Source organism: Camellia sinensis, chromosome 8 (assembly GCF_055761805.1).
Source record: "Camellia sinensis isolate YWXY chromosome 8, ASM5576180v1, whole genome shotgun sequence".
Classification (NCBI taxonomy): Eukaryota; Viridiplantae; Streptophyta; class Magnoliopsida; order Ericales; family Theaceae; genus Camellia; species Camellia sinensis.
Window position 1 is genome coordinate 85862176 of NC_138968.1, and position 72089 is coordinate 85934264.

Here is a 72089-nt window from a genome sequence, read left to right on the forward strand (position 1 = left end):
GCAAAATGCCACTAATCAATTCACTGTTGAAGAAAGAAAGACTACAAAGATAACAAATAAATTACCCAAAACGCTTCCAATTTGTCTTCAAATCTTCTGTATATCTTTCACCACAACCTTCGTCTCAGAATTGATTAGATTGAAGTTGAATCCACAACTTCTATTGTCGAATCAATGACCACGCTTAATATCAAACTCCTTTGATATTCCTCACTTGAATCTCCGGATTCCACCGAAGAACAACACTCTTGAATATGAACAATCAACCTCCTTGATGTGTGCTTATCAAAACATGAGTTTAATACTCAATCAAATCATTAAGGAAAACTAGTAAACAATCTCAAAAGAAAACTCTTAAAACCTTAAAGTGGATCTCTAAAACCTAATCCTAGTTTGGGACTAAAACAATTACTTATAGAAAACTAGGGCAGCGAAGCTCACTCGAGCGAAGACTCTCTCACTCGAGCGAGGAACCAAAAACACGTGTTTTCCTTAGGTGGCTTCGCTCGAGCCACGCTACCTGCGCTCGAGTGTACAATCATCCTTCTCAGGTTTTTTACAAATGCACCCTTCGCTCGAGCGAGAACTCCTTTACTCGAGCGAGCAAGACAAAAAAAACCTAGAAAAGTTACAACTCGATAAAAACATGTTTGTTCACGGGATAGACAAGACTAAGGGACCTAACAATCTCTCCCTTTGTCAATTCCCGGCAAAACATTCTAACAATTTCCTAGACACCACATGAGCTAAAGAAAACAACCAACCTAGCTTAACAAAACAACCTGAACTAAATATCTGCAAAACTAGAAACCTGAACCAAATATCTGCAAAACTAGAAAATCATCACCAAGAAAAAGAATGAGAAAACATATTAAGACATAACACAACTAGATCATAAAGTAAGCAAAAAACTAGTCCAGTAGTATGTCCAGGCTGCCTGCAAAATCCACAATGAGTATACAAGACATAATGCAAGATATAACAAGCTATATCCCATATATCCCATATATACCCCCCAAAAATTAATGAACCAATACTCCCCCTTTTTGTTCGGGAGAGACAAAAGAAATAGTATATACAGGCCATAATAAAAAAAACAAAAAACAACTATCCAAACAACACACAGTCCAAACACTATAAAAAACTAGAGTCTGGTGGAGGTGGCTGTTGCATCTAGAGCAAGGAAAGAATTTGGGCTACCATCATGCTCTGTTGATCAAGACGACCATCAAGTGAATCCAGCCGAGCATCCAATTGATCATGACGATGCGTGACCAACTGCTCGAACTACTGCAGTTGGCAACGAAGTGAATGCGGACGCATCTCAAGCATCTAAGGTGCACCAGTAGTGGCTGCATTAACTCCACCTCCTCAGCAAGTGGATTATCACCTGTATTAGACACCCCAACTCCTGACGAACCCCCCCGAATATGAGCCTGGACTTTGAGACGCGGTCAACTTGGTAATGGGTTTAACAGGAGAAGCAAACTCATCATCATCAAGAGTGGGAACACCAAGAGAAGTAAGAAAACGAGTGAGAAGGCACCCATATGGAAGACCCAGAGATTTGCGACCCTCAAATACCACAATCATTTTAGAGACTATCATTGTCGGCAGGTCAATGGGAAGGCGATGGTCAATATAATATAACACGTACCCCTGATCTTAGGTAATGTGAGAAGAATGAGTAGTCACATAAATGTTGGCACAAACAATGAGGTTAAGAAGTCGTAAACGAAGAAGAAGCTCATTTTGCTAAATGAGCGCTTTGGCAATCCAAGACTAGGAAATAACACAAAGTTCAGTGGCAACACGATCAAAATCAACACCACTGCGAGTAAGGAAAGGAAAATGAAAATTCCAAACTTCTGAAAGACCAAGAAACAACCGAAAAACATCATCAGTGATGACCAAAGATTTCTTCCTAACCTAGGTGCTAAATGAGGAAGGAATTTCATTACGGATAGAATACATATTACAATAAAATTCACGGACCAGAACGAGATTTTGAGGCCTTGAGAAAAGCAGAGCTTGATCACCCCCTAAAGAATCAAACAAGGAACGGATAGGGAACAACTCAATTGCACTAGGAAGGACATTTCGTTCAAGGTGAACTTTCCTAGAGGCATAGAACTCCCTGAACAGATTGGATTTTTCCTTGGATTCAAATTTTTCAGTGTTGAAATTTCGGCGGGACAAAGTGGTTTTACGACATTTTGAAGGCTCACTCATGACTGACCACTGAAGAAATGAAGACACCCACAAGACCACAACCTAACAAAACATAACCAGAAAAAAACACCCAAGGTCCATTAGAAACCCAAAAACAATTTAAAACCCCCAAAAGCAAACAAAGGATCACAGGAAATTTTATTAGTCCAACAGGGTTAGAAAAATAATAAAAACAGAACCATAGCAAAACATCAATAATATGAAGAACAGAGCTAGGTTAACATTCCAACATAAACCAATTGCAGTAATATGATAGATATGGAAACAGTAGAGCATGAAAAACCAACAGTCATACAATGTACTAAGGCAACCATAAAACAGAACTAGAAACAAAGGACAACAATTAAGATAAGAAAAAAACAAGCCCTAATAACAAAAATTCTCATAATGAGCCCTAGTAACAATGTACCAAATCACCCCAAACCAAGATGTAATTGAGGGACAGTAAAACAAAATGAGAAGACTAAAACCAACAATGAAAAACTCTAGACACCACAGTCGAAAGCAGAGCAGACACAAAGACAAACTGAGGATGCGAAAGAAAATAGAGAAAAGAAAAGAAAACTTACCAAGTAATGACAATGCAAGATGGATGAAAGAGAGATGCCCCCAAAATCGAGAAGGACAACCAAGGAGGTACCAGCAATGGGGGTAAAGGAAACCCTATGGGAGAGATCTTGAAGAAAGAGAGAAAAAAAATGAAGTGAAAAGACACAACAACAGAATTTAAACCATGACAGGTCGCTCGAGTGAAGACTCTCTCGCTCGAGCTAAGACACGTATGCGCACCGGGTCGCTCGAGTGAAGATCTTGTCGCTTGAGCCTAAAAAGAACACTCAGATCTAGAGCAGACACAAAGACAAACTGAGGATGAGAAAGAAAATGGAGAAAAGAAAAGAAAACTTACCAAGTAATGACAATGCAAGATGGATGAAAGAGAGATGCCCCCAAAATCGAGAAGGACAACCAAGGAGGTACCAGCAATGGGGGTAAAGGAAACCCTAGGGGAGAGATCTCGAAGAAAGAGAGAAAAAAAATGAAGTGAAAAGACGCAGCAACAGAATTTAAACCATGACAGGTCGCTCGAGCGAAGACTCTCTCGCTCGAGCTAAGACACGTATGCGCACCGGGTCGCTCGAGCGAAGATCTTGTCGCTCGAGCCTAAAAAGAACACTCAGATCTAAGCCATCTACAGAAGCACGCTTGAGCAAACACTCCCTCACTTGAGCGAAGAGGAAAAATAACAAAACAAAAGTTTTTAAGCAAAAACACAATACTCACACTATGAAGTGGAACCTGAAACACAAGTAAGTGAGCACAATGACATGAAGTTGATACTGAGATGAAATAATCTACAAACAATGAAGCCCACAAACTTGTAAAGAGAACAATATGAAGGATATAATCATGAGCAAATCAGATAAAATTTTAATCAATGATCATGAGAATGCATAACTCAAAAACCAACATGAGAGCTCACAAAATGAATGTATGTGTGTGCAATCCTTGAGAGGCCACAGAGCTAGAGTTAATCCTCGTAGTGATCAGATGGCTAGAGCTCCGGCAAGAGTAACTAAACACCACAGAGAAAAGTCAAACCACTAGGAATCACGGGGTATTTGTTGAGTAAACGTGGAGGCTCCCCCTCAAACAATGAGTTCCTTTTTATTATTATTATTATTATTATTATTATTATTATTTTCAACTTTTCTTTCTTGTGGGCACTCACTGGTGGCATGCACGCTCAAGAGTGTGGAGACCAAACCAGAGAAGTATGAAACAAAAAAGGATAGCCTGGTTGGTGCCTCTGAGGTAGCCTTTTCCTAATGCCCGAACTTTAATGAATTGAGGAACAAACCGTAGAAGTGAAAAAATGATGCTAGATGGTTAAGAGACTCAACATCACCCATGATATACTAGTATAGGTCAATTCCTCTGAAAAAAGTACAAGAAACACTGTTAGTGGTCCATAGAGAACTTTGATCACTTGTGCGGAAACCCCTGCAACAGTTTATCTCAAGGATGTGTATAGAATGAGATCATGAAGTCAATGGGCATGGGCATTCAGAATGAGCTATGAACAAAGAAGAATGAGATCTTGTAAGCAGCATGAGCAGTGTTCATATAAATTTAGATGCAAAGATGACAGGAATCAATGACAATGAGATTATAGCATCTAAGCACACATAAAACCAAACACTCACACCCACTCAAGGAGCAAGTAAAACCCTAGTGACTGAGCACTACACCCAAGGTCTTTCTATGGAACTCAAACCGAAGAAGATCAAGAGGTTTTGTAAAAATATCAGCTTTTTGATGCTTAGTGGGTACATGTTCAAGAACAACAAGGCCCTCTTCCACTAACTCTCGAATAAAATGATGACGAATGTCTATGTGTTTGGTGCGAGAGTGTTGGATAGGATTTTTTGAAATGTTTATGGCAATTGTGTTATCAAATAAAAGAGTAAGAGTGTTCTGAACTATCCCATAATCATGAAGCATTTGCTTCATCCACATCATTTGAGCACAACAACTCCCTGCAGCAATGTTGTCAGCCTCAGCAGTCGAAAGAGAGATGGCATTTTGCTTTTTGCTATGCCAGGCAACCAAGTTATTCCTAAGGCAAAAACACTCCCCAGATGTACTCTTCCTATCATCAGCACACCCTGCCCAGTCGGCGTCAGAAAAACCAGTAATTTCAGCTGTAGTATCAGTAAAAAACCAAACCCCATACCCCAATGTCCCATTAACACATTTAATGATGCGTTTGACTGCAAGAAGGTGAGACTCTTTAGGACTGGCTTGCTAACGGGCACAGACACCTACACTAAATGCAATGTCAGGATGACTGGCTGTGAGGTAAAGAAGACTCCCTATCATACTCCTATAAAGGGTAAGATCAACATCAGTACCAGAGGAATCTTTGGAAAGGTGAAGACGGGTGCTCATAGGAGTGCATGCATGTTTGGCAGACTCAAGACCAAACTTTGACACAAGATTTTTGGCATACTTAGTCTAAGAAACAAACATACCCGTAGGAGACTGTTTAATTTGAAGACCCAAGAAATAAGACAACTCTCCTATCATGCTCATCTCAAACTCATATGTCATGTAATCCGAAAAATATTTCACAAGATGATCAGCAGTGGATCCAAACACAATATCATCAACATAAATCTGAGCAACAAGAATATGAGACTTAGTATGTTTCACAAATAAAGCCTTATCCACACTACCCCTTTGAAAGTCATTATCAAGAAGAAAGGAAGTAAGTCTATCATACCAAGCTCGAGGGGCTTGTTTCAATCCATACAAAGCCTTGTCTAACTTGTGGACATGGTTTGGACATTTAGGGTCCTCAAACCCTTTTGGTTGCTCAACATAAGCCTCTTCTTTCAAGTACCCATTCAGAAAGGCACTTTTCACATCCATTTGATACAATTTGAAACCAAGAAAACATGCAATACAAAGTAAAATACGAATAGATTCGAGATGTGCAAGTGGGGCAAACATCTCATCATAGTCAACAGCCTCTACTTGTGTGTAGCCTTGAGCAACCAACCTGGCTTTATTTCTAACCACAATACCATTCTCATCAGATTTATTCTTAAAGATCCACTTGGTACTTATCACATTCATGTCTCTTGGTCTGGGAACTAGAGTCCAAACATTGTTACGTTTAAATTGACCTAATTCTTCATGCATAGCATTGACCCAACTATCACCTGGTAAGGTATCTTTTATATTCTTAGGTTCAATTAATGAGACATAACACATATGAGATACCTAATCCCGAATTTGTCTTTGGGTTTTCATTCGATCCGATATACTTCCAATCACCTATTGAGCTAGATGATTCAGTTTCACCCTTGCTGATGGTTTGAACTCAGGACTTGTGGTGACAGAAGCATCAGAAGTGGTATCTCTCTGTGCACTCTTTGGACTCTGACTTACCTGAGAAGTTGGTGTCGTCTCAACTTCTTGTGCTTGGATCACAATTTCTCTTTGACTTTGTGGTTCAATATCTAGGATTGGAGACTCACCATTTTCTTCCTCATTTGTTGCTGGAGTAGGAGAACTTGTGTCATCTATAACCACATTGATTGATTCCATTAAAGATGAAGTTTGCCAGTTGTAAACTCGAAAAGCCCTAATAGTGGTTGAATACCCTAGAAAAATGCCTTCATCACTTCGGGAGTCAAATTTTCCCAAAGGCACTCTATCTTTGAAAATGTAACACTTACTCCCAAAAGTTTCGAAGTATTTTACATTAGGTTTCAATCTCTTCCACAATTCATATGGAGTTTGTAAGGTGTCATGCCTTAAATACACGCAATTTATGACATAAATAGCAGTATTTAGGGCTTCAGCCCAAAACTTTGGAGGAACTTTCTTACTAAGGAGCATGACCCTAGCCATCTCTTGAATAACCTTGTTCTTACTCTCAACCACTCCATTTTGTTGTGGAGTAATGAGTGCAGAAAATTCATGCTTAATTCCATGCATATCATAAAAATCTAAAAATGAACTATTTTCAAACTCACAACCATGATCAGTTCAGATTCTTATGATACACGCAATGGAAACACCCTGTTCATTTTGGATTTTAAGGACTAAAGCCTGGAAAGCATCAAACGTATCAGATTTTTCTCTTAAAAAATTTACCCATTAAAAACGAGTAAAGTCATCAACAGTTAAAAATATGTATCTTTTACCTCCAATGCTTTCAGTGCGAGTAGGTCCCATTAAATCCATGTGAACCAATTCAAGATGACGTTTGATTGTAAAATTGTTCACCTTTTTATGAGGGGCACGAGTTTGCTTTCCAAGTTGACATGGTCCACACACATGGTTCAGATTCTTACCCAGCTTAGGTACGCCTCTCACAAGCTCTTTGTTGGCTATCTTAGTTAGGTCTTTGAAATTCATGTGACCTAATCTTTGATGCCATAGATCAATGTTACTTATGATGGCTGAGTGGCAAGTGAGATCATTAGTAGTAACAATCCTGTAACAGTTATCAGATGTTCGAACCTCATGCATGACAATATTTCCCTTTTTATCCAAAATTTCACATTTATTTTTTGAAAACAATACTTGAGGGTGGGAATCACACATTTGACTGATGCTCAAAAGATTTGCTTGAAGGCCATCAACAAGTAATGCATTTTCAAGCTTGGGAAGACCAGCCACACTTATAGAGCCCTTACCAATGACTCTAGAAGTGCCACCATCTCCAAAGGTAACAATTCCACCTTCATATTTCTCAAGGGAGGTGAAGTAGGATTTGTCACCTGACATGTGACGAGAGCACCCACTATCAAGATACCACATGTGTGAGTCACGTGCTTTTAGAGTAGTGTGAACAACTAAACAAGTCAAGTTATCTTTTCTCACCCAAATCTTTTTGGTCTTAACAAAATCAGGGCTAGCGGTCTTGGTAAATGTCTTAGCGTTGTGAACACTGTCATGTATCTTGGTGTTCCACCTAAACATGTAAGGTTGTCTCCTAACCCAAAAAGTATTAGAATTTCTACCCTTTTGAGACACCTTACCAAACAATTCAAAGCAATAAGGACGAATGTGGCCGTACCTACCACAATGGTGACAAATAAAAATAGGTTTTACCTCCCTTTTGTTGATCTTACCCCCGTTAGGTAGATGAAGATAGGAATCACCCTGGTGCACCTTCGGCTTTCCCTTCGCTTAAGTCTTCATGTCATGAGATGTAGAGGCTTGTCCCTTGTGAGCTGTCGCATTACCATAGCCTAGCCCACTTTTGTCACAACCCATTTGTTGAGACTCGAGGATGTCTTCTAATGATTTGGAACCTTTTTTCCACATGACAGTTGTGGCTCTAGCAATTCTGAGTTATTCATCTTTATGAAAAACCATCTCTTCCAATGTAGCTTGTGACATCTCAAGGCTTTCAATCTTCTCTTCATATGTGGAATATACTTTCAGGAGTTCATTCCTTTCAATCTCACAAGATAGAAGTTTCCCACATAGGTCTTGCCTGTCATTAGAGATCTTGATGACATTCTGCTTTGCTGTTATAAGTTCTCCTTTTAGCTTGACATTCTCGCTTTCACATGCTTTGAGCTTGAGAGTGAGTTTGTCATTGATCTTGGACAAATTCAGAGATTCATCGTAAAGCTTTTCATAAGCTTGTTGTAGATCATCACCATCAATCTCATCATTGTCTTCTGATGTTTCATCATCTGTTTTTTTGCTCCTCTTTCTCCTGGACATCATCCAGTCGAGCAACTAAGGCAAGAAAGGTAATAGATGGTGGTGAAGATGACTCTCCTCCTTCATGAAATTGGCTCAGAATGTCCCATGCATTTTTGGCCTTTGTGCAGTGAGCAATCCGTTGCTGTTCTCCATCAGAAATTACTTCACAAATAGTAATCAGAACTCTTTGATTGCTCAGATTGTCAGCACTTTCAACAACCTCTTCAATGGCTTGCCAGCCTTTCAGGTCGAAAGCTCTCAGAAATGCCCTCATTCTGGTATTCCAATACAAGTAATTACTCACATCAAAGGTGGGAGCACGGTGCAGATTCTGACCACGAGCAAATTCCACTGGCTTCAGAAGAGGTTGAGTGAACGTGGACCAGAATGCCATGAAAACACTATCCTCGTCTTCACCAGATTCAGTTTCTTCGGGTTCTTGCTCTGACCTGCTTTCATCATCCCAAGTCATTGTATAAACTTTCTTGTCACTGTATAAACTTTCTTCCAATTCTTTTTCGATGGACATTCAAGAGCAATATGTCCAAACCTTTGACATTCATAACACTTGACCCCTTGCCCCTTCACAATCTTCTTTTCAGTCTTTGGAGCAAGTTTTGGTGGAAAAGTTTTGGGTTTATCATTACTCTTATCCTTTGAAATGGGGTCTCCGAAATTAGGTTTCTCTTTCTTTAATTTTTTTTTGAACTGTTTAGTAAACATAGTCGTCATCTCAGACTCTAGATCAAACTCAGTTTCAGGAGTTTTTGCAGTCTCATGAGCAATAGTGAAAGCCACACTATCTTTTTGTTTTTTCTTAGAAATCTGGTGGGCTTCATAAGTCTGCAAGTTTCCAACCAACTGATCAAGCATGAGGGTATCAACATTCTGAGCCTCCTCAATAGCTGTCACTTTTGATTAGAACCTCTCGGGTAAAGACCTCAAAACTTTTCCAACAATCTTAGCTTCAGGGATCTTTTCACCGAGTATGAAATAGGAATTCATGATGTTACTAAGTTTAGCATAGAAATCATCAAACGTCTCATCATCACGCATAAAAATAGTTTCAAAGGCAGAGGTGAGACATTGAAGTTTAGACCTTTTAACAGAAGTAGTACCCTCGTGAATTGTTTCAAGAATGTCCCAAGCCTCTTTTGCTACCTCACACATGCAAATACGACGAAACTCTTTAGGTGTGATAGAGCAAAAGAGGGAATTGAGAGCCTTACTATTCCAACTCGAGTTTTGATAATCGAATGCATCCCATTTATTAAGGGGTTTGGGAATATCAACACCATCAATGGTGACAATAGGTTCACTCCACCCATAGGTCACACAGTGCCAAACTTTCTCATCGATAGATTTTAAAAATGCTCTCATATGAGCTTTCCAATAAGAATAGTTTGTACCATCAAGTAACGGAGGTCTATGGGTCGAGTTACCTTCACGAATTGAATCCATATCACCAATCACACAAAATCACACTCCTATAGTTTTGATAAAAACAAAGAGTGACCCGCTCTGATACCAATTGAAAAACCTAAGTGATTCATGATTAGATTAAGATTTAATTATTCCAATTCACAATCAAATAAAACTCACAATCTAAATCATCAAGCACTTATGAAAGTGATTTAGATTGTTGTTTTCAAAAAAATAATAAATCGGCATAAACGATTTTTACGTGGAAAAATCACAATTGAAGCACCTTCAATTGTGATAAAAAACCACGGGCAAAACGCCACTAATCAATCCACTACTGAAGAAAGAAAGATTACAAGATAACAAACAAATTACCCAAAACGCTTCCAATTTGTCTTCAAATCTTCTGTATATCTTTCACCACAACCTTCATCTCGGAATTGATTAGATTGAAGTTGAATCCACAACTTCTATTGTCGAATCAACGTCCACGCTTAATATCAAACTCCTTTGACACTCCACGCTTGAATCTCCGGATTCCACCGAAGAACAACACTCTCGAATATGAACAATTAACATCCTTGATGTGTGCTTATCAAATCATGAGTTTAATACTCAATCAAATTATCAAGGAAAACTAGTAAACAATCCCAAAAGAAAACTCTAAAAACCTTAAAGTGGATCTCTAAAACCTAATCCTAGTTTGGGACTAAAACAAGTACTTATAGAAAACTGGGGCAGCGACGCTCACTCAAGCGAAGACTCTCTCGCTCGAGCGAGGAACCAAAAATGCATGTTTTCCTTAAGTGGCTTCGCTCGAGCCACGCTACCTGCGCTCGAGCATACAATCATCCTTCTCAGGTTTTTTACAGTCGCAGTCTTCGTTCGAGCGAGAACTCCTTCGCTCGAGCGAGCAAGACAAAAAAACCTAGAAAAACTACAACTTGATAAAAACATGTTTGTTTACGGGATTAACAAGACTAAGAGATCTAATAATAATAATAATGATGGTGATGATGATGATGAGAAGAAGAAGAAGAAGAAGAAGAAGAAGAAGAAGAAGAAGAAGAAGAAGAAGAATAAAAAGAAGAAGAGAGAGAGAGAGGGAGAGAGAGAGAGAGAGAGAGACGCAAAGAAGAAAAGGAAATAGGGACTAGGGAGGTGACCAGCGAGGATGGTCGTGATGGTGGGTGCCCGTGACGGTGGCCGGAGAAGGAAAGTAGGCAGAGGCTAGTGGTAGATGGTGGAGTCCAAAACAGTAATTTTATATAGGAAGAGAAAGGGCGAGATGCGAAGAAGAAAAGTAAACAGGGACTAGGGAGACGACCAGCGAGGATGGTCGTGATGGAGGGTGCCCGCGACGGTGGCCGAAGAAGGAAAGTATGTGGAGGCTAGTGGTAGATGGTGGAGTCCAAAATAGTAAATTTATAAGGGATATAAGTGTAATGAGAAAAAAATTATGAAAATGGTGTGTATTGAGAAGTTTAGTGGACGGTGGCCGGAGAAGGAAAGTAGGCGGAGGCTGGTGGTAGATGGTGGAGTCCAAAATAGTAATTTTATAAGGGATATAAGTGTAAAAAGAAAAAAAATTATAAAAATGGTGTGTATTGAGAAGTTTGGTGGTGCGTAAATAGAATTTTCGTACACAATATTTAATTGACTAATTTGAGCTTTTGGTAGAATAACCGTATTGGTTCAACCAATGAGGTGTTGTATATTTTTCAGGTATGTGTCAATAAATTTACACTCATCCTTTGAAAGCCCATTTTGGGTCTGTATTTTGGTAATTTGTATCATTCAAATTTTAGTATTTCTCAATATTTTTGTAAAAAATTAAATTAATCAGATTTTAATATTCTCAAGTTTGGATCATATTAATCTTAAAAGAATAAACATTCTATTCTCGATATTATACTTGTTCATTTAAAAATAAATAAATAAATATAATTCAAACATATTGTTACTAATATCCAATTAATCTAATTTTTTTACATAAATAATCTTTTTTTTTTGTTTGGTTTAGAATGTTCAAAAATAACTTTTTTGAGTTTTCAATCTTTTTTTTTATAAAAAAAATAGTAACTTTTTAAATATTTTAATAATTTTAAAATCTAAATACACTCAATAAAATAATATAAATACACTTAAAACCAAACAAAATAACTAAAATTTAAATGATTGAAATCACCAACACAAAATCAAAATGGGCTTTCAAAAGACTAAACTGGGCTCTTTCAGTTGGACCAGAGGTATGCCCCCTACGAATTGAACCTCACTGCAGCTGACTCCTATTCCTTCATATTCCTATTCTGATTAGGTAGATTGTGGGATTATAGATAAACAAACTCCTGCCCTGTCTTCTTTTCTTCTTTGTCATGGAAAATTGGGCAGAACTTGACTTCTTTCTAAAATAAAATAAAAAAATTATTTTCTATATTCAGTTTTACTCTCGTGGATGTTATTTTCTATATTTAATTTTACTCTTGTGGATTGTTTTTGATAGTTATGTAAACAATTTTTATTATCATAGTTTCTTGAACTTGTTTGCTTGCAATTGAGTTCTATTTTTATTTTAATACTGTGGACTTGATTTATGATTGTACAATGCTACATAGCATGAACCTCTGGAAGTCTTTCCTAAACCATTGCATCCTATTTGTGATATTGGATTTCTATTGTTCCCTCTTGAACACATGAGGGAAGTGTAGGCTCTCTCAGCTGCCTCCTCTGAGAGATAGACTTAATTCTAACTCTGATGGTTGCTCTTATGAAGGTGTAAAACCATATTTTCTTTTTTGGGTATAAATGTGGGGGATTGGGGCAAGGCTGGTGGATGCAAAAGGACTATGATCTTGATCTACTTTCATGTGGAATCTCACCACAAACAAAGTAGGGTATGAAAAGTCTAGTTCAAATACTGCAGTCATTCCTCTATTGTGCTGAGATGAGCTTCATCACATTGTGTTTTATGCAATTCCTTTTGTTAAGATTTTTAACCTGTTTTGTTTCTTGTGAGTGGTTAGTTAGTTTTTTTTTTTAAAGTAACATTTTATTAATTCTAATAAAACATTTAAAAGAGGAATTACATAAAAATCATGACATTTTCAATTTTAGGAGCTCCATTCCAAACTACATTCTCATGGTTATTCTGGGAGCGCTAGCTGCCAAGCACCTCTGTTTTTGGAAGCTCGAGAAAGGAAAACAATAGAACATAGCAGAGTTAAAAGGTCCAATCTGGAGCCACAACCACACCACACCACACCACACCCCATCCAATCCCAAAACTGACAACCAAAAATAGGTAGAAACATGATAACATGAACAAAGAAGCAGCCAATGTAGATCAATGCTCCAACAACTCTTCCAGACTGCAAAAATATGAACCTCCCCCAGCAGAGCAGTATAAGAGCAGCTACAACCATATCACAAATACTCCATTACAGGGTGTAATCAAAATACAAAATCAGTGATATTGATCGATTTGCATAAATCCTTCCCTTCTGCCTAAAGTAAAATTCTGAATTTGATATTTTCCACCACCTCTTCCCAGATAGGCTACAGACCTAGTCCATATACTCCATATGATCAACCTTTTTCCTTAATTTTTCCATCATCTCCACTAATCACTCAGTGATTTAATTGAGATAGGAGCCACCCATGACAAATGCAACCATCTTAGTATAGATGCCCAAACTTTTCAAACAGCATGGCAATCAATTAGGGGATGGTCTAATGTTTCAGGCTTGTCAAAAGACATAACCCAGGATTCGAAGCTATAGAGACACCTATCCATAGGAGCCATTATGAGGTTCTAACTCTTCAAAGCCAAGCTAGCCATCCAAAACATTGGACTTTAAAAAAGGAAACAATTGACCTCCATTCAATTCACCTAGGGAATAGAGGGAGCGAACTAAAAATTTTATGAAGGGTTCTGCCATCCAGTGCGTCAAGACCTTTTTTTTATTATCGGTTGAGAGAAGTTGGATAGAAGGCTATAAAAGGCACCATCTTTTTCTTTTTTTGCTCTTTCAAAGACAACATTTTTTTTAGGGGGGGGGGGGTTCTAAGTTAACGACACAATAGCAACTTAATTGAAAATGGCATAGAAGAAGATGTTAGGTTGAACTAGTGTGCAGTTGTCTTTGTAAAATAATTAGATATATATATATATAATCTGTATAGCATTAGTCAACTACTCAGCTTAAGATTGACTGTAGGGTGGAGACAAAACTTGACACAAAATTCAACAACCAAACAGGAGGGATGATACCTTCCCTTCTCCACCTGAGAGAGAGAGTCCCAAAATTGACTCTATATGCCTATTGATGTGTCTTTCTTGGCAGAGTGTTATTTGTGATCATTCATTTTCCTAGTGCATTGGTTTAAGCGGCTATGGCTGTAGCTGGTGCTGCAGTTGTGTTTTCTGTTGGTGCTTCAACTGTTATTGTTGTGTTTTCATGACACTTGGACACACACTTGAATGCATAGACTTGATACTCTTATCAGTTTTGTTAATATAAATTTTATTGGTGGCACTGACTAACAATTGCAAACACCAATGAAGGAGCTCAGAGCGCAATCCAGTGCTATAGATGAGGAGATCTTCACACTGGTTTTAGGGCCTAATCGACCTGGTTGTGTTCAAACATATGGATTGGGTCCTTCTCTGACAAATGTCTTTGGAGGTGGATATAGGCAGTCATAAGAGTAGCTCATCTCATCCAGACGTGAGTCCAAGAGCAACTTAACCAATATAAAGTACAAATGGAGATACAAATGAAGGAGATGACAGATTTTATGTGTAGTTAGATGCAAGGTACAATCCAAGCTCAACAAGCATGAATAGAGTAGTTGGAGTCTCAATAGGCCATGGGTGGGCCTATTGCACCAGCTGCTACACATGTGCATTCACAACAAGAATCCCATGCATACACCTCATCGTTTAATTTCCATCATTCATCCGAGGAAGTGAGTAAATAGTTAATTATGAAATTTTCAATATGGCATTTTATTCATGTTATTTGTTCTTGTCAAATGCAGGTTCAAATATCAAAGGAAGAAGAATAAGAAGTAGATAGGACAAACTCAATGTCGAAGGGACTCTTTTTTGTAGTAAGCTTTCTTATCTGTCTACTTGGCTATTTATTTACTAATATTGATACTAATATCTTCTGTATAATTGCATAAGGTTTAGTCTCTAGAATTATGGTTTAATAGTAGCATCGGTACTGATCATAGGGTTCTTACTGTTTGCTAGTTTAAAAGTAGTAACTCAAGAACATTACTTCATGTTTCATTTTTATCTATTATCAGTTTAGATCAATAATATATTTTCCTTCTTGATTTGGACACCTATAGGCTATATGTATATTAGTCACATAGATAGGATGAGTAATCTTAACTATGTAGATGAAGGCCTCTGGATGTCCAAAAATCTAAAAGGCTTGTTTTTGCACAGTCATTTTTTTGGAGTAACTGTCTAGGTAGTTGGTTAATAATGCTCATCATGAATTCTCTTGCTCGAACCTTATTTAATTTCTAGTGTTCATGTAACATAGCCCATCTTTAGCTCAAGTATATGCAATATAAATAGGCTAATCACAGTTATGATGCTTCATAGCTTAAAATAAAGGTTAAATTCATAAGCAACAAGTAGAAAGGTGAATATGTGAGCTGATCACATCAGACAAGCATAGTTAACTTAGAACTTCATATCCTAAAGTAGTGACGAGGAATAATTGGAAACTTTGATCATAAATATAAAGATTGGAGATTGAAAGCCTACTTTTAACCTAGGACATATAGGAACAATGAAATTTGGGGATGCCACACGATTTTTTAAGTTTCTAAATCAGGTAACTTCAGAATTTTTGAAGGATCCAAATCCTAGGGTTTGGATTGTTCATTGTTGAAAGTTCTATCTTTATTGAATTGGATTAGTAGAATTAGTAGTTTTTTCATATCAGAGAGGTTAGGTAAATTTTTTTTTTTTTGTGACTTCAAATGTTATTCCACACAAAACACAAAGAAAACAACAAACAACGACCTACACCTCCACACTAGAAACAAAAAAACAGATATCAACACCAAAACAAAACAACAAAACAAAAGAAAGCTAGAAAATCTATTTATCAGGTCTGTAGAATGGAACAAGGTAGCCCCCAATCCATACAGATTTGCCAATTTTGCGAAGAATTCTTAACTCTCTTGAAAGAACAAGCTCTAGCTCTAACTTCCTTAACTATTCTAGCCACTATCACTTCCTTGTGACTAACAAATTGAGTAAAAATTCTCCTATTCCTCTCCAACCATACATGATATAAAGTGCAAGCCAAAGGAAGTTTGAATATAGTATTTCCTAATAAAAGGACAAGAGCAGAACAAATGCTCATGAGATTCATTTACAGATCAACACAAACTGCACGCAGGATCCACCTCTATTCCCCAATGAAATAATCTATCATTGGTAGCTAATTTTTGTAAACAAATCAGCCAATGCACAAAAGCCCATTTAGACACATTTCCTTTAAACCAAACAATCGAACACCATGGGACCACTGCTCTAGATGGCCTTAGAGCTTCCCAAGCAGATTTAGAGGAGTAGTTACTTGTAGACACCCCATTTTTGACCGACCTTAAGACTTAGACATCATTGCTTGTGCACTTGATGATTATGATTGTATTTGTTCGCTTTGAGTGCCCGAAGTCCTCGATGGAACGCCCTGTCTTTGAGCCTTTTAAGCTTGTCCATTTTGTGCTTTGTTTTGGACCAAAACCCTGTTGTTTCATGCCTGGAACTTGTGGTCACCTATCGGCCACCACCATAGGCTATCGGCCATGGTTCATGGTTGTCGGCCATTGGTGTGGCCGGTCGGCCACCAGTGTCTTTTTCCAGATATTTGTTGACAACTGTGCCAGCTATTGGCACATTTAGCTGCATCTCCCTACACATGTATGGTGGGATGTTTCTAAGCTCAAGGCTTGTTTTTCTATATATAGGGGGGGTTCATCCTCCATATTTGAGGGTTAGAAATTTTGGAACAAAATTCATTCTCTCTCTCTCTCTCTAGCAATTTTGTGCAAGTTGCGTAGATACACTCCACTTTTGTTTATCAATCCTTAACAAGAGTTGCTAGTCTTTGGGCTAAGGTAGCTTGGGACTTGTTTTGAGCTCTAGAAGGAGGTTTTGGCTTGGATTGTTGGCCAAATTGTGTCTTGGCTTCAAGAGGTATAACACTCTCCTTTTATACTTGTTTTGCACACTTGCTTTGCCATATTTTTAAACTGTTTTGGGGCTAGTTTTGGACTGTCAAAAACTCTATTTTTGTGGCCTAAAAGTGTTGGTTTGAGGCCATTTTCAATAAACGGGTGGTTCACCCTTCTTTCTTCTTTGTTTATAAAGCTTTTGTATCTTTGTTCACCACTTTCAAACCAACTTTTTTGGGCCTTTTAACCATTGAATTTCAGAGGTATTTTAGTGGTAAAAAAACTTATTTTGAAGTCCAAAATTGGAGGGGTTAGCCTCTCCTCGTGTCATGTTTGCATGCCAAGTTAGCCCCGTGTATTAGCTTAATGTTTTAGCTTTTTGTGGCTCAAGTCCAACATGTTTTAGCATCTGAAATAGTCTGTTTTAACTCTATTTTTGGCTAGTTAAGTCACTTTGAGTCTTGTATTACATAGTTGTAGTGTAAGTCCTTTCACTAGCTTGGTGTTTTAAGGCTTTAACCACCATTGGTTTGAGTTTTTTTTGGGTAAGTATCCATTGGTTTGAGTTGATTGCATGTTTTAGTGTTTTTTCTCACCTAATTTCGGCACTTATAATCTCTGTAATCTCCCTCATTTCTTCATTTTTTTCATTTGCTTTGAGGGTTGTTTCAACCATAGGGTTGTTTAATCTTAAGATTGAGGCTCATGCTTAATGGTTTAATCCTCCTTTGAGGATTCATTACCAACTGCATGAAGCTTCTCTTTTGCCTTGAACTATCACTTGGTTGACACTTCTTTCATCTTAGAAGACACTCACCAATGGACAAATTGATTAAAGAATGATTTGGTAACCAAAATGTGTAAACAAAATTGGCAAGTAAAAGAGGCAAGATAAGCATTATTTTGTGTTGCATTGCATGTGTTCAAATTAGACGTTAATTTGAGCACAAGGAAAATGGGACATTTCATACTCAAAAGTGATTAAATGTGCCACTTTCCTAGGTCTCCACTGCCCTTGATCATGCATGATAGGGTGGTGGTCATTTTGGTCTCATTTTGCATTTATTAAAATTGCACGATTGGTTTCATAAGCTATCGTGCAATGAAATTGCTTGATTGATGGTTTATGAACCAAATTTTGTCCCTCTTTTGATTTCCCCATGAAAATGAGAGGCAAAGTATGCAAACAACCCTTGAGAAATACATTGTTTTGCTTTACTTGCTCTTTGTTGCAACAAGGAAGTCCAAGTTATCAGTGGCCGACAGCCACCACCAATAGCCGACCGGCCCCTTGTCGGTCATCAGTGAAATTTGCACAGTGTGTCGGTAAGTGGAGCAGAGGTGTTCTGGAAATGGGCAGAATTGTTGGTGTTCAAATGTGCAAACAGAGGCTTATAGCAGCAAAACAGTGGCCTTTCGGGTAAAAAACCGAGCATGCATGCATCTCTCATTTCCCGAGGCCATTTGGTTAATTTGTTTAGTTAATTAGTTATAGCTAAATCATGCAAATGTTGTAAATATTTAGCTTAGATAGTTAATTAGTTCACGTTGTGTAATTAATTACTTAAATAGCATAGTTTAATTGATTAATTAGTTAAGAGTGTTGTAATAATTAATTAGCTTAGAGTAAGCTTTTTGTTTTATTTATTCAAAGCGTTGTAATAGTTAATTAAGTAGTGTAGCTTAGCTAGTTTTATTCGGACCCTCTTTCCCGTAGGCATAATGTTATAATAAGGTGTAGACGTCCCCGAACGTCCTGGGAAAAAACTCGTTTTGTTCATTGGGGCTTACTATAGTTCGGACTCAATGTCACGGTCCTGTATCTAATATCGCAGAGTGCAATGCAAGACCAATGAATCATCAAAGAGTCCAAATCTGGCAAATCGTTTTGAAAAACTAATTTTTAGAAAGAAGTGCCAAACATGGACTGCTTTGCCAGATACAGAGTCGCCACCTAAATATTTTATTTTGGGAAATTTAGGAAACCCTGAGTCGTGCCTAAGGCCACGTGTCCATCATCACCAAAGTTACCCCGGCTCGGGAACTTGGGTATGATTGGGGAAGGTCACTTCGTGAGTTGGAGTACGAAACGTCCCTCGTTTCCCGTGTTTGGACTAAACCCTATTCCAAACACAATGCAATATACATGGAATACACAATACGACTAGCATGCAACCCTAAACGCAATGCAACCTAATCATGCTAGCATGCGAGGGATGATATGCAAACATGCAACTAGCATACACAATGCTATGAACTAATCAATGGCATACTCAATGCACATGGATTATATGGCATGTATACACAATGCACTAACATACGCAATGTTATGAACAAGGCGTACTCAATGCAATGATCGAACATGCAACAACATGGATTATATGGCATACACAATGCAAGATGGACTTAAATCAAGATGGATGGGCCTCGGCCACACCCAAATTAGTGGCCAAACATGATGAAAATGAAGCAACAACACACATGCAAACATGCACAAATGCAAGGGACCAAACCTAAGGCACAAAGTGCAACTCCACCAAAGCATGGTAAGCATGAAATATGGCATACAATCACATATTTTTCAGCTCTAAAATGACATGCAAGATGGTCCCGAATCATGCAAACGCCTCACACAATGCATGCTAGATGGCCCAAATACCGAAACTAGTGAAGTGGATTACACTATAGGCGTGCAAAGCAATACTCAAATGGCCAAACCAGCCCCAAACAGTCCCTATGTAGGCCAAAACAGTAGCAAATATCGACTAAAATGATGGCTCGCAAAGCATGGAAATGATGCTCATGCAATGGTCCAAAAATGAGGTATTCATGCATAACTGTCAAACACATTTAAAGAGTGGAAAACATGGGAATATGGCATACATATAAGCTCTGAAATATGATTCACAATGATGCCAAAACATGGAAACACCTCAAAATACGCATGCAATAGGCTTCAAAACTCAAAGCTAGGCAAGGGTATTGAACTACAACCATGCATAGCAAACATCATTCGACCATGAGGCCAAAAAACAAAGCTAAGGCAGTCCAAAACATGCACAAAATCAGTTTAACGCATGGCCAAAAAGTGCTAGAATCAATGGCCAAAATAGCATGCAACGTAAGCTAGTAAAGAGGATTTGCACTACAAGCATGTGAGGCAATCAAGAGGCCACTAAACCAGAAAAATTTAGAGGTATGACATGCCAAATAAAGCCCAAAAACCCACTGAAACATGGTTAATGCATGCAAGAATGAGATGCTCCTTTGACATGCTATGAAGAGGGTTATTCTACACATGCAAGATGGACATCCAATATGGAAAAACAAGCTTTGGAAAGAGCCTATGAAGGTCCTAAAACTCATCAAAAATGGCCTAAAACATGGCTTGGAAGCATGCAAATAGGGTCTCCTATGTAAGGCCAAAAATGTTAGAAAACAAAACAAGGAGAGAGAGGGTCACCCCTCTCTGATTTTGGAACTCAAAATAGCATGCTAGCCACTGAAAATCCACTGGATTTCAGTGGCTAAAAGGCCAAACAAAGGCCAACACAAATGCTATAAGGCATGGCTCAAAACAAGGTAAAATGAAGCATGCAAGGGGGTAGATGACCCCCAACAGAAAAATGATCTTAAACAAATATGTCAAGGGCCTAAAAATAAGACTTTTTTCAGTTTACACCGAAGCTCAAATATGCTTGAAAGTATAGCTAAAAGATGAAGCAAAATAAAACCTTAAAAGGGAGAAAGTGTGTTACCCTTGTAGCACAAAAGGACCAGCAACCTCTGGACCACAAAGACAGCCTCTCAACCTCTGAAAATGGCCTCCAATATGCTTAGAGTGATGGTGGAGGGGTTTGGTTGGGAGATGGTATGCAAAGGTGCAAGAACCATGCACTTTTTGAGCTTGGATGTAGAGATATAGAGGGAGAAGTCTTGTATGCCTCAGACAAATTTTTTTTTTTTGAACCCTCTACATGGAATGGGAGCCCTTCCTTTATAGAAAAGAGGGACTAAAGCTTCTCTTAGAAGCTTAAAACCAAGGGCAAACATCCTCCATACACGTGTATGGAGGATGTAGTATGTGCCTCCCAGCTGGCACAGCTGGAATTAACTCACTGAGACAGAACTGATGGGAGCTGGCCGACCAGTTCAAGGGGTAGGCCGACCACTTGCCCTGGTCGGCCGACTAGGGTCAAAAGGTTCAAGTGGTCGGCAGCCTCCCAGGGTGGTCTCCACATGAAATGCAAGCAAGTGGTATGGTGGGAGACCGATAAATGTGGCCTAAAAACCAAAGAGACTAGCTTCCTGTCAAGAAAACCGGCCGGTGAAGAGAAAGGTGGCCTCCAACGAGAAAAGGTGGTCTCCCACCCTTGTACCACCTTCCAAACAATGAAAATAGGGTCCATGCCAAAAATGAACCAAGACAGATGCAAAACGAAGGTTCGGGGGCCAAAACGCGCAGTCGGGTGCCCCGAAAACTGCCTATTAAGCATCGAAAGTGGCGTGCGACAATGAAGGTGGTCTCCTGGGCCACAGTGTCCCTCTAGAGAGAGGAAACAAGGTGTGTGCCAAAAACTGAAGCAAACAGAGAAAGATAAGCGGTCCCGAACCGAGGCGCACGGCCGACAGCTCCGAAAATCGGAAACTGGTCTCCAAACAAGAACAGTGGCCTGCGATCACGAAAAGTAGCCTACGGCCACTGAGAGATGGTCTATGAGACCTCTCCTTTCCTTCGGGAAGAGAAAACAGAACCTGGTTCACAAACCGAGGCAAATCACAAAATAGTCCTGAAGTCTGGAGGCAAGGCTCTCAGCCAAGACTCCGTAACCTCAGAACGAGCACAATATGCGCAATCACCGAGCGCTCAATTGATGACGTCTGAGTCTTAAGGCCGGTCAAAAATGGGGTGTCTACAGTTTCCCCTCTTTGACAGAACTCGAAATTCATAAGTGACAGGAGTAAATGTCAAAGCCCAGAAACGACCCATTTTTGACAAGGCCGAAGACTTAGACAAACAAGCGGGATAAGCAAGAGATGTGCCTACAGGCAGGGGCAAAATGAAAAACGATATGCACAAAGCCGAACATAACTTATGATCATACAAAGCGAGCTGTAACGAAGCAATCATACACAATGAATGCGACAATTTAAGCAGACGAATTCAGACCAAACTACATTACCTGCAGAAAAGATGTAAGAAAATTTTGCAATTCTCATGAACATGTGTGATAGATACATAAAGGTGAACGAAGTGTGATAGATACACTAAGTGGACAAGCATGTGTGATAGATACAAAAAGTGAACATAGTGTGATAGATATACAAAGCGAGCATGTGATGGATACATAAAGTGAGCGTGGGATAGATACACATAGTGAGTGTAGTGTGATAGATACACAAAAGGTGTGCATAAAGTGTGATAGATGCACTAAATGAACAAAGTATGATAGATACACTAAAGGTGAACACGAAGTGTGATAGATGCACTAAGTGAACAAGTGTGATGGATACACAAAAGGTGAACACAAAGTGTGATAGATGCACTTAGTGAACAAGGTATGATAGATACAAAAAAGGTGAACGCAAAGTGTGATAGATGCACTAAGTGAACAAGTATGATAGATACACAAAAGGTTAACACAAAGTGTGGTAGATGCACTATGTAAACAAGTGTGATGGATACACAAAAGGTGAACACAAAGTGTGATAGATGCACTAAGTGAACAAGTGTGATGGACACACAAAAGGTGAACAAAAAGTGTGATAGATGCACTAAGTGAACAAGTGTGATGGATACACAAAAGGTGAACACGAAGTGTGATAGATGCACTAAGTGAACAAGTATGATAGATACACTAAAGGTGAACACAAAGTGTGATAGATGTACTAAGTGAACAAAGTATGATAGATACACTAAAGTTGAACACAAAGTGTGATAGATGCACTAAGTGAACATGTGTGATGGATACACAAAAGGTGAATACAAAGTGTGATAGATGCACTAAGTGAACAAAGTATGATAGATACACTAAAGGTGAACACAAAGTGTGATAGATGCACTAAGTGAACAAGTGTGATGGATACACAAAAGGTGAACACAAAGTGTGATAGATGCACTAAGTGAACAAGTGTGGTAGATACACAAAGCGAAAAGAGTTAAGTGAATATGTGTGATAGATACACAAAGTGAAGCAAAGTGTGATAGATACACTATATGAAGTAAAGTGTGATAGATACACAAAGAGAACAAAGTGTGATAGATACACTAAGTGAACATGTGTGATAGATACACAAACGCGAATGAAGTGTGATAGATACACTAAGTGAACATGTACGATAGATACACAAAATGAGAATGGATGTGATAAATACACAAAAGTGAATATGTGCGTGATAGGTACACAAAATGAGAATGTGTGATTGATACACTAAATGAGAATGTATGTGATAGATACACAAAAGTAAATGTAGTGTGATGGATACACTAAAGGTGAATGAAGTGTGTGATGGATACACTAAAGTGAATAAAGTGTGTGATGGATACACTAAAGCAAATGAAGTGTGTGATGGATACACTAAAGTAAATGATCTTAAACGGAACTTCTTTGAATGAACCGTACATACAATATCGTGCATGAATGGGAAAGAAACTTGATAGGTACAATGCAATACAATGCATGATGCTAGAGGAATGTAATAAACAAACACAGCGGCGCTTTAGAAAGCACCTCATGGGGTCAGTGGCGATAAACCGCTCTACTCTGACAGGGATCTCCCCTTGTGCTCTTTGAACACTTACCTTTAACTTACAGTACAAAGGCTCTGAAATACTAACAAGGGTTCTTCACGTAGAACACTTTGGATGCTGCCTTTCTTCCTGATCATATTCACAACTTTCCCTATTCTCCAACGGGGTGACAAACTAGGTTGGTTCAGTATCCAGAATTGTGGTGCATACACGCTATCTCAACCTATGGGGCTTCCATACAGATTTCATGTCGATGACACGTCTCTGGGTATTTAAACCAGACTTTAGTCTCGAAAATCCCGAACCTTTGCATTCTAGGCAACAGCCATTCGAACTCTAGTTTCCACCGTCGCAGTTGGTCTCCTAGGAACTCATTGCAAGCACGACCAAGATGCCCCTGGCAAGGACCGGTACTCGGGAGAGCACTTTTGATTGCCATTTTGGCTTGAAGTAGACTTTATCTTGAGCTTGAGGTAGAGGCACACTCATACTTCAGAGCATTGGCAAGACCTGAAGAGGTGTACATGGAATGCAATCTCGAAACTTACTGCAGTTGAAACAAACTCAGATACCCGATATTTTCCTTCTTTTCTTTTGCTTGGCAGTCTGGAACCTATATAGCTTCAGATAGGTCCTGGTTTTAATATTCACGCATGACTTGGGTTGAACCCTGCTGTTTTATGAAAGAACGAATCTTGTTTTGCACAGATGTGGAGAACGGCACGGCACTCGGAGCGTAAAATGATTTTGTTTTTGAAATTGAGAGATGAGTTTTTGACTAGGGTATTGAGACTATGACTGAACACAGCGCACTACGACTCAACAACGGAAAACAAAAGGTAAACAACCTAAACACATCAAGTGACACTCGAAATGACTCAAAACAAGAATCGAGATAAAACAAAAAGACACAACACTCGGACGTGCACAGGGAGCATGTTTCTCTGGGTATTGTTTCCCATCCTTTCTCATTTGTGATTCTCACATCACTTGGCCCTCAGGCTCTGTTTTTTCTAAAAAAGCCCTTTTCCTCACTTTTTCTCTCAGCGCACATCTCTCTATTCTTCAATCTCTCATTTTTTATCCCTCCCCTGGGTGGTTGATGGATAAATAAGAAGTTGCGAGCTCTTGCCCCTAGCATTCTGCTAGATTCTCTTTCTTCTGCGCACAGCTAGTGAGTTCCTCCTAGAGAAGGGTTGTGTTACAACTGGGTGTGTGGCAAATCTGCAGCAGACATCGGTTGACGATGCTCTGCTAGGGAGTTTGGACGTGATCAGATCTGTCCAGGCGAGGGAGTGGAATATCTTGCCCCATTCCAATTCGTGCTTCCCACTTGGCTTGATACCTCATTGTTTGGAGGATTGTGAGAGCTTTCTGCCCTTTTGTGGTCAGCTTCAGTGGTACCCTTTTCCGGTAGGTATGATGCCCTTTCTGACAAGTGCGTTGATAAAGGGGAAAAGATAGAAAACCTGACTCAACTGTGCCCCTAGTTCATCATTTTGACCATTTTTTGTTTTTGATGTTCTGCTAAAACAATTTTGACAAAAATGAGAGTTAGATTAACACGCTTGTTCGATTTTCTGATTTGAAATCATGCAAGTCAGGTTATGAACACTAAAAATTTTCCTTTTTTGGGTCCAAGAAATGGTCCAGTTTTAGAAAAATGGAATAATTTTTGAGAGAATTAGTCAACCTCATTAAAAATTCTCAAAAACTATTTTTGCAAATGGCCACTGCTCGACCAACGCAGAATTTACTCTTGAGATGCACAACCTCAGATCCAAAACAAATGGAAAATTGCCCCTTGTCTGGAGGACACTACACGGCAACGGAAAGTTGCCCTTGTTTGAATAGTACCGCAGCGCATTGTAACCAGTTCTCATGGTGAAGGTCACAACCGAACTCTTGGATAGAGAAATGACAAAGATGACCCGTTCAATCTCATAGACAGGACAGTTGAATTTGAAGTGTTCTACAGCTGGACTTCAGAATGAAGTTGCCTACGTATTCTAAAGATGGGAATCAAGCCTTACGTAGTTCGGGGTTAAGGTACACTCGGGTATTAACCTCTCCTTTTGCGCTCTAACTTTTGCTAAGGCCGTCCTTCCGGGTTTTCAACCTTGCGAGCTATGTTCTTCTTTTCTTTTCAATTCTTTTCATTTCTTTTCTTCTTTTTTTCTTTTTCATCTTTTCTTTTCATTTTCTTCATTTTTCTTCTTTTCCTTTTTTTATTCTTTGCATTTCTCTCTCTCTTTTTTTTGTTCTTTTTCTTCTTTTTCTTGATCTAACTTTTGCCTGTGCCGCCCTTCTGGGTTTTTGGCCTAGCGAGCCTCTCAAGGGTAAAAGTGTAGCTTTGTCCATATCAAATGGTTTTGAGATCCTGAAGTCATCTGAATCCAGGAGAATGGCTGTTGTTCGTTGACGATGCAGGAGTCCATCCAATGGGGGGGCTAAATTTGCCCCTAGTGTTGTGGATAGGAACTCGGTTATCCCTCAGCAATACTTTCTTCTTTCTTCCCCTCTAGGATTTGGCATTCTTGTTGATCTTTGTTAGCTTGAGAAACATCCTAATTTTTTTGGCTCTTCAATCACCTTTGACATTTTTGCCCCTAGTTCGAGGGGTGCTTCTGATCTAGCTTTGCAAGCTTCTTTTGACAACATCTGATCTTTTTGATCTGACTTCCCTGCTCCTAGTTCGAGGGCTTCTTCGAATCTTGCCACACAGGCCTCACATTGTAGTTGACCGTTGAACATTCTGAATTCAAGTTCAAGGTTTGAAAGTGAGGGGTCGAGTCTCGGGGCTGAGAGCGATCCTAAGCTGCACAATCTCAAGAGCGATTCCACACAGGTCTTCGTAGGACCGCGCAAATCATTTTTTGAAATCTTTGAAGAAAGCGACTAGTCGCTCGCACTGAAGACAATGTAGAATCAATCTGGATCAAGCCAGGATCCTTCTCAGTACTCATATTAACAAACATGATCTCATTTATTAAGGGCTTAGTACGCCTCTCTTTCTCTCAATTGATCAAATTTTGCAAAACCCGAGGAATTCCTTCATCTTTGTTTTCATCAAAATGTTCAAAAGAGGTTTTGAAAATAGTGGGTCGATGTAATAACTTAAAGGCACAAAAAAATAGGTGAAAAAAGCACTGCCGTTTCATTCAAACTTCTGGCACAACAGGCTCAAAGTAGCAATAAGCACAAAAACATAACAGCATTGCTGTTTTGTTTAGATTTCCTGGTTGCAACTGGCCCCATAGCAGAGACAGACTCAAGGGAAACCAAAAGGACAATCACAAAACAAAATGGTGATGCCCGAGGTAACGCCCCCGGAATCACCCGACCTTTATACAACAGGGCTGACTCGATGCAGCAAGACAGACCTTAATCAAAAAGACTGACTCAAAACAATGAGGCAGACTCGAAACAAAACCACAGAACTGACACAACACCCAAGTCAGAAAGTTCAAAAATTAGCATTCGCAAATGCTCAAAAATAGTGCGTGCCAAACGCCACATCTGAAATAAACCGAGCGCCGCCCGCAGGTGGACCAACCCCAGATCACATACTCATACTATCCTCCAAGTTCACTGATCCAATAACGATAGACTTTGCTGAGCTTGGTGGGAGGACGACCCCGTTGTCAAACAAATCCTGTACTTTGTGACGAAGACAGAAGCAAACATCAGTGCTATGACCAGTTTATTGATGGTACGCATAGTACTGGGTAGTATCATGGCCGGGTAGAAGACGAGCAGGGAGAAGCCGAGGCTCGAGGGGTTTAAGATGCCCCTTTTCAGCAAGGATTTGAAGAGCCTTGGAAAAAGGCATATAGAGGGCATGGAAGACCCTGCGACCTCGGGGTTGATACTTCGAGGTTTGTGGATTTTTACTGGGCGTACTAGCAAAGGGGTCAGTGGGTGCTGACTTGGTTTTCTAATCTTTTCTGAGTGCAGGATTAGAGCTAACAAGATCATTTCTGGTACGATGACCCTTCTCCCGGTTTTTCCCTTGACTCAGACTACTCTCATTCTGAGTGGCAAAAGTGCCATCCACAATCTGTGCAATAACTACGATCGCTTGTTGTTTGTTCAGCCCCTCGGTTTTCAAAGCCTCAATAGCCCACCGAAGGTGTTCACGGGGACCAATGTCCGCCCCAACCTAGTTCTTACCACTGGCCTCCACTTTGCCAGGAGACTGGCCTTTTTCCAATGCAGCTAGTCCCAAGATTAGGGAGCCCTTTGGTGTGAAATCCGTGGCAGACGATGTGGTTGATGATGGAGCCAAAACTCCACAGGCTAAATCCGCCACTATTCTCTGAAGATCTTCAATCATCCTTATTAGCTCAGAAGTGGTGGGTTCACAAGTTTGAGATGATTGGGATTCCGAGACTGGATGTGTGATAGGTGCCCCAGATGGATGTTGCATTTCGACATCGGTCTCACCCTGCATGGCAATTTCCTGGTTTAACGCTGCTACCATGGCCACAACTTCTTCTGAACTCTGTGCCATCACAGTCTGCTAAGTTTGGACGAAGGTGATGCGACTGGTGACTGACAGATCAGATGAACCAGTAAGCCTTGACTGGCCTTTCTTTAACTTGCCTCAGCGAAGGAAAATACTAGCTGCTATGAATTGAATCTCTGAATTGAAAAAGAAAACAGGCAGCATCTCAGCCCAATTTCACCAGAACAGATATAAGCATAACTGAATAACTGTATTCGATCACTGATCACTGCTCCCCAAATTACTGCCCCAAAACTGAATCTGATACCCGCAGATATAACTGATTCTTAAATACCGATAGCAGGCCTGATACCCAGACTTGCAAACTGATACGTGCAACCTGTAGAGACATGCTCTAACAGCATATAGCAAACAAGTAAGAGCCAAAACACCCCTATGTTGGGGTAAGGTTTCCCTATCCTATTTTGTCAGGAGCTAGGGTTTCACTACGCATGCAGCAGTTTCAAACAACCTATAATCGGGTAAGCAACCTGTCCTAGCTTGGAATGGTCACTATAGATTCCGAATATGCACTAGGTCGAATGGTCAAAAAGGGTGCCCCAGTAAAAATTGGGGTTTGTGTTCCCATCGTGGCACAGCCCGTAACCGGTCAGCCTTATGGCACGCAGCCTCCGACAAACCATTCAGGAATAGCAGATGGCAAACACGGTATCCTAGGCGCACCAAAGCACATGCATTGCAAAGAAACACATAAGTGCAAACAAAACAAGATATCATGAGTTCGAGTCAAGTTCTCTAATTCCCCAGCAGAGTCGCCAGAAACTGTAGATGTCCCCGAACGTCCCAGGAGGGAATCCCGTTTTGTTCATTGGGGCTTACTACAGTTTGGACTCAATGTCACGGTCCTGTATCTAATCTCGCGGAGTGCAATGAAAGACCGATGAATCATCAAAGAGTCCAAATCCAGCAAATCATTTTGAAAAATTGATTTTTAGAAAGAAGTGCCAAACATGGACTGCTTTGCCAGATACAGAGTCGCCACCTAAATATTTTATTTTGCGGTATTAGGAAACCCTGACTCGTGCCTAAGGCCACATGTTCGTCATCACCAAAGTTGCCTCGGCTCGGGAACTTGGGTACGATTGGGGAAGGTCACTTCGTGAGCACCCCCGCTCGCCCGATCAAAGATCGGCCTCTACTAACCATGATATCGAGTTTTGAAAGCATTATGTGCTCTTATTCCGGTTATTAGCCTAGAATTACTATGTGATGCATACAACATACAAGTATAGACTGGATCGTTTGAGTTGGAACAAAACATTTCATGTTTGTTTATTTGAAAGACGGTTTGATGGTGCTACTCGCAAGTAGGCTAAGACGTGGATTTGCCACCCTCAAGTGGGCTTAAGAAAACATGATTTTGCCACTCTCAAGTGGGCTTAAAACTCTCAATTGGTGAATTGTTCCAATTCAAATAACCCAACCTTCACCCACAGGCATTCAGGAAGTTATATCACATAAGCAAATAGCCTCATGGTAAGCATGCTATCATGGCCGTCACTCACACGCATACAAGGATGCTAAAGCATAAATACTTACCGAGTACTCCAAGCCAAAGAAAGAAGCTAATTAGAAATCATGTATGAATCCTAACTATGCTGAAATGCCTAATGCAACACATGTAAAAATGCAACTAAGATAGGGTCGGCTATTCTAAAATGGCATATAAAATGCAACAACTGATACACGTATTCAACTCGGAATTGAAATACAATGCAGTTAGCATGATGCGCTGAGCCCGGTGCATGCAAGACAGATAAATTGATGCAAACATGCGAGCATAAATATGCTAATTGAAATGTGCCCTAAACTAACCATCATAAGCTGGTAAATAAAAGGGAGAAAGACGTGGGGTTGGAAGACATGCATCACACACACACGCACACTTGTTACAACATTGCCCTCCTCGGAGGGTCCGAATGAATAGTACAGAATAAACTAGCTAATCTAAGCTAATTAAACTAATTATTACACAACATTAATTAATTAACGAATTAACAAAGTAAGTAAGGAAACTAGCATGCAAATTAAACAAAATGGACTGTCTCAGCTCTGTTCTGAATGATAGGGATGCATGCATGCTCAAGTCGCCTTGTTGGGAAATCCATCGCGATGCCTCGATTTGCCTCTGTTTGCAACTGGTCCCAGAACACTGTATAAAGCTCCAGAAGGCTGCTGACCAGTTTTTGCTGTTGGTTTCCGGTTTGCCGCAACAGATAGCGAGAAAGGGTCATGGCAAAGTATTTTCAACATATGTGTGCATGACCACTCTCCCCATCATTGCACAAGCTCTAGAGAGTATAGTTCTCGATCCTCGTGCCACCAATCACACATCTCGATGCATGATGGCCGAGGAGTCAAATTGCACGACTCGATGTAAAATGAATGCACATATGAACACAACAGGGCCCAAACTCCATCATGGGTAATCCGGAGTGTCGGCGACTGAGAATTGAGGCACATTTCGTCACTTGGAGTACGAAACGTCCCTTGTTTTCCATGTTTGGACTAAACCCTATTCCAAACACAATGCAATATACATGGCATACACAATACGACTAGCATGTAACTCTAAACGCAATGCAACCTAATCATGCTAGCATGCGAGGGATGATATGCAAACATGCAACTAGCATACACAATGCTATGAACTAATCAATGACATACTCAATGCACATGGATTATATGGCATGCATACACAATGCACTAACATATACAATGTTATGAACGAGGCGTACTCAATGCAATGATCGAACATGCAACAACATGGATTATATGGCATACACAATGCAAGATGGACTTAAATCAAGATGGATGGGCCCCATCCACACCCAAATCAGTGGCCAAACATGATGAAAATGAAGCAACAACACACATGGAAACATGCACAAATGTAAGGGACCAAACCTAAGGCACAAAGTGCAACTCCACCAAAGCATGGTAAGCATGACATACGGCATACAATCACATATTTTCTAGCTCTAAAATGACAAGCAAGATGGTCCTGAATCATGCAAACACCTCACACAATGCATGCTAGATGACCCAAATACCGGAACTAGTGAAGTGGATTACGCGATAGGCATGCAAAGCAATACTCAAATGGCCAAACCAGCCCCAAACAGTCCCTATGCAGGCCAAAACAGTAGCAAATATGGACTAAAATGATGGCTCGCAAAGCATGGAAATGAAACTCATGCAATGGTTCAAAAATGAGGTATTCATGCATAATTGTCAAACACATTTAAAGAGTGGAAAACATGGAAATATGGCATACATATAAGCTCTAAAATATGATTCACAATGATGCCAAAACATGGAAACACCTCAAAATACGCATGCAATAGGCTTCAAAACTCAAAGCTAGGCAAGGGTATTGAACTACAACCATGCATAGCAAACATCATTCGACCATGAGGCCAAAAAACAAAGCTAAGGCAGTCCAAAACATGCACAAAATCAGTTTAATACATGGCTAAAAAGAGCTAGAATCAAAGGCCAAAATAGCATGCGACGTACGCTAGTAAAGAGGATTTGCATTACAAGCATGTGAGGAAATCAAGAGGCCACTAAACCAGAAAAATTTAGAGGTATGACATGCCAAATAAAGCCCAAAAACCCACTGAAACATGGTTAATGCATGCAAGAATGAGATGCTCCTTTGATGTGTTATGAAGAGGGTTATTCTACACATGCAAGATGGACATCCAATATGGAAAAACAAGCTCTGGAAAGAGCCTATGTAGGTCCTAAAACTCATCAAAAATGGCCTGAAACATGGCTTGGAAGCATGCAAATAGGGGCTCCTATGTAAGGCTAAAAATGTTAGAAAACAAAACAAGGAGAGAGAGGGTCACCCCTCTCTAATTTTGGAACTCAAAATAGCATTCTAGCCACTAAAAATCCACTGGATTTCAGTGGCTAAAAGGCCAAACAAAGGCCAACACAAATGCTCTAAGGCATGGCTCAAAACAAGGTAAAATGAAGCATGCAAGGGGGTAGATGACCCCCAACAGAAAAATGATCTTAAACAAACATGTTAAGGGCCTAAAAATAAGACTTTTTTCAGTTTACACTGAAGCTCAAATATGCTTTCAAGTATAGCTAAAAGAGGAAGCAAAATAAAGCCTTAAAAGGGAGAAAGTATGTTACCCTTGTAGCACAAAAGGACCAGCAACCTCTGGACCACAAAGACAGCCTCTCAACCTCTGAAAATGGCCTCCAAGATGCTTAGAGTTATTTTGGAGGGGTTAGGTTGGGAGATGGTATGCAAAGGTGCAAGAACCATGCACTTTTTGAGCTTGGATGTAGAGATATAGAGGGAGAAGTCTTGTATGCCTTAGACAATTTTTTTTTTGAACCCTCTACAAGGAAGGGGAGCCCTTCCTTTATAGACAAGAGGGACTAAAGCTTCTCCTAGAAGCTTAAAACCAAGGGCAAACATCCTCCATACGTGTATGGAGGATGCAGTCTGTGCCTCCCAGCTGGCACAGCTGGAATCAACTCACTGAGACAAAACTGATGGGAGCTAGCCGACCAGTTCAAGTGGTCGGCCGACTAGGGTCAAAATGTTCAAGTGGTCGGCAGCCTCCCAGGGTGGTCTCCACATAAAATGCAAGCAAGTGGTATGGTGGGAGACTGGTAAATGTGGCCAAAAAACCAAGGAGACCAGCTTCCTGTCAAGAAAACTGGCTGGCGAAGGGAAAGGTGGTCTCCAAGGAGAAAAGGTGGTCTCCCACCCTTGTATCACCTTCCAAACAATGAAAATAGGGTCCATGCCAGAAATGAACCAAGACGGATGCAAAACGAGGGTTCGGGGGCCAAAACGCGCAGCTGGGTGCCCTGAAAACTGACTGTTAAGCATCGATAGTGGTGTACGACCACGAAGGTGGTCTCCCGGGCCACAGTGTCCCTCTAGAGAGAGGAAACAAGATGTGTGCCAAAAATCGGAGCAAATGAAGAAAGTTAAGCGGTCTCGAACCAAGGCGCACGGCCGATGGTTCTAAAAATCAAAAACTGGTCTCCAAATGGGAACAGTGGCCTGCGACCACGAAAAGTAGCCTACGGCCACTAAGAGATGGTCTATGAGACCTCTCCCTCCCTTCGGAAAGAGAAAACAGAACCGGTTCGTAAACCGAGGCAAAGCACAAAAGAGTCCCGAAGTTCAGAGGCAAGGCTCTCGACCGAAACTCCGTAACCTCAGAACAAGCACAACATGCACAATCACCGAGCGCTCAATCGATGACGTCTGAATCTTAAGGTCGGTCAAAAATGGGGTGTCTACATAAGGGTGTGTGTGTGTGTATGTTTTCCATCCTCACGTTTTTCTCTTTTTTATTTACCCGCTTTCGATGGTTAGATTATGGATATGTTTCAATTAGCATACCTTATGCTTGCATCCATTCATTTGTATTGCATGCACCGAGGCTCGGCGCATCATTCAAACTACATTGTTATTTCAATATTTATTTGAATATGCATTTAACCGCATGTTATCAAATCGATCCATATGCCATACTAGTAGCCGAGCCTATTAATTGCATATTGTGTGTGTTGCATTAGGTACTTAATATAGTTAGGAACCATGCATATTTTTCTAACTGATATCTTCTTATCTTGGAGTACTAGGTGAGTTTTTAGGCTTTAGCATACTTATATGAATGTGAATGTTGCCATGTCTAGCATGCTTGCCATGAGGCTATGTGCTTAAATGCTAAACAGCTTGAATGCCTGTGAATGAAGGCTTATTGTTTGAATTGGAACGATTCAACAAATGTGCGTTTTAAGCCCACTTTGTTAAGTGGAAAATCATGTTTTAAGCCCATTATATTTGGTGGCAAATCCACAATCTTTAAGCCCACTTGAGGTGGCAACTTCAAACTATTTTTCGCAAACAAACATGAGTTGAATTGTTCCAAATTGATCAAATTAGTCTATACTTGTTTGTGCGCATCACATAGTAAAGGTAGCTTAATAATCAATAAGAGCACATAATGTTTATAAAAAAATCATATCATGATTAGTAGAGGCCGATCTTTGATCGGGCGAGCGGGGGTGCTCAATTCATGACCTTCCCCTTTCGTACCTAAGTTCCCGAGCCGAGGCAACTTTGGTGATGACGGAAACGTGGCCTTTGGCACAAGTCATGGGTTTCCTAAATTTCCCAAAAAAAAAAAAAAAAATTTAGGTGGCGACTCTGTATCTGGTAAAGCAATCCAATTTTGGCACTTTTTTTATTCAAAATCAATTTTCCCAAACGATTTGCTGGATTTGGACTCTTTGGTGATTATCAGTTTCACATTGCACTTGTGAGATTAGATTTAGAACCACGAGAGTTTGAACTGTAGGGCTTCTTTTCGAGCTTCCGAAAAAGGGGGGCGCGAAAAAGCTGGGCTACACTACCACTCTTTGAAGGTAACCAAACAGGTTCATCAGATCTGTGCAGATTAGGAATAAGGGTATGAGGGGTTAAAGCAATAACTTGTTGAATTACTCTATTTCTTAATCTAGGCCAATGCTAGCATCAACAACTATAACACTTGAAACATTTACATAAAGAGCTCTACCAATATTCTGCACAATTCTACTTCCAAAATGTTGATAAAGAGGCCCCACTAGATGTTAGTTATCAAGCCATAAGAAGGTGGATATGCCATCCCCTATTTTGTAATGAATAAGAGCCTGCCCAATCTCTCTAAGCTTGAATATCTTCCTCATAGTCCATGAGGAATCATTTGGACATCAATAAGCCAAAAGCATTGATCCTTTAAAATATAGGTATGTATCCATTCAACCCAAAGTGAATTAGCCTTCATACTTATAGCCCAAAGGTGTTTAATCATATTGACTTTATTCCAAATTTTCAATGATCTAAAACCTAACCCTACTTGTTTAGGAACACAAATACTCTCCCACTTAACTTTGGCCCCTGTTTGCTTAAGCTCAGAACCAAACCATAAAAAGGCTCTAATCAAACTTTCCACCACCTTTAGAATTCTTTGAGGAAAATAAAAAGGGAACTCCAATAGATCTGTACACAAAACAATACTGTTTGAATAAGTTACATGCTTCCCCTATACGACAAGAGCTTATTTGCCCCCAACTAAATCCTAGAGTGTATTCTGTCATTTAGTTAAAGACAATCATCATACCTCAATCTTGTGGAAATAAGAGGCACACCCAAGTACTTGACAAGTAGTAGACCCTCAAGAATTGGAAGAAGAGTCAGTAAATCAACTTTTAAAACAGAAGAAATCTCAGTAAAGAAGACAACACTCTTCTGTAGATTAGGTTGAAGTCTAGACCATAAATGGAACTGATGTAAAGTGTCATTTATAATTCTGAATGACTGAATATCAGCCCCACATAGAACAAAAAGATCATCCACATAGGCTAAGTGACTGATACCCAAAGATTGGCTCTTAGGATGGAAAGTAAATTGACCGTGAGTCAAATTATACTTAAAAAGAGCACATAACTAAAAGAAAAAGGTAAGGGGAAATTGGATCCCCTTGCCTTAAACCTTTTTCTCCCTTGAAATAGCCTTCCAATTCTCCATTCAACACGATGGAATAACTAACACAATGGAACAACTAGCTATGGACACACTAAATAACCCAAGAAATAAACCTAATTGGAAACTACATAGCAGCCATTATTTTGAACAAAAAATTCCACCTTCCAGAGAGGTTAGGTTATCATTTATATTTTCTTCTTCTATTCAATTGAACCATCAATCTATAGGTATTATGTTTTATGGATCCTTACATGTTTAGGTGTATTTCACTTGCAAGTATCAGTTATTTGATTCTTCTTTTTGATGCTGCCTTATCTACAAATCCTATCTTTGTTTCTGTCTATTGTAATAATCGTGACTACAATGCTTGTATTTATTGTTATGTGATCCTTACTTCGTTTTTATTTTAATTTTAAAATTTTATTTACTGGTGCAAGAAACAAGTGAATGAATATTTGTTAGGGTACTAGTCTATCTTTGATCTTCCATGGTGATGGTGAAAATCGGGTAGTGGTGACATCACTGATACATTTTGCACTAATAGATGGGAATGTAATTTTTTAATGCATCACAATTTTGTTCTAGAATTGGGCCCTCCTTTAGATTTTTGAAAAGGAAAGTTCAAGGCTTGTTTCTTATTTTTATTGCACATTTCTAAAGCAAGGATTGAATACACTGTATATTTTTATTTTGATGAAGCAAATAATAAAAACACCATCAATTGTAAACAAACAACACAAGAAACAAATTGGCCCCTTTTTTATTTTATTGTTAATCATTGACTAATAAAAATGTACAAGTACAGTGAAATTACATCTATAACCTTACTAAGGTACATGCAGTTGGCCCTATCGTAGCAATAGTTGTTCTGTGTGGTATTTTACTCAGTTATTCACAGGAATAATGGAGTCATTTCTTATGTTTATCTTTTTTACTAATCGTCGGAGGGGTTGGTTTTGTAACTATTGACTGTCATATATGTTTAGAGGAGTTAAGGAACAGAGAAAGTGTACAAGTGCTCCCATTTGCAAGCATATTTATGACATTGAATATATCCAAGCCTAGCTAACTTCTAGAGACTCTCGATGTCCTGACTATTGTTATAACTATTGAACATAGTAATTGGAAAGATGTCCCATGATTTACCTTGAGTAAGAAGCACAACTCAAGGTAAATCAGGTGGCATGCTTTCTAATTCCCATGTTGCATAGTCATAACGGTAGTCAGGGCATTGAGTATCTCTAGTTAGCCAAGTTTGGATACAATCAATATGATAAATATGCCTGCAAGCAGGGAGCACTCGTACATTGTCTCCTTGGAGAAACTTCTCCAAGCATATGTGACAATCAGTAATATCAAAACCAACCTCTCCATCAATAGGAAAGGTAAGCACAGGAAATAACTCCACTACCAGTGGATCAAATCCTTGTGCAATAACTGGTGGTGCTAATCCTAAACCAGTTGCATGCACATGTCTTAACCAAATAATAAAAAAAAAACTACAACTACAATTAAATAACAAATACAATAATTATTATTATAACATGACTATTTATTCATTTTACTTCCCAAATATGTTTAGTATCAAACCAATAAGGTTTTTGTAGTTTTGGATCTGTACCTTGGGCTACTACAAACTTTGAATTGATGAAGATGATGATAACCCAAATAATAACAGTAGAAACGTGAACCTGATTTCAAAAATTGATAAAAGGAAAAAATAAAAAAGAAATGAATAAATAAAATAATAAATTGATAAAAAAATAAAAAATATTTATTTATAATATAAATAATTAATTAGAGTTATCTTCACATGTTAGTATCTAACTAAAATAGATAACAAGTTATGTCTTTTCATTATAGGTTCACATGTGAAAAAGACTGAAAATTTAAGAACACCACCCCATACGCGACTTAATTTAACAAACCCTCTCCCCACACATAACCAAGCTCCACCACCCAAAAGAGTCAACTTCATCCAAACTGGGGTCATGCCTTATGATCCTAGCATCAATATCACTCCTTCCCACCTGCCTAAGCCGGAAGTGTTCCTTCCCGATTGCACCGATTTGTGCATGATGGACATCTCCATAACCCAACCTAAGCCAGCGGTGATGACTGTCGAGGACAGGAGAGAGAAGATTCCAAAGGAGAAGGGGGTTGTTGAGCTAGAGTCTGCGGAATCTGGGAGTGGTGTTGAGAAAGCTTATAGTCCAAGTGACTACATTTTGTCAATAGGCCAGGATAGGCCAGATATGGAACTACCAACAGAGGGGGAGCTATGTGTGATCCAAGAGGACAGTCTAGGACAGGGAACGGATGATTTAACGGCTGTGGAAGAGGACCTTGCCAAGCTCTAGTTTTACAGTAACCAAGATCCAGGAGACTCAGCCGTCAACTGGTTCGATTATGAGGAATCAACAGAGGCTACGGGATGGTTGGACGATCAACCAGATGTGGTAGAAGAGTTTCAGCCACAACAAGGCCCGGCAGGGGCAAGAATGTCAGTGACAGCCGGAAGGGTTGAAGAACAGAGTGCATCGCCGGAGAACGCCGGTGTCAAGAATTTCGCTCCGGATTGGAGCATTTTGAGTACGGGGATTATTGAACAGTCGGCTGCATTGACACAGTCGGAATAGGAAAGATTCGAAGATTCCGAGAGAATCAGGAAGGCAAAAGCTCATGTGGGGACTGAGACTGCTGTGAGCACAGAAATGGAGAATGCCGGGAGCATAGGGATAGAAGGTACTGCGAGTATGAGAACAGTCATGCCAGAGCCGGACAGGTGCCTGTCGGCTGTAGATGGAATGTGGTGGGAGGACGATGATCTATGTCTTGCCCACACAGACGAAGATTGGGGGAGTAACCAACCAGATGATACCTGGTATATCGGCGAAGTCGATCACATGACTAGGAGTGGACGGTATTTCAAGCCTCCACACCTAGATCAACCAGAGGCGTTTGGAAATGACAGGGAGGCAGAGAAGCAAAAAGAAAAGCAAGTCGAAGAAGAGGCTATACTAAAGAAGTTAAAAAAGATACAGGCAGACATCTCCATCTGGGGGCTGCTTATGGCTTCTCGAGTACATAGACAGGCTGTCCTTTCAGCCATGGACAAGGCCAAACTCTCGATAGAGACTACGCCGGAGCAGTTGGTTAGATTGGTTTTTTCGGGAGGAGCTACCCCGATGCTGACATTTTCCGACAAGGAATTACCACCCGAGGAGGCAAACCATAACAAGCCACTCTACATCTCTGTGGAGTGTAGGAATAAATGGATACCGATGGTCCTTGTTGACACAGGGTCCGCCATCAACGTCTGCCCGGCAAGGACAGCCTATGCGATCGGTTTGAAAATCGCGGACTTTGTGCCAACAGCCCAGGTGATTCGGTCGTATGACAACACAAGCCGGGAAGTAATGGGAACAGTTAAGATTCAAACAAAGGTTGGGCCGGGACAGCATGAGATAGATTTCCATGTCTTGGAGGTTCCTGCAACTTTCAACCTGCTTTTGGGGCGGCCGTGGCTGCATCAGGTAAAGGCAATCTCCTCCACCCTACATCAAGTGGTGAAATACCCCTATGGGAAGGGAGTAGCCATTGTTTTCGGAAATTCATCGATTCATCCGCCGCCGGAGGTATCTACGCCTGTTCTAGAAATTGAGCACGGTATGGAGGATGTGTTCATATGGGGTTTTACCTTGGCTGAGGCTCAGGTTGTACAGAACATCATGGCAGCTAATGAAGGGATATATGTCAGTGCTCAAGCAGTCTATCTCATGAACAAGCTCCAACACATCCTCGGGATGGGATTGGGAAGGAGCGGCCGGAAAGGCGTTGCAGCATTGGCCGAAGTGCCACACAACCCTCATACCTTTGGATTGGGTTATGTACCCACCAAAGAGGACTGGATAAGGAAGGGAAAGGAAATGGCTGGAAGAGCCAGATCAAAGCTGGCTGGGAAGCCTTTTGAGTTGATGCATAGGCCCATTCAGGGTACCCTAAACGGACGCTTCGTCCGAGAGGGGGAGGATTTTCCGTTTTGCGGCTTCCCAGAGCCGTGGCTGAGCGCGAAAAAGAAACGGGTGCCAGGTTTCGAGATCTTCTTCGACTTGCAAATATCCAGGGATGACGTTGCCGAAGGGCAGACAGACCTATCAGCTGAGGTTGAGCAGTGTAAGAAAGTGCAGTCTGAGGACACCGAACTTGAAATGGGGGTAGCACTGGCATGTCTACTTTCAGATCCTCTGATCGACCAGAAGTGCTTGGGGGATAACTTCTCGGTATGTATGATCGGGAATGAAACAGCTGCGGGCCTACCATCAACTATTTTGGATGCATCCATCGCACCCTCTCTCATTTGGCAATACGAAGAGGGATTTTTATCAAGCAGCACCGGGTCAGGTAGTGAGCCGAAATCTGATTCCACCGAGTCTTGTAAGTCAGAATCAGGTTCCAGCTCGACTGAGTCTGAGTCCGGTATTCCTGGGGGTGATAACTCGAATGCCACAGTCCTGTCTAGGTCGTCATTTTCTTTCTATTTTGAGTCTGTTGTAACAGAAGAATCGGACGACTTGGAAGTATTTAATGAGAATGATGTGGATGTGGTTTCTGAGTATTTTTTTGTGCCTTTGATTTATTGCTTAAATCAGGATTTTCAAAATTTTGATGAAAACGACGAGGAAGAAATTCCTCCGATTTTGCAACGATTAATTGATCAAGAGCAGGAAAGATTTGTTAAACCCTTAATGGATGAAATCACTACTGTGAATGTTGGTACTGAGAAAGACCCGCAGCTGGTCCAGATCGGGTCCACGTTGTCTTCGGAGGAATGCGAGCGCTTAGTCGCTTTATTAAAAGATTTCAAAGACGTTTTCGCGTGGTCCTACGAAGACATGCCTGGAATCGATCCTGAGATTGTATAGCACCAGATCCCTCTTGACCCCGAGGCCCGACCGATCAAACAGAAACTCAGGAGGATCCGCCCGGACTAGGCTCTCAAGATTAAGGAAGAGGTCACCAAGCAAATCAACGCAGGCTTCCTGTTAGTATCCAAATACCCGACTTGGTTGGCCAACATTGTTCCAGTGCCGAAGAAAGATTGCAAGATTCGAGTATGCGTGGATTTCAGGGATTTGAACAGAGCTAGTCCGAAGGACGACTTTCCCTTACCACATATTGATGAGTTGGTGGATTTTACAGCGGGGCATGATTTGCTCTCGTTTATGGATGGTTTCTCAGGCTACAATCAGATAGTGATGGCGCCCGAAGATCAGGAGAAGACTGCTTTCACCACCCCGTGGGGGACTTACTACTACAGAGTGATGCCGTTTGGGTTAAAGAATGCTGGAGCTACATATCAACGGGCCGCGACTACGATATTACATGATATGATCCACAAAGAGGTCGAGTTGTATGTGGACGACATGATTGTCAAATCCAAGGAAAGAGAGGGCCACTACACCGCCTTGCAAAAGTTCTTTCAAAGGATCAGAAAATTTCGGCTGCGGCTAAATCCTCAGAAGTGTACGTTTGGTGTTACGGCAGGAAAAATGCTAGGGTTTCTGATTACACAAAGGGGCATCAAAGTTGACCCTTCCAAAATCAAGGCCATCCTAGAAATGCCACCACCAAGGACTGAAAAGGAGGTGCGAGGCTTTCTGGGTAAAGTGCAATTCATAAGACGGTTTATCTCAAAATTAACCTTGACTTGTGAACCACTTTTTGGTCTCCTGAAGAAAGGCAAGAAATTCCAATGGGACGGCCGATGCCAAGCTGCTTTTGAACAGATCAAGGAATACTTACAGAACCCGCCTGTGTTGTCACCACTAGAGCCGGGGAAACCGTTGATATTATACCTTTCAGTGACTGAGACCACAATGGGCTGTATGCTCGCGCAAGAGTCAGAGGACAAGGTGGAGAGAGCCATCTACTATCTGAGCAAGAAGATGCTAGAGTATGAGACTCGCTATACACCATTGGAGAAGGCTTGCTTAGCTTTGGTATGGGCTACCAGGAAGCTGCGGCATTACATGTTAGCTCACTCCGTAATGCTGGTTTCACGACTCGATCCCATCAAATATCTTTTCGAGAAACCGGCTCTTACGGGTAGGCTAGCTCGTTGGTTGTTGTTGCTCTTCGAATTCGACCTGAAATATGTGACACGCAAGTCAGTCAAGGAGAGAGCAGTGGCAGAGTTCTTAGCCGATCATCTAGTGGAAGGAGGTGATGCAGTTGAATACTTATTCCCAGATGAAGCCATTTTGCACATCGACGACGAGTATTGGACGATGTACTTTGACGGGGCGTCAAATCCGTACGTGTATGGGATAGGAGTGTTGCTAATAGCACCAGACAACGCCCGTATCCCTCTACCCTTCAAACTCAGGTTCAAAGTCTCGAACAACGAAGCAGAATATGAGGCATGCATTGCCGGTCTAGAAGCAGCCCTGGAACTAGGAGCAAGACGGTTGGACGTCATCGGGGATTCAAACCTTGTTGTGTCTCAAGCAAAAGGAGACTGGAAGGTCAAAGAAGAAAAGATGATGATGTATCACCAGACCTTGGACTTGTTAATTCCTAGGTTTGAGAAGCTAAACTTTGCTCATCTTCCAAGAGAGAACAACAGGTTCGCAGATTCTTTAGCAACTCTATCTTCCATGATAGACATCCTGTTTGGAATCCGGATGCGTCCAGTCGTCATTGACCAAAAATTTGCGCCAGCCTATGAGTCGATCGCTGCTATAGATGAGGTTCAGGATAAAAACCCCTGGCATTATGACATTTGGAATTTCTTGTAGAAGGAAGCATATCCGCCAAGGGTAAATGCCAAGGATAAAAGGGCAATCAGAAAAATGGCCGTTCAGTTCATCATCTGTAGGGGTAAGCTGTATAAGAGAGGTCATCTAATGCATAAGCTATGTATTGAAACCGAGGAATCGAAGCGCCTGATGGAGGCCATCCATGGGGGAGAATGCGGTGCGCATATGAACGAAGTAATGCTAGCACGGAAGATCCTCAGACAAGGTTACTACTGGTCCACCATGGAGGAGGATTGTATCAGTTTTGTTCGGCGATGCCACAAATGTCAGATCCATGCAAACCGCATGAACATCCCACCGTCGAAGCTATACAACATGACTTCGCCGTGGCCATTTTCAGTTTGGGGAATTGATGTGATCGGGGCTGTCACTTCGAAAGGGTAGAATGGGCATGAGTTCATCCTAGTCGCGATAGATTACTTTACAAAGTGGGTCAAAGTGGGTCGAGGCCCAATCATATGCCGTGTTGAAGGCATCGCACGTTGCAAAGTTTATCAGAAACAACATCATCAGCCGCTACGGGGTCCCAAACGAGATTATTTCGGATAACGGTTCCCACTTCAAGAAGGAAGTGATTGACTTGTTGGAGAAATACAACGTGGCTTTTCATAAGTCATCCACATACCGGCCGCAAACCAACGGAGCGGTCGAGGCCGCCAACAAGAATATCAAACACATACTGCAGAAGATGGTGGAAACCTACCGGGATTGGCCAGATAAGCTGCCATTTGCTCTGTGGGGCTACAGGACTTCAATTAGAACTTCTACCGGAGCGACTCCATATTCATTGGTTTATGGGATGGAGGCTATTCTACCTATCGAGATTGAGGTTCCGTCATTGCGAGTATTGGCTGAGTGTCAAATAGCCGAAGCAGATTGGCAGCAGAGCAGATTTGAGGAACTCATGCTCTTTGATGAGAGAAGACTGAAAGCACTGCACCATGTTCAAGGCTATCAGCGCAGAATTGCCTGGGCTTTCAACAAGAAAGTTAAGTCTAGGAATCTAAAGGAAGGAGATTTGGTGCTCAAGGACAACCGAGCTCCCATCCACGACCCAAGGGGCAAGTTCAGACCTAATTGGACTGGTCCCTACATCATCAAAGCTATCTGGTCAGGTGGAGCTGTGGTTCTGATGGACCTAGATGGCCTAGAATTTTTCTAACCGATCAACATGGACAATTTGAAGAAATATCACCCCTGAGAGGCTCGCTAGGCCGAAAATCCGAAAGGGCGACCTAGGCAAAAGTTAGAGCACAAAAAATTAGAAAATTTAAAAACTGAGCTCGCAAGGTTGAAAACCCGCAAAGGGCGACCTTGGCAAAAGTTAGAGCATAAAAGGAGAGTGAAAATACCCGAGTGAACCTAAGCCTGAACTACGTAAGGCTTGATTCCCATCTTTGGGATACGTAGGCAACTTCATCCTGAAGTTCAGCCATAAACTTTTCCCCAATCAACTTTGTCCATTCGATCATCTCAGTCATCTTTGTCTATCAGCATCCATTGGAATCTCCAGTGCAGTGCTATTCAGACTAGGGGCAACTTTTCGTTGCCATGCAGTGCCGCGGTACTCTTCAGACTAGAGGCAACTTTCCAGCTGCAGGGATCTGGGGTTGTGCATCTCAGTGACAGATCTTAGGCGTGTCCAGTTCTGATCTATATCGAAAATGATTCTGAAAAGTTTTAATAAAAGTTGACTTTGTTCAAATTAATCTTTTTACAACTAAGACCATTTTTTGGACCAAAGCGAAAAATTTTCAGTGCCACAACCTTCAATTTCATTGATTTCAAAACAGAGTTCTCCTGCTCTTGCATACAATCGAAGTTGTTTTTTATTACATTCATAAAGAAAACTTGAAAGTACTAATAAAGCAATAAATCCAGGGCATAGTCAAGTCAGGTGTTCCTGCGCCCCTTCCCAGAGCTGGTCAAAGCCTCTGATGCCAAGCTGGGCCCTTCCTGTGCCTCTTCATTGAGCCAATCCAAGCACTCATCAGACAAAGTGCAACTGAAAGTAGGAGCGGGGGCCAGGAGTTCTCTTGTCCTCCACGCCCTGGCCTGCCGAGCAAGCTGTGCGCCTCGGGCTGGGAATGCAGCAGGATACTCTATCCCCTCTGGCGGGCAGGTCTGATCATGGCCAAATTGGCGTCGAATCTGGAATGGGAAGTAGAATACACAGTGAGTGAGACCAATCAATTGAATCCCAGTCTGTCGGGACATGTTGTAACTCATTGCCGGAAGGCTGAGCCAAGGGCACCGCCAAGCAATATGGTCTGCGGACAAGCGGCACATCCAAGCGAACCACCATCCCTCATCAAGGGCATTGACTAGACGGTGCCGGAAGAAGTAACCGCGAGCTGAATATGCTGGGCAAGAGTCCACAATCTGCAGTTTGTCTATCAACCATACCTGGGAAGGGATGAAAAATGAGAGAATAAAGAATAGAGAGATGTACGATGAGAGAAAAGTGAGAATAGGGTTTTTGTGAGAAAAACCGAGCTTGAGGGCCGAGTGATGTAAGCGATACATATGTGAGATTGGGTGGGAAACATTACCTGTAGTAGTAATGGACTCCCTGCTAATCTGGTCGTCTCACGACGATAAAAGGCGTCTAAGCCCATCAACGTCTCAGCCAAAGTCATGGCAATACAGCTCTTGCCCTCCTTCAAGCCTTGGGCAACCTCGGTCAGCCAGACACTAGACCCTCCGGAGCCTGAGACAAATAGAAAATGAGATAGCATGCACAAACAGAGGGCGTGTCGCTGGAAGCCTTGCCAATGATGGTTGTTGCGATCACCGGCATCAGAAAACCGATCGACCAAACTCGGAATATCCAGCATCCCTTCACAAATCAGAGACCGAGCGTCATGCATAATGAGTCCAAACATTTGCCCTAAGGATTGGGCATGGCCAAAATTAAGTTGGGGCAGGAGCTCCTCGTCGCGCTCGGACTCCATTAAGGCTCGGAAATCTTCGAAGGTAGGACATATCTCTTGCCCAGCGAAGCTAAAGACATGCGTCACCGGATTCCAAAACCTCGCCGTGACATGGAGAAACGGAAGGTGCAACGGGGTACGACCCAGAGTGAATAGTGCATTTATGTCGAAACCCCGAAAATTCAACTTTTCCGAGCCATCCAAGCTAGCAATCCAAGCTGTGAGATTTTGAGCAAGAAACTCTTCCATTAGAACAAATCAGTGTGGAATTGAGAAAAACTACAAAGCTGAGGTCTTTTGTAGGAGATAAGGTTGGGTGGAGGACAGGTGTCAACATTCTGGTGATTCCTTCATTCATGGCCGGCCGGCCAAATATTGTGCCGACCGGCCATCACTTTTTGCTGACCGAATAAATTTCTGGCTAATGGCCATTTCTTGTGGCCGATGGCCTCTACCCCTGGCCGATGGTCTTCCTCCTTGTTCCCTGAGCTGTTTATGCTAGGGATTGGGGAACTCCACCACCTCCAATCCCACCCCCCCCCCCCGTGATCGATTCTTGCGGAGTCACACCTGTCTGCTTATCGAGTTATTGTACATTTGCTTATCGAGTTGTATTTCACTCTCTTTAAGTCTTTGATTTGTTTATCGAGTTGTACTCACACTTGATTGGTTATATCATGCCTTTGTTTTTCTTATCGAGTTGTAAGTCGGTTCACTACCTGATCATTACGATGCAAGTACTCAATGTTCAAAACAGGTTCAATTTTGTTCACATTGTGGTGTGATACCTTGGGATGCGATGCATAGAAAATTTACAATTGCAACATCTTTTGAACAAAATGGCTGTTTCATTCCCATCACGTGTTTTGCAAAATATGTAATTTTGAGAAAGAATAAAACCTGCTCGAGGCAGTGCAATGTGCTTAAACTACCAGTGAAAAGGAAAGTAAAGCATAGAATGGCAGGGTAGCAAAGTGTCGGAATTGATACCAGTAAAACTCCCCTTGCGGTCAACGCACCTTCCGCACCTTTGCTCGGGTCAACTACATGGTTTGGCACCTTCATCACTCGAGACAATGCGGGAAAGCACACTTTTGAAACGTGAACCTTCGAGTTGACCTCAGGCCACAACTTCTATGAGCAATGCTTGGTGCATGCGAAGAACGTCCCTTCCCGTATCCTTTTCATGTCGTATGGATTCCACAAATCGTTTCAATTATGCTGTGTTACAGTACTTTACATTCCAGCATCGCGAATGACATGTTTTCACTTACATGTGTTCAAGTTTCTTTTTATACACATTGCTCGCGTGACTGCATGCTTTACTTACATGTGTACGTTCAACTCTTCTCATGCACACTACTTGCGTAGACCGCATGTTTGTAATCAAATTCATTACTTGTGTAGACCGCATGTTTATAATTAATTACACTATTTGCGTAGACCGCATGTTTGTAATCAATTTCATTACTTGCGCAGACCGCATGTTTTGCTTGCGTAGATGTAGACGCGCCCGCGGAGGGGGCCTTCGCTACTACAGTTCGGACTCGCGATTTTGTTGTCGTGGTTGTTAATCTGAACCAAAGAGTCCAAATCTGGCAAATCGTTTGAGAAAACAGATTTTTTGAAAAGTAGTGCCAAACATGGACTGCTTTGCCAGATACAGAGTCGCCACCTAAATATTTTTAAAATGGGGAAATTTAGGAAACCCTGACTCGGTGCCAAAGGCCACGTGTCCGTCATCACCGGAGTTTGTCTCGGCTCGGGAGCTTGGGTACGATCGGGGAAGGTCAGCTATGAGCACCCCCTTTCGCCCGGTCCGAAGACCGGCCTCTACTAACCGTGATATCCGTTTTTGAAAACGTTATGCGCTCTTATTCCAATTATTAGCCTAAAATTAATATGTTATGCGCGCAACAAACAAGTATAGACTAGATTGCCTAATTTGGAAATAAGCATTGCATATCCGTTCGGTTTTGAAAAAGGTTTTGGATTTGCTACTCGCAAGTAGGCTAAAATGCGGATTTCAACGAGTATTTCCAACTCAAACAACCCAACCTCCACCCACGGGCATTCAAACAGTTCATCACATAAGCATTTAGCCGCATGGCAAGCATACTGTCATGGCAACATTCACACGCATGCGAGATGCTAAAGCATAAATACTTACATCGTACTCCGTGCCAAAACAACGAACTAGTTAGCAAACATGCATGTCTTAGTTCATGTTAAGAAATGGCTAATGCATCACATGCAAAAATGTAATCTAAACAGGCTCGGCTAACCTAAACATGGCATGTGAAATGCAATCAATTGATGCACGTACTCAATTTGGAATTGAAATACAAATGCAGTTAGCGTGATGTACCGAGCCTAATGCATGTAATACAAATGCGTGGATGCACGTATGCATAGCATAAGGTATGCTAAATTGAACATGCCCTAATACTAACCATTAAAGTAGGTAAGTAAAAGGGAAGAAAGAAGTGGGGATTGGAAAACATACACGCCACTCACACACACTTATTACAGATTTACCCTCACTCGGAGGGACCAAATAAATATTACAAATTAATTAACTACGCAAGCTAATTAATATTACAAATTGCCTAATTAATTAACGAATTAACTAATCTAGGAAAACAGTAAATCGCCTCGGGAAGCGTGCCGCCATGCATGGGCTGCCTCTGTTTTCCCTTCCTTCACTCCTCTAGAGGCTACAAAAACCTCAGGATTGCATCCGTGGACACTGGGGAGTGCCACCGGCTGAGTGTAATTACCACCGCCAGTGGTGTGTGGCCATCGGCACAAAATGAAGCTGACGGTAGAGAAATTGTTGCCGGTCGGCACCTTACACTGCCGGTCGGCAGAGTGTTCCTGCAGAACCTGCAATCCACAGCAACAGAGGGCAAGACAAAGCATGGAAGCACATTTCAAGGCATATATGCACCAACCATGTCCCTTATCATGATAATGACTCAAAGGGGCATGTGCCTCGATTCTCGGACCACCAATCACGCATTTCCATGCATGATGGCCCAAGAACCAAGTATGCAACTTTGATTTCAAATGCATGCAAACCAAATCAAACCAAACAAGGCCCAATTCCTATCATCAAGTCAAGGAACAAGGCATGCATGCAAGATGCAATGCAACCTAAGCATGCGAGCTAAGGATGCAACATGGCATGGCGACTAACTTATGCAAGCATACAAGCAAACATAGGGGCATGCAAATGGATGTAAAGATGGACTTATGCATGAATTAGGCAACTCTAAAATAGGCCTAAAACAGTGACCAAAATGCCTAAACATGAGGGACCAAATACGTACACACATGCACATAATTGAGGGCCAATCATTTGGGCACAAGTTGAACAACCCTCAAACACATTTGAAAGGAGGAATCATGGACTAATTAGCATGCAACATAAGCATTGAAATCATGCTAAAACATGGTGCCAAACCAAGCAATAAATCAAGCCAAGCATGCAACAAATGGCCCAAATGCTCAAAACAAAACAATGGAGCATTGGACTACACCTAGCAAGACCAAGCATGGCATGAGCTTATTGACCAAAAACAGAGTTTTGGGACATTAATACAAGACCTAAGGACCACTTAGATGGCATCTAAATGACTCAAAAACAAAGGCATGCATAAACACCAAAACATGGAGCATTGCTACACAAGCTTCCAAAGCATTAAAGAGGCATGCAAGGCAATCAAACAAGCATGGAAATGGGACTGAAATGACACGTGGGGGGACCCCAAATCACCAAATCGATGCAAAGATGTCATGCTACACATGTACATACTCAAGGCCAACAAGCCCAAATACAAAGGAGCTATATCAAACATGCCAAAATCAACCCAAACACTTAGGGACAGACCTAAAACATGTCAAGATAAGCACAAAATCTTCACAAATGCAAGCCTAAAACATGCTCCAACAAAGGCTAACAACCTAAAACATGTTAAGGCATAAATAAGGTATTACATGGCAACTATGCTAAGCATGCATGGAGTACCAAAACCAACTTAAAATCATGTTATATTATGGATATATAAGCATGAAAAACAGCCTAAACATACTCAACACACATTCAAACATAATGCTCTCTCAAGAGGCCAAAGCATGCCCTTTTCAAGGACAACAAGGAGAGGGGGTGGCCCTCTCCTTCTTGGGACTTCAAGGCATCACCTTCACCACTGAAATCCCTCAAGATTTCAGTGGTGAAGAGACCCCAACACCAAAATCCCGGAGCTAGCACAAAATGGCTCAAAATGAGGCCTTTCAAGGCCTAAGAGGGGCCAAGCACCCTCAAATCACAAAACACTCTTAATAAACAATAAAGAGGGCTTAAAAATAGAACTTTTTTGTGTTATACAATAAGCACGAAAACAGCTCTAAGATAGGTAGAAATCAATGCAAAAATGGGGAAAAAAAGGACTAGATTCTCACCCTTGAAGACCCCTTCACAAATGGTGCTCCAATGGCCTCCTTTAGCTTGAATCCAACACCAAAACTTCAAAACAAGCCCCTTAGAACCTCAGCATCAAGAGGAAGGTGAAACACTAGGTGTTTGTGTGCAATAGTAAGACACAAAACACCTAGAGTACAAAAGAGAGGGAAAGAGAGATAAAATGTGTATCTAACCCTAACCCTAGAACTCAAACCCTAACAATGGCTGTTCTTGCTCTCAAAATATCCTAAGTCTCTAACCTTAGTCCCTCTCTTTTGCAACAAGAGAGAAGGCTCTCTCTTATTGTCTTGTAAAGCTTACAAGACAAGCTTCATAAGAGGGAGATCCCTCCACACACGTGTATGGAGGGATGCAAAAGTAAGACAACTGTCTAAAAATATCTGCAAAAGCAGATGCACAGCAATCGGCCGGCCAAAAATGCCATCTTGGCCAAAAATAGTGCCGACCGGCAATAAAAATTGCCGGTGGAGACAAAAACCAGCCGGTGGCCTCTAGCCAATGCCGGTGGTGGGTGGGGATGGTCTACAAGCCCTACCCTGCCTCTCAAAGGCAAGATGCAAGTGTTTGGTGTGAAACCAGACACTAAACGGTCGAGTTCAGGGATCCTGAGGCAAGGCGCGCGAGCCGAGACCTCCGGGAACTCCAAACAAACACAAACATGGATAATCACCGAGTGTTCAAACGGTGACGTCCAAGTCTTGAGGACGGTCAAAAATGGGGTGTCTACAGTAGACTGCATGTTTATAATTAATTACACTATTTGCGTAGACCGCATGTTTGTAATCAATTTCATTACTTGCGCAGACCACATGTTTTGCTTGCGTAGACCGCATGTTTATAATTAATTACACTATTTGCGTAGACCGCATGTTTGTAATCAATTTCATTACTTGCACAGACCGCATGTTTTGCTTGCGTAGACCGCATGTTTATAATTAATTACACTACTTGCGTAGACCGCATGTTTGTAATCAATTTCATTACTTGTGTAGACCGTATGTTTTGCTTGCGTAGACTGCCTGTTCTGCTTGCGTGGACCGCATTCTTATGTTCAAATTCATTACTTGCGTGGACCGCATGTTTTGCTTGTACGGACCGCATTCTTATGTTCAAATTCATTGCTTTGCATAAACCACATGTTTTCCTTGCGTAGACTACATGTTTATAATGAGTTACACTACTTGCGTAGACCGCACGCTTGAAACCAATTTCTTTGCTTGCGTAGACCGCATGCTCATGTTCAATTTCATTACTTGCGTAGACCACTTTCGTTGCCTGTGTAGACCGCGTGCTCCACTTACATGACTGTGCCTTCACAGCATTGTTATGCTTCCCACTTGCTTTGCGTTGTCACGCATTTTCAAGTACATTAATATGTATTTTTTTAATCACATTGTACCTGTTAAGTTTGTTTTCTTTACAGGCACGATATTGTATGTACGGTTCATTTAAGGCTGGTGCAACCCGACGAACCGGACAGGTATGGTATACTCCGAGTGAGACATATCGAGAATCGTATAATTCTCAAAAGAGGGTTAAAGCCATTTGGGCACAAACCCTACTTCATGCTTAAACACATGCTTAAGGCTAAACAACCTTCAAATCAAATTGAAAAATGGAGAAATGGGGGAGGTTGCAGCTGCTTTAGTGCTGAGATGGCATGCTAAAGACCTTAAAGCATGCAAGCAATACAAGCATAATATGTTGAGGGCTAAAAACATCAAAGCTAGTAAAGAGCATCAGACAAGAGGTATGCAATACATAGCCTAAACAAACAAACCAGCTCTGGACAGAGCTCAATCATGCCAAAATAATGGCATAAACATGCCGAAATGGTAGCCCAAAAGCTTAGACAAACATGCATACGTGTTGGCTCACGAACAAGACATAAGGCACAACTCTTAAAAGCAATAAAAGAGTGGAATATGTGAGAGTGTGAGAAAGTTATATGCTCTAAAATTACATACAAAATGATACTATGGCATGCAAACAACCCAAGCAAAGTATGCTAGAAGCCTCAAAACACAAAGCCAGTTAAGGCCATTTACACTATAGCTATACAAAACGGAGCACATGTGTGTAGACACCCCATTTTTGACCGTCCTCAAGACTTGGACGTCACCGTTGGAACACTCGGTGATCATCTGTGCTTGTGTTCGTCTCGAGTTCCCGGAGGTCTCGGCTGCGCGCCTCACCTCAGGATCTCTCGACTCGACTTTTCGGTGTCTGGTTTTGCACCAAACACTTGTGTTTTCGCCTTGAAAGGCAGGGAATGGCTTGTTGGCCATTCCCACACCCCACCGGTTGTCCCCTCACATCACCGACCATTTATTGGTGCCACCAGCAGTGGTTTCTTAAAAACAATGGCCGGTCGGCACTATATTTTGCCGACCGGCACTTTGTTTTGGCCGATGACCTTTTTCTTTTGCTGGCTGGTGTGACCCTTTTGCACCTTTCAGACTTGGTGCATGCCAGCTGTGCCAGCTGGAATGCACCAACACTCCTCCCCGTGCATGAAGTGGCTGTTTTGCCCCTTTTGCCCCCTTTTGGTCAAAGCTTCTTGAGGAAGCCTGACCCTTTGTCAAAGCTTCCTCAAGAAGCTTGGCCAGCCGTCTTAGCTTCCTCAAGAAGCCTTGACTCCTTTGCCCCCTTTGCCCCTTTCACTTAGCTTCTTTGAGAAGCTTAAACCATTTCCCTTTGCCTATATAAGCACCTCTCTTCTTCCATTGTAGAGGGTTGGAGTTTTGAACATAAAAACCAGAGCTTATATACCTATACATCTGATATATACACCCTCTCTCTATATTTCCCTCTCTCTCCTCCCTTGTGTGTGTTTTCTTGGCCTAAAAGTGCATTTTGACCTTACTTTTGCACTAATACACACACCATTACACCTTGCTCCGAGATTGAGAGGCATTGAGGGTCGTTTTTTGAGATTTTGGACTGATTTTTCTCAGTAGAGTGTGGCTGGACCAACTGTTCTTGAAGTGTTCTTCAAGGGTAAGACTTTCACTTTATTATCCCCAACCTTGCATTGGTTCTTGACCTGTCTTGCATGCTGATTCAAGCTTTGAGTATAACATAAAAAAGTCTTACATTTTCATGCTTAAGAACTTTCATTAAGGGTGTTTTGGGGTTTGGGGTCGAACTCACCCTCTTGGGCCTTGTTTGGCCCTTTTGGTGCTTCCATTGTTAGGCTTTATTTGTTTGAGTGTTTGGTTCTTTTCACCACTGAAATCCAGTGGATTTTCAGTGGTAAAGAAGAGGGTTTGAGGTCTTGCATAGGGGAGGGACACCCCTCTCCCTTGGTCTCTCTCTTGTTTGCATATTTGGCTCAATGTGGTAGCATGCATGTCTAATCTTGTTTAGCTTCATTTTAGAGCTTATTTGGTGTTTATACAACATGTTTTACCTCTGTCTCATGTGGGTTTGTTGGTCTCTTTCATGCATATTATACTTGCTTTATATCTCCTCAAGGTTGCCTAGAGGTATGCCATTCATTAAGGCCATGATTCTCGCATAATCTAGCCTAATATTATGAAGGTATTAGCATCATTTTGCCATGTTCAAGATCTGTTGGCCACTGTTTCAGTCATGCTTGCCATGTTTGGTGTCACCTCTTTGCATTTTGGCTTGAGAGCCTTAAGGGTATGGGTCATGAACATGCATTGGTTAGGCTATTTCGGTGATTTAGAATCACTTAGCATATCATTTCAGTCCCTAAACCATGCTTGTATACTTGCATTCATCGCTCCTCTCATGCTTTGAAGTTGTACCCTCTTATGCCTTCAAACGTGCATTGTGTATGCCTAGGTGTTTGTTTCATTTGGGATGCCATATGTGTGGGTTTTGGAGCTCTTTTTGCATGCTAAAATTCTGTTTTTGGTTGTATAGTTCATGCCATGTTTGTTTGGGTTAGTGGTGGTAGAATGCCCTTTGTTATGCCTTAGCTTTGGCCCCCCTTTTGGCTTGCATGTTTGTAATGCATTTTGTCCATCACTTGAGGCACTTTTAGCCACTATTTTTTAGGGTGTTTGAGGCCTCCCATTTCAGTCTAAGTCCCTTCTTGGACATGGTTGTATGTTTGACTTGTTGCCTCTAATTGCATGCGTGGATTGTACCATATTAGCATTACGTGATGAGTTGCATTGTAGCATTGCATATTAGGAACATTGTATGCTTGCCATGATATGTTGCATTACATTTGGCATGCCTTGCTTTTTTTGTGATATGTTGCATTTTCGAGCCATGTTTGTATAACATGCATTGCATTGCTTGGTTTGGGGTGTCAAACCAAGTGTGAGGGTTAAGAAGTGTTCATACTACGAGTAATGTAACACGCCTTAACTCTCAGTCATCGAGACCCTTGACCTTGACATGATAGGGTCTTGGTCTTCATTCGTGTGTTGCATGCATTTTCATTGAATCGCAACCTTGGCTCCTTAGGCCATCACGCATCAAAATGCATGGCTGATGGCTCGAGGGTCGAGGGTCATGCTCCCTTGAGTCCCTTGCATGATAGGGAGTGTGCCCGCGCATACATTTGCTTGAAATTCCATGCCATACACTGTCTGTCCATGTTGCTGTCAAAAACTAGTTTCTACAGGGAGTTCTTGCCGAGCGGCACTGTAGAGTGCCGACCGGCCATGGATTGGTGGCCGATAATATGAAACCCAGCCGCTGGATAAGTTCCATGGCCGGTGTGTATTCCCTTCAGCCGATGGTGTCCTACAGGGTTCAGGGAACCTGTCCCAGGATTTTGGTAGTTTTCAGAGAAGTAGGGCAGTGTAAACAGAGGCAGCAGTGGTATGGTACGGGCTTTCGGGGCAAGATAAATCCGAGCATGCATCATTCACGCATCCCGAGGCAGGAGCTGCGGCCATCTTCTCTTTGTATTTAATTTGTTAATTAGATTAGAAATTTTGTAATAATTAACTTAGTATTATTTATTCGGACTGTAATATTTATTTGGACCCTCCGAGTGAGGGCAATTGTGTAATAAGTGTGGGTGCGTGTGTGCATGTTTTCCAACCCCCACTTCTTTCTCCCTTTTATTTACCAGCTTATGATGGTAGACTAGGACATATTTAAATTAGCATACCTTATGCTATGCATGCGTGCATCCATACATTTGTCTTACATGCATCGGGCTCGGCGCATCACTCTAACTGCATTTGTATTTTAATTTCAAATTGAATACGTGTTAGTTGTAGCATTTCACATGTCATTGTAGATTAGCCGAGCCTATCTTAGTTGCATTTTGCATGTGTTACATTAGCCATCTTAACATGAACTAGGATCATGCATATGATTACTAACTAGTTTCTGTTTTGGCTTGGAGTACTCTATATGTTCTTTTGCTTTAGCATCCTTGCATGCGTGTGAGTGTTGCCATGATAGCATGATTACCATGAGGCTAGCTACTTATGTGATATAACTGCTTGAATGCCTGTGGGTGAAGGTTGGATTGTCTGAGTTGGAATAGCTCATTGAAATCCGTGTTTCAGCCTACTTGCAAGTAGCAAATCCCAAAACATCTTTCAAAACAAACGGATATGCAATGCTTATTTCCAAATTAGGCAATCTAGTCTATACTTTTGTGTTGTGCGCATAACATAGTAATTCTAGGCTAATAATCGAGATAAGAACACATAACGTTTTCAAAAACGGATATCACGGTTAGTAGAGGCCGATCTTCGGATCGGGCGAGAGGGGGTGCTCATAGCTGACCTTCCCCAATCGTACCCTAGCTCTCGAGCCGAGGCAACTTTGGTGATGACTGAACACGTGGCCTTTGGCACCGAGTCAGGGTTTCCTAAATCCCCCCTTAAAAAAATATTTAGGTGGTGACTCTGTATCTGGCAAAGCAGTCCATGTTTGGCACTTCTTTTCTAAAAATCTGTTTTCTCAAAACGATTTGCTGGATTTGGACTCTTTGGTTCAAATTAAGAACTGTGACACAAATCGAGTCCGAACTGTAGCGGGGCCCCTCGCGGACGTGTTACAATGTGACCTAGATCACTTGAAACAGAGTTAAAGCATGCTAAAGCAAGGCCAAAAACATGCTGGAGTGGAGCCAACACATGCTAGAATAATAGGCTAAACCATCAAGCACACTAGGCTAGTGAGCAAGATTGCATTACAAGTGTAAAAAGCAAACAACAAGTGACTAAACCAGCCAAAAATAGAGTTATAACATGCTGAAATATGGCCAAAAACATGCTCAAGCTAGGCTACAAAAAGGTAGAAATACATGCTCATTTGGTAGGCCATCAACACATGCAAAGAAGACAAGAGGAGAGGGGACCACCCCCTCCCATTTTGGACCTCAAAACCACCTTTCCACCACTGAAATTCCTCTGGAATTCACTAGTTAAAAGGGAAAAAAAAGTTGTTTTAGAAAGCTTTGAAAGATGGCACAAAAGCTTAACAAGCAAAGAGACAAGAAGGGTGGATCACCCTCAAACTCAAAAGGGGCTTAAACCACCATTTTTAGGACTGAAAATCAGAGATTTTTGTAGTTCAATACCCCCCCCCCCCCCAAAAAAAAAAAAAAACAGCCCCAAAGTAGTTGAAAACTATGGCAAAGCAAGTATGAAAAACAAGCATAAAGGGAGAGAGTTATACCTCTTGAAGCACAACACAATTCAGCCACTTTTCAAAGCTAAAACCACCCTTTCAACAGCCCAAAATAGGTTCCAAGGGACCTCAGCCCAATGATATGCAACTTTGATGAAAGACGTCTAGGCAAACTAGAAGTGCTTCTCTACTTCTATGAACAAAAGGGCAAGAGAGAGAGAGAGCTCTAGAAAGAGAGGCAGAGATTTTGTTTTGAAAATTTTGTAGAGAGAGAGGGATTTTAGAGAGAGAGACTCCCAAAATTGCCAACCTTTCAAAATGTTCTAACCTTCCGAAACAAGAGATATGGCTTCTATTTATAGCAAAAACAAGAGCTTGGGTCGAAATATCTGAATTAGGACAGTTGGAGCTTCTATGGAACAACTGAAGGGAAAAGATCTTCACAAAATCTGAGTTTGGGTCATTAGTGGCCGACCGTACACATCTGTGGCCGATAGCAAATTCTGCTCTGCAGGTCTAACTTCAAACGGGCATAACTCCTTCATATGGACTCCTTTTCAGGTCATTCTTGTGTCCAAATTGAAGCTCCGGAAGTAAGCTTCCCAATGGTGTTAGATTTGCATCAAAATTTCAAATGTGCTAATAGATATCCCTCTTTTAGTGAAGACTGCTCAGTTTCGGTCCAACCAGATTGATGCCCAACTTCAACCAACCATATCTCCCTCATCCGGACTCAGCTTGAGGAGATTCTTGAATGAAAAATGAAGCCCCAGAAGTCTTCTTTCCAATGGTGGAGGCCTCACAACTTAAGTCCAAGTGCACAAAAGGAAAGACCTGATTTACCGAGAGCTGCTCAACTCTCTCTTAATGGTTCATGCCCAACTTCTTCCTCAATTAGGTTTCTTCCCTCTCCTCTCCTTTTCTTCCACTCCAAACCTCTAAACAAGATGTTTTAAAGATTATTTCAATGAGCTCACCTCTGTTTCATTCATTTCCACTTTGTCCTTGCTCAGTTTATCGAAAAGCGCAACATTTTAACAAAATGCGAGCCTCCGAACATCGTAGGAACTTCTTTCAAAAATGTTTTGAAAGAGAGGGTTTTAAGGTCTCAAAATATTTTGGTCAAAATGGTTTTGGTCCAAAAAGGGCTGTGAAGTTGGGATTTGACGCTCTCCTTGCCAAAGAAATCAAACCTTCGCACTGCACATCTTTCATCACCAAGTAAACCATCAGTAGTGCCCAAGTCTTATGGGCGGTCAAAAATGGGGTGTCTACAGTATGCTGTTACCACACCAAAACAGTTACTAGGATCCTTAGTTATGAGAGGTATTTTTGTTGTGTGTAATTCTTTGGCTAATATGTTGATAGATTTGGTGCGTCTCATTCATTCATATCTACTGTATTTGTGTCTGAATTGGGGTTAGAGGTGGCACGACTAGCGTCTCCACTCAGAGTGAAGTCACCAGTTGGGGGTACTGTTGATTTAGACCAGGGGTGTCGTGGTTGTGAGATAGAGGTTACTGGGTGTCGAGTTCCATTTGCTTTTGTGTTGCTAAACATGTCGAGCTTCGATGTCATTCTAGGCATGGACTGGTTATCTTCGTACCGAGCTGTGATTGATTGTTACCATCAGAGAGTTATAGTGTGCACCTTGGGTGGTGATTGTTTCTATTTTCTAGGGGACCAAGTTGATAGGGTCTTGTCACCAGTTTTTGACCCTCATGGTAGGAGCAAGCTTAGTGGCCTCCTTGCCACTCTTTTGGATAGTGAGAGTGGTGGGACCCGTGTTGAATTGCCAAAGATAGCTTGCGAATACTCGGATCTCTTTCCCGAGGATCTTACTAGTTTGCCACCCCACCGAGAGATCGAGTTCTCCATTGACTTAGTGCCTAGCACTGCATCGATTTCCATCGCGTCGTATAGATTTGCACCTGCCAAATTGCATGAGTTGAAGATTCAACTCCAGGAGCTTCTAGACAAGGGCTTCATTCGCCCTAGTACATCACCTTAGAGAGTGTCGTCTCTCTTTGCAAAGAAGAAGGATGGGTCATTGTAGTTATGTATAGATTACTGCAAGTTAAACCGGGTTACCGTTAAGAACAAGTATCCCCTACCCAGGATAGATGATTTGTTTGACCAACTTAGAGGGTCTCGCTGCTTTTCAAAGATAGATTTGAGGTAGGGGTACCACCAGTTGAGAGTCCGAGAAGAGGACATCCAAAAAATGGTCTTTCGTACGCGTTATCGCCACTATGAATTCCTTGTAATGCCTTCTAGGTTGACTAATGCACCGGCTTCCTTTATGGATTTGATGAATCAAATTTTTTGAGAATACTTGGATCGTCTTATGGTCGTCTTTGTGGATGACATCCTAATTTATTTAACCTCCGAGGAGGAACATGAGGCTCACTTGCGGGTAGTGTTTGATTTGCTTAGAGAGCACCAGTTGTATGCTAAATTTGATAAATGCAAGTTTTGGCTCACCAAGGTGAATTTTTTGGGTCATGTGGTGTCGAGAGAAAGGGTAATTGTAGATTTCTCGAAGATAGATGCCGTACAGGATTGGGGACAACCCAAAAATGTTTTTGAGATTCGGAGTTTCTTGGGATTAGCGGGGTATTATCGACGTTTTGTAAGGGACTTCTCTAGAAGAGCCGCGCCTTTGACTAGGTTGACTAGAAAGGGTGTCAAATTTGTGTGGAGTGAGGCTTGTGAAAGGTCATTCCAAGAACTCAAAACTAGATTGACTACCGCACCGGTCTTGATAATTCCAGAAAGGGGTTTCGGTTACACCGTTTATTGTGATGCATCTCGAGATGGGCGTGGTTGCATCTTGATGCAAGGGGGAAAGGTTAGGGCTTATGGTTCACGGCAATTGAGAACTCATGAGAAGAACTACCCCACCCACGACTTGGAATTAGCAGCGGTAATCTTTGCCTTGAAAATTTGAAGGCATTATTTGTATGGTGAGAAGTTTGAGGTTTTCTCCAATCATAAGAGCCTAAAGTATTTATTTTCCCAAAAAGACTTGAATTTACACCAACGGAGGTGGATGGAATTTATGGAGGATTATGACTTCAAGTTACACTATCATCCTGGGAAGGCCAATGTAGTGGCCAATGCTTTGAGTCAGAAATCCATGAGTAGTTTGGCAAGTGTGGCCATTAGAGAATGGGTTATGTTAGGTGATATCGGCAAATTTGATTTGCACTTGGGTGAGTCCGGTGAGAGTGCAACGTTGTTTACTTTGAGTGCTCAACCTACCTTGATTAGTAGAGTCACAGAGGCACAACAAGGGGACCGTGAAGTGGAGTCAATCTGTGATAGAATTTCCAATGGGAAAAAAGAGAAAGGTTTAAACATTCATTCGGATCTGAGTGTATGTTATCTATACCGTTTGTTTGTACCAGAATCTTATAGAGAGGACGTACTTTAGGAGTTCCATCACTCACGCCTTATGGTGCATCTAGGAGGCACCAAAATGTATGATGATCTTAGTCGTCAGCTTTGGTGGAGAGGTATGAAGCGGGATATCGCTTTCTTGGTATCGAAGTGCCTTATTTGTCAACAAGTGAAGGCCAAACACCAAAGACCAACAGGTTTGTTACAACCCTTACTGATAGCCGAGTGAAAATGGGAGCATGTTACCATGGATTTTGTAGTTGTGCTTCCTAGAACAGCGAGGTAATGATGCCGTGTCATGCCCCAAATTTTCATTACTCGGAAACATTACCAAAACCTTTAAATTAGGTCCATTTTTTTTTTATATATATACAAACATCCATTATTCTTGAATAATAGAAATACAATGACACATGTTCTCTCCCTCTCAATGAATATTACAATGATATCAATACATGTCAATCACTTACTGTAGAACAAGTAAATAAATACAAACACAAAATCCATTTCCTTTACATCTACTATGAAGTTATACAAAGGGACTCAAGAACTCCATAAGTCTTCAATCAAATAATCCAAACTTTCTTCCTGTAAAAAGATAAAACAACAGGGGTGAGCACTAATGCACAGTAGGAATCTCATAGTTCTCAATCAATAACAAACACACAGATAGAAATGATCATGCATGCAAGGTGATACCATATAGTAGGGTGACATTTTATAATTTCAAAATATCATAAGTAAAGTACCTTTTTCTCAAAAACTATTTAAATGCTTTTAAGAAAAACCTTCAGCTATTAAAACCATCCCTTAACTTTAGAAAACCATAGATCCTTGTGAAACAAATATATTTAAGAAACAACATCATTTAAAAATTATTCACCAATTCCCAAAATATTTCTCATTTAATTTCCATTCTTAATGTTTCTCTTTTTCTTTCATTCTTCCTTCCTACTCATTATATTTATTTAAAACTGCATAACTTCAAGGTCAAGTTTCCTAATTTATTTACAGAACAACACTCATAATTGGTCGTTATTGCCACAACTAACTTATTAAGTTCACCATCACCGATCCATAACCCCCTTACCCATTTTTGGTTTCCATTCTTTACAAGTAACATCTATGCACATTTCCTCTTTAAACCAAATTACACATCAATATGCAATTTCACAAATTCATCACAAGTCACAAATAACATCATCAACTCAACACACTTCTCAACACACATCTCAACACAATCCACCTTTTGCCGACTTACTACGGCGGGACAACAGGCACCCGATTCATAACACTTTCTACCTTTCGCCAGCTACCATACAACGGGAAGTGAACTCCAAAAAAACCATTTTCTCAAAAGCCACTTTCTTCCAAATACCGTATATTTCAAAAAAAAAAAAAAAACCATTTTTCAACTTTTTAAAACCATCCCCCACATTTGCCGGCTACTATACGGCGGGATGTGGTCACCCAAAACATTTTCGAAAACCATCCGTTTTTCCACTTTTGCCGGCTACAATACGGCAGGGCTGTGTGGACATCCAAAAATCATTTTTCACTTTCACCGGCTACTATACAACGGGACCGTGTGGACACCCAAAAACATTTTCCCACATTCCTCCAGCGATAAGCCTAAACAAGGCAATTGGGCACCTTTAATTCAAACCACCCCCACATTTGCCGGCTACTATACGACGGGACGTGGGCCCCCTTTTTCTTCAATTTTTGAAACCATCCCCCACATTTACCGGCTATTATACGGACGGTCAGGGGCACCGAAAAAAAATATTTTTCAACTCCCCGTGCGGGTACCAACACAACACCACCCAACACAACTCAACCCAAACTCAACATGACCCAACACAACTCAACTCAAACTCAACATGACCCAACACAACTCAATTCAGACTCAACACACCCAACACAACTCAACTCAACACAATTCAACATGATTCAAACACAATTCATCGTAGTCGAACACAATTCAATTCAATATCATTCAACACAACTCAACATCATCAACTCAATTCAACATAATCAACACTATTTAACATAATCAACAAAATTCAACATAATTCAAGGCGAACTCTTAAACCTTTATTTCATCATTTCACCCCAAGGCCCATGTCATCCATATCATTAATAAATCATTTCCCCAATCTTCCTTTTACATTATAGCATGATTTACAATGTCCAAAACAAAGGTTCAATCGCTAATTTTTAACATAATTTTCAAACACTTCCAAAATTCAATTAAACTTGTATAATTATAATTCAATACCTCAATTTCATGATTCTACTTTCAATTTGGGCAAAATCATTAATTATCATCATGAATCAACTTAGGGTTTTCAAGAAAAATTAAGATTTTCAAGAAAAACTCAAACTTCTTAAACCATTACTTTTTATTCCACTTTTCCCGTTGATTATACAACTGAGGTTCATAATCCACCATATTAACCCAACAATTGAACCCCCAACACTTCAAACCCAAAACCCTCAAATCACATGATGTACACTATATGCTCAAAAATGTAGGTTTTGTACTTATATAATCAAAATACCACAAATCTATCTATTAATGGTAGTATTGAAGAAAAAATAGGACCCCTACCTCAAGAATCAAGCAAAAGAGCAAAGCTTTGAGAAGAATCCTTCGGAAATCCGAATTTCAATTGGTAGAACATGTTGATCTTCAAGCTTCTTCACGTTTTTGTAAGGGATCTTGCCCAAAACTTAGAGGAATGGAAAGTATTTGGGATAAAAAACCTAGGGTTTTCGGACCTAGGGTGAGAGGAAGGAGGAAGGAAATGGAAATGCAAAGAATGATCTAGAAATGTGCCTTTAAACTTGTTGAATTCGCGCAGTCCACTCGAGAGTCGCTTTTCCCGCTCGAGCATACCTGCTTCCAGCACATATTCCAAATTTTCAAACGGGCATTCTCATTCGAACTTCATTCTAGGTCGTTCTTGTGTCCAAATCGAAGCCCCGGAAATAAGATTTCCAATGGTTCTAGCCTCACATCCAAATTCAAAGTGTGGAAAAAGAAAAAGGCAAAAGAGTGACGGATGTTCGTAGGAAAATTTATCCAAATTAAATTCTTGGTTCACTCTTACTTTACCATTATGTTACCACTTCAATCAATACCCCAAAATAAAGTAAGGAGGTTCCAAATACGGCAATAAAAATGTCAAGGGCAATCTCACTTTCCATGCTCGAGCGTCGCTTTCCACGCTCGAGCGCTCAGACCAACAAAGCCCTCCGCTCGAGCGGATGGAAAAATTCTAGGTCGTCACAATCCTTCCTCCTTAAGAAATTTTGTCGCCGAAATTGCATATGTTCTAACAAAAATAGGAACGACCTTATACTCACCAATTCTTAACAACCCCTAGTCCAAAAAATAAAGCATGAGAGCACCCATATATATCCACCAAACCTTAACAACTTTCAATTACATCTTACTTCAATTCTAAACCCAAGAGTACAATGTGTCACAATCTCCCTTCCTTAAGAAATTTCGTCCTCGAAATGAAGAAAACCAAACAAAAGGAAACTCAAACATGAGCAGAAACACGCCCTTTAATGTTCTAAACTAGATCCACACTCGGGATAAATTCTCAGTTTCAAGGAAAAGAAATCACCCTTAAACTAACACCAAGTCAACACAAGCAAAACAAATAACCCATTGCATTATATGATCCAATACCACAATTCTCAATTGCATTTCAATTAACAACATTATCTATTTGTTTTCCCCCTTAGCACATGACAGTAGACCAGAGAAAATCATTCACGAACATATTCAGATTAAGTTTTTAACATTCAGTTCAACCGTGCCTGCCCAGGCCATGCACAAGGAAAATAGATTTTCATTTTCCACATCGATCTCAACATTTTACCAGTGAATTCCAACCATCACCAAATAACCTCTGCCACCCATCCGGTGACGTCGCAACACAATCCCCATACACATTATAACAACAACAAACAGAAACAAACCAGTATATTCATTACAAATGTCAACACTTATATCAACATTCAACACATATATACACATTGGCACAAGTGCACTTACAACAATTTCCATTCAAACATTTTTAACTCAATTAGGACGGTTTCACAAATTACACGAACAACACACTCATATATGCACAAGTAAGACTCCATGCCCTCTAGTACCTCTTGAGGCACTATTCATTCATATCCTTATTTATCCAAAACAAGGAAAATCCCAAGATAGTTAAGCATTAATTAACTTCAGGTAGCATTCATCGAAATTACTCGTTACAAGTCACATCAAAACAAACTAACCCAAACCAATTCTCAAATCTCACCAAAAGGAAATGACTGTAAGAACCCATCTTTGTAAACTAGCCCAAATTACTAATTAGCCACCCTCACGACTCAAATGTCGATACACACATTATTTCACATCTCACAATTCATAATCATCGTAGTCATCATAACCTATTATCCTCATACGAACAGAGTCAAGGATTTCATAACATTTACTAACACTTACAAGTTACCTCACACCTTCTACCCTAAGATGAAGCTTCTTACACCCTTCTACCTGTTTCTAGAATCTTACTTGACTTCTCGAAACCATTCCCAATAGTCTCATCATTCTCAAGCCGATATAATAACACTTATTTCGAGTCATACAAAACAATTACCACCCGCACAACACTCACTACTAGGAAACACGACTCATATTTCCTCCCAAGAACCACTTCTAGCATTTGTTCATACTCATGAACCCTATACTCCAATACTGCTAACTTCTTTACACACACACAACCACTAGCTCACAACACCTTACGGCAGCACTACTTTTATCACCATGAAGCACAATTTTCGTACCACTATAGACACCCCATTTTTGACCGTCCTCAAGACTTGGACGTCACCATTGGAACACTTGGTGATTACCCTTGTTTGTGTTCGTCTTGAGTTCCCGGAGGTCTCGGTTGCACGCCTTGCCTCAGGATCTCTCGACTCGACCGTGTTGTGTCTGGTTTTGCACCAAACACTTGTGTTTTGCCTTGAAGGGGCAGGGAATGCCTTGTGAGGCATCCCCACACATCACCGGCCATGGCTTGAGGCCACCGGCCAGTGATTTTATGCCATCGGCAATGTATATTGCCGGTCGGCACTCTTTGTTGCCGGTCAACCATTTATTTTGCCAAAATGGCAATTTTGAATGGCCGATCACTGTTCATCTACTTTTAGTAGATATTTTGTGCCAGCTGTGATAGCTGGCACCCACTCTATTCCCCTCCATACACGTGTATAGAGGAATTTCCCTCTTGGATGGCTTGTTTTGGAAGCCTTACAAGAGGGAGTTGCCTATAAGAAGAGGGCTCCTCTCTTGGCATTAGGGTTACAAAAATTTTAGAGGAAGCTCTGGATTAGGGTTAGGGTTGATACATATTTCCTATCTCTATATCTCTCTCTTGTGTGTGTCTAGTGTGTGTTTGTTCATACTATTGCACACAAACACATAGTGTTACACCTTCTCTTGGTTGTTGAGGGACCAGAGGGTTGTTCTTGGTGTTCTTGACTGGATTTGAGCTCAAGGAGGAAACAAGATCATCATTTGTGAAGGAGGACTTCAAGGGTAAGAAACTAGCCCCTTTTTACCCCATTTTTGCACACTACTTTTACCTATCTTGTAACTATTTTTTGGCTTTACATATAATACATAAAAGTTCTATTTTTAAGGCCTCTAAATAGTTTGTTAAGAGTGTTTTAAGCTTTGGGGTTGTTTGACCCCTCTTAAGTCTTGTTTGGCCCTTGTTTTGTGCTATTTTGTGTGAGCTCCGGGACTTTGGTGTTTGGGCCTCCTCACCACTGAAATCTTGAGGGATTTCAGTGGCAAGGATGGTGACTTGAGGTCCCAAGAAGGAGAGGACCACCCCCTCTCCTTGTTGTCCTTGAAAAGGACCATTTTTGCCTCTTAAGGGAGCACCTAGCTTAGGCTCTTGTTGACCAAGCCTTAGCTATTATTTGTGCTTATTTTGCCATGAAATAGCATTGTTTTAAGTTGGTTTTGGTACACCATTCTTGCTTAGCATACATGCCATGTAATTCCATTTTGTTGCCTTAACATGCCTTAGGTTGTAAACCATTGTTCTAGCATGTTTTCGGCTTGGCTTTGTGAAGCTTTCATGTTTATTTTGCCATGATCAAGGTCTGTCCTTAGTTGTTTGGGTTGACTTTGGCATGCGTTGTATAGCCCCTTTGCATTTTGGCTTGTTGGCCTTAAGGGTGTGAGTGTGTAGCATGCATTACTTGCTTTGATTTAGTGGGTTGGGACCATTTTCCATGTCATTTCAGTCCACTTAGTATGCCCGTATGCTTGCATTTCATGGTCCCTTTGATGTGTCAAAGGCTTGTGTTGCATGCTCCATGTTTTGGTCATTGTGCATGCTTTTGAATTCAAGTTGTTTAGATGCCATCTAAGTAATCTTTTGGGCTTTGTTTTATGTGCTAAAACTCTGTTTTGGGTCATTGAATTCATGCCATGTTTGGTCTTGTTAAGTGTGGTTCAATACCCTTTTAGCTTGCTTTGAATCTTAGACTTTGCTTGCATACCTTGATTGCATTGTTTGGGTTGGTTTGGCACCATGTTCTTGCATGATTTTCAAAGCTTAATTTACATGCTAATTGTCCATGTTATGCCTCTTTCAAGTGTTCTTGAGAGTTGCCCTTTTGTGCTTAAGTATTAGCCCTTTAACATGTGCATGTGTGTGCGTGTGTTGGCCTCCATGTTTGAGCACTTTGGCCACTGATTTAGGCTTGTTTGAGAATTGCCTAATCATGTTTAAGTCCATCTCTTTGCTTGTTTGCATGCTCACCTCGCATGGTTGCTTGCATACTTGCATGTACACATTGCATTGCCATGTTGCATCCTTAGCTCGCATGCCTAGGTTGCATTGCATTGTGCATGCATTGCCTCACCTCTTGAAGTGAGTCACGATAGAGGTAGAAGCCCCTTGGTTTGACTATGTGCATTGCATTACATTTGAAATGAAGAATGCACAACTTGGTCTCTTGGGCCATCACGCATTGAAATGCGCAATTGATGGTCCGAGAACCAAGGACCATGTCCCTTTGAGTCATGAACATGATAAGGGATATGGTTGGTGCATACATTGCTCGAATTGCATTGCCATGCAAAGCTCTGTCCTCTGCTGCTGTTAAACAGATTCTGCAGGAACTTTTTGCCAATCGACTGCACAGATTGCCGACCGGCAATCCATCTGTGGCCGATGGATTCATTTTTGGCCGATAGACACCAAATCATAGCCGATGGTGATTCCCTCCTGCTGGTGGCATTACCCAACATCCAGTGAGCACATCCTGAGACTTTGGCAGTCTTCAGAGAGGCAGAGCAGGGAAAACAGAGGCAGCTTGCACATGGTAGTGGACTTCTAAGCAAGACCCGAGCACGCGTGCATTGAGCCCTCTCCCCGAGGCCCCTTTTTCTTGCTTTCTTAAATTAATTAATTTGTTTAATTAATTTAGTTGGTCTGTAATAATTAATTAGCTAGGATAGTTAATTCATTATTCGAATTGTATTATTCTTTTGGTCCCTCCGAGCGAGGGCGAATTTGTAATAAGTGTGGGTGAGTGTGTGCATGTCTTCCAACCCCCACTTCTTTCTCCCTTTTACTTACCTGCTTTGGTGGTTAGTAATAGGTCATGTTTAATTTAGCATACCTTATGCTATGCATGCGTGCATCATTCATCAGTATTGCATGCACCGGGCTCGGCGCATCATGCTAACAACATTAGTATTTCAAATCTAACTTGAATACATGCTACCTGTGCATTTTCACATGTCATTCATAGACTAGCCGAGCCTACTCTAGTGACATTCCGTATGCGTTGCATTAGACATTTAAACATGGACTTGGATCATGCATTGATTGCTAACGAGTTCTTTATTTTGGCACGGAGTACGATGTAAGTAGTTATGCTTTAGCATCCTTGCATACGTGTGAGTGTTGCCATGATAGCATGATTACCATGAGGCTAGCTGCTTATGTGATATAACTGCTTGGATGCTTGTGGGTGAAGGTTGGATTGTCTGAGTTGGAATAGCTCATTGAAATCCGTGTTTTAGCCTACTTGCGAGTAGCAAATTCCAAAACATTTTTCCAAAACAAACGGATATGCAATGCTTATTCCCAAATTAGGCAATCTAGTCTATACTTTTGTGCTGTGCGCATAACATAGTAATTCTAGGCTAATAATCGGAATAAGAACACATAACATTTTCAAAAATGGATATCACGGTTAGTAGAGGCCGATCTTCGGATCGGGCGAGAGGGGGTGCTCATAGCTAACCTTCCCCAATCATACCCTAGCTCCCGAGCTGAGGCAACTTTGGTGATGACAGACACGTGGCCTTTGGCATCGAGTCAGGGTTTCCTAAATTCCCCCTTAAAAAATATTTAGGTGGCGACTCTGTATCTGGCAAAGCAGTCCATGTTTGGCACTTCTTTCTAAAAATCTATTCTCTCAAAATGATTTGCCAGATTTGGACTCTTTGGTTCAGATTAAGAACTGTGACACAAAATCGAGTCCGAACTGTAGCGAGGGCCTCACGCGGGCGCGTCTACAACCACCACCAAGCACTGTCACGATTTGCTAAGTAACTCAAACTAACCTCATACCATCCTAGGGTTCCCCCTCGTCTCCACTGTGCTCCCTTGTAAACCATACAACTCCCACTTTCCACAAACATCTTAATTCAATTTAAGGCTCATAAGTCAATATACAGTTCGACCAATATCTAATGTCTTCCTTATTGTAGATTAATGCCTATCCTACAACTCTCATTATCTCAATAACAACATCCGACAACAATAACCGAACTCTAACCCTTTCCTAAGATACTCACCCTTTCTACCTCAACATGAAACCAACCTAACATATAATTACATAACACGTAAACAAATTTTCAGCAACAAACCACATAATTGAGTCAAATCTACAAGGACAACCACTTCTCCTGAAACTTCAAAGGAACTCCCATTAGAAACCACGTTGATCAGACGCGTTTTCAAATGAGATCTCAAAGCAAGTTAGCAGGCCACAAGCACTATCCACGAAGCTCACCCCATGCTCACACAATGCAACACAAAATGTCCTACACCTCCTAATTCTATATGCAAATATCATCACCAAGCAAAGCCAACCCATTGTTGTAAAAATCACTTCCATGAGCTCCAGGTATTCAAACCCGGTTAGCTCTAATACCAAGTTGTCACGCCCCAAATTTTCATTACTCGGAAACATTACCAAAGCCTTTAAATTAGGTCCATTTATATATATATATATATACAAACATCCATTACTCTTGAGTAATAGAAATACAATGACACATGTTCTCTCTCTCTCCATGAATATTACAATGATAACAATACATGCCAATCTCCTATTGTGGAACAAATAAATAAATACAAATACAAAATTCATTTCTTTACATCTACTATGAAGTTATACAGAGGGACTCAAGAACTCCTTAAATCTTCAATCAAATAATCCAAACTTTCTTCCTGTAAAAAGATAAAACAACAGGGGTGAGCATTAATGCCCATTAGAAATCTCATAGTTCTCAATCAATAACAAATACACAGATAAAAATGATCACGCACGCAAGGTGATACCCTATAGCAGGGTGACATTTTATAATTTCAAAATATCATAAGTAAAGTACCACTTTCTCAAAAACTATTTAAACACATTTAAGAAAAACCTTCAGCCATTAAAATCATCCCTTAACTTTAGAAAACCATAGATCCTTGTGAAACAAATATATTTAAGAAACAACATCATTTTAAAGTTATTCACCAATTCCCAAAATATTTCTCATTTAATTTCCATTCTTAATGTTCCTCTTTTTCTTTCATTCTTCCTTCCTACTCATTATATTTATTTAAAACTCCATAACTTCAAGTTCAAGTTTCTTAATTTATTTACAAAACAACACTCATAATTTGTCTTTATTGCCACAACTAACTCATTAAGCTCACCATCGCCAATCCATAACCCCCTTACCCATTTTTGGTTTCCATTCTTTACAAATAACGTCTATGCACATTTCCTCTTTAAACCAAATTACACATCAATATGCAATTTCACAAATTCATCACAAGTCACAAATAACATCATCAACTCAACACACTTCTCAACACACATCTCAACACAATCCACCTTTTGTCGACTTACTAAGGTGGGACAGTGAGCACCTGATTCATAACACTTTCCACCTTTCGCCGGCTACCATACGGCGGGAAGTGCGGGAAGTGAACTCCCAAAAAACCATTTTCTCAAAAGCCACTTTCTTCCAAATACCGTATATTTCAAAACAAAAAAAAAAAACCATTTTTCAACTTTTTTAAACCATCCCCCACATTTGCGGGCTACTATATGGCTGGATGTGGTCACCCAAAACATTTTCGAAAACCATCCGTTTTTCCACTTTTGCCGGCTACAATACGGTAGGGCTGTGTGGACATCCAAAAATCATTTTCCACTTTCGCCGGCTACTATATGACGAGACCGTATGGACACCCAAAAACATTTTCCCACATTCCTCCAGCGATAAGCTTAGATAGGGCAATTGGGCACCTTTAATTCAAACCACCCCCACATTTGCCGGCTACTATACGGCGGGATGTGGGCCCCATTTTTCTTCAATTTTTAAAACCATCCCCCACATTTACCGGCTATTATACAGACGGTCGTGGGCACCAGAAAAAAAAAAAAACATTTTTCAACTCCCCATGAGGGTACCAGCACAACACAACCCAGCACAACTCAACCCAAACTCAACATGACCAAAACGCAACTCAACTCAAACTCAACATGACCCAACACAACTCAATTCAGACTCAACACACCCAACACAACTCAACTCAACACAATTCAACATGATTCAAATACAATTCATCGTAGTCCAACACAATTCAACAGCATTCAACACAACTCAACATCATCAACTCAATTCAACATAATCAACACTATTTAACATAATCAACAAAATTCAACATAATTCAAGGTGAACTCTTAAACCTTTATTTCATCATTTCACCCCAAGGCCCATGTCATACATATCATTAATAAATCATTTTCCCAATCTTCCTTTCGCATTATAGCATGATTTACAATGTCCATAATAATGGTTCAATCGCTAATTTTTAACATAATTTTCAAATGCTTCCAAAATTCAATTAAACTTGTATAATTATAATTCAATACCTCAATTTCATGATTCTACTTTCAATTTGGGAAAAATCATTAATTATTATCATGAATCACCTTAGGGTTTTCAAGAAAAATTAAGATTTTCAAGAAAAACTCAAACTTCTTAAACCATTATTTTTTATTCCAATTTTCCCATTGATTATACACCTAAGGCTCATAATCCACCATATTAACCCAACAATTGAACCCCCAACACTTCAAACCCAAAACCCTCAAATCTCATGATGTACACTATATGCTCAAAAATGTGGGTTTTGTACTTATATAATCAAAATACCACAAATCTATCTACTAATGGAAGTATTGAAGAGGAACTAGAACCCCTACCTCAGGAATCAATAAAAAGTGCAAAGCTTTGAGGAGAATCCTTCGCAAATCAGAATTCCAATTGGTAGAACATGTTGATCTTCAAGCTTCTTCACTTTCTTGTAAGGGATCTTGCCCAAAACTTGGAGGAACGGAAAGTATTTGGAGTCAAAAATCTAGGGTTTTCGGACCTAGGGTGAGAGGAAGGAGGAAGGAAATGGAAAATGCAAAGAATGACCTAGAAATATGCCTTCAAACTTGCTGAATTCGTGCAGTCCACTCAAGCGTCGCTTTTCCCGCTTGAGCGTACCTGCTTCCAGCACATATTCCAAATTTTCAAACGGGCATAACTCTCTCATTCGAACTCCGTTCTAGGTCGTTCTTGTGTCTAAA